General features: G+C 39.6%; 3 protein-coding genes across 5 annotated transcripts in view; 2 read left to right on the top strand and 1 right to left on the bottom strand.

Annotated features, from left to right (window-relative positions):
- LOC119253279 (butyrophilin-like protein 2) overlaps positions 1-11,783 on the top strand; it is a 15,706-nt gene extending 3,923 nt beyond the window's left edge. Inside the window, exons 3-6 of the mRNA XM_037520861.1 lie at positions 903-1,184; positions 3,801-3,821; positions 6,374-6,721; positions 11,494-11,783. Coding sequence (XP_037376758.1) covers positions 903-1,184; positions 3,801-3,821; positions 6,374-6,721; positions 11,494-11,783 — 941 coding nt within the window. The remainder of the gene's footprint in view (positions 1-902; positions 1,185-3,800; positions 3,822-6,373; positions 6,722-11,493) is intronic.
- A 19,871-nt stretch (positions 11,784-31,654) lies between these two features.
- On the bottom strand, positions 31,655-43,088 carry LOC119253277 (butyrophilin subfamily 1 member A1-like). Of its 2 annotated transcripts, none has more exons than XM_037520860.2 (10): positions 42,787-43,088; positions 42,207-42,313; positions 41,010-41,357; positions 36,873-37,154; positions 36,589-36,756; positions 36,204-36,224; positions 36,083-36,109; positions 35,256-35,282; positions 35,024-35,050; positions 31,655-32,923 (listed from the first exon to the last, which is right to left on the bottom strand). In XM_037520860.2, the coding sequence occupies exons 2-10, from the start codon at positions 42,268-42,270 to the stop codon at positions 32,277-32,279; spliced, it is 1,611 nt and encodes a 536-aa protein (XP_037376757.1). In that variant the 5' UTR covers positions 42,271-42,313; positions 42,787-43,088; the 3' UTR covers positions 31,655-32,276. The 2 variants fall into 2 exon arrangements, with proteins under 2 accessions (XP_037376757.1, XP_054554681.1); XM_054698706.1 differs by lacking the exon at positions 42,787-43,088 and adding an exon at positions 42,455-42,465.
- On the top strand, positions 43,031-70,290 carry LOC119252299 (butyrophilin-like protein 1). 2 transcript variants are annotated; one of them, XM_054698707.1, is made up of 12 exons: positions 43,031-43,373; positions 47,153-47,308; positions 47,876-48,014; positions 50,360-50,710; positions 51,285-51,566; positions 51,701-51,901; positions 52,486-52,506; positions 52,595-52,621; positions 52,811-52,837; positions 54,301-54,327; positions 55,474-55,905; positions 70,066-70,290. In XM_054698707.1, exons 3-12 carry the CDS (start codon positions 47,936-47,938, stop codon positions 70,068-70,070), a joined length of 1,452 nt encoding a protein of 483 aa, XP_054554682.1. In that variant the 5' UTR covers positions 43,031-43,373; positions 47,153-47,308; positions 47,876-47,935; the 3' UTR covers positions 70,071-70,290. The 2 variants fall into 2 exon arrangements, with proteins under 2 accessions (XP_054554682.1, XP_037375372.2); XM_037519475.2 differs by lacking the exon at positions 70,066-70,290 and having other exon boundaries at positions 43,032-43,373; positions 55,474-57,534.
- Positions 70,291-71,802: the final 1,512 nt, after the last annotated feature.

The following is a 71,802-nucleotide window of genomic DNA, read 5'->3' as shown; positions in this document are numbered from 1 at the left end:
GCCCCTTCCTAACATTTTTTTTTTTAAATACCTATTGACTATGCCATATACTGCTATTATGCTTAAGGTGGTTCAAAAATGGATGGAAGAATCCATGTAGTTTTGAGATTTGCAGGGAGGATAAAAGCATTTCACGATCAGGGACATTTGAAATGAGTCACACATTTTCTAAGACTCTAGGTGAAGGAAGTGGGTCTCTCTCCTGCAGTAAGCAGTAGAGACAGAAGTTCCATCTCTCGAAAATACAGACCAGTTCATTGGAATGTGAATGTTATGTTCCTAGAGAAAAAATTTCATGATTATATAAAACTAGGATTTCTCAAAAAAAAAAGTTTTCCATTGAACGGAATGCTTAGATTTGGTAACTCCTTGTGGAGCATCCCATATCACATGGTCCAGTTTATCTCTTTGCATCCCCATCACAGCCACCAACAAAAGAAATGGGAAGAACAGCCCCCATGAAGGTGATTTCTGACTTCATATTAAATGTTCTGTTTAAAGAAGACACACAGTATTATCCCAAATCCCAGACAAATGCCTGACATAGATAAAATTGATGAAAAAGCTGAATTCATAAGATGGGGGAGTTGAAGAATAAATCTTGACACATCTTGTTTGCAGTGCTAGAGGCATAAGCACAGTGTCATTAAGCCTCTTTCTTTTTATTATTCATCTGGATCTGAAGACAAGTACTGTTTTGATGTTAAATTTAAAGATCCAGATGGGGGACAAAAAAAGTGCATTTGAACCCCAATATAAAAGGGAATAACTCTTTGGGCCACCCTTTGCTCTCCAGACCCTTGATCGTCTCTCCCCTCCCTGTGAACAGGGTCATTGGGATCTCAGTATCTGTGATTTGTGCCTCTTTGGGTTATGGGTCTCAGGGCTGTGTTTTCCCACAGGTCTGGGTTCTGCCCCTGACATCCACATGGAGGGGCCTGCGGGAAGTACAGTCCAGCTTGTGTGCACTGCAAAGGGGTGGTTCCCAGAACCCCAGGTTTATTGGAAGGACATCCTGGGAGAGAAGCTGCCCACTCTCTCTGAGCATCAAATCCAAAATGCAGACGGATTGTTCTATGTGGAAGCCTCTCTTGTGGTCAAAGCTGATAATGCAGGGACAGTGTCGTGTTACATCCACAATGAAGTCCTCACTGAGGAGAAGGATTCTGACATCTCCATCCCAGGTCAGTGCTCTACCTCTCAGGCAAGACCCTCAGGTTTACCAGCACAGGTGCCAGGCACAGTTCCATAGCACCTAGTGTATTGTTATCAAGGAAAATAGCTAGCACTTAGTAATATGTATTAATGGCTATAAAACATTTATGACTGGATATATATACACATGCATATATACATACATATACACATCTATATACATACACATATACACACACACACACACATATATATATTTGGTTGAGTTGCTATTAATGGTGTTTCAATTATTTTCAAGTTCTGTCTTGTCTTCTGGCTTTTTTCTTTGCTGACAAGCATGCATCACAAGAAATATTAAAACTATATTCTTTCTAGTGAAATGTTTTCCTAGACTGAATTGTGCCAAGTATTCGTAAGAGCACATCATTTTAAGATAGTCAGAGCTGGAAATGACTGTTTACATAACAGTCTTATTGGTCTTATTGGTAAATACAACAAAGACAACAACCAAAGCAACCAATTCAGCAGTGTTGTGTAGTATCTTATGCTACTAGAGATTATAGCATTGATGAAAAATGATATTTTAGTGATAAAAAAATCTATGCTTATATTAGGCTAGCCTGTGATTAAGGTTATATCTTTCTCTCCGTCCACCCATACCTCTCTTTTTCTCATCTACATACCTATCAACCCATCATCTATTTTCATCATCATCATCTATTTACAGACATTTCTAATCATATAAAGATTATTGCCTTTAAATAACAATACTGCATTGAATTTTGAGACATCTCTATATTTAGATATAAAGATGTAAGTACATAATTTTTATTCATATAAATGGGTATAGGAACAAATTTATTTATTTATTTTTTTTACATTTTTTTAATATTAAATTTTATTTTTATATTCCCCCATACAATTGCAAACGCCCCATTCTGACCCCAATCCTTCCCCTCCCGCCCCCCACCCCCCAAAAAGTGTCTCTGGTTTATAGTTTTTGTTGATTTTGATTTTCACTTTCTTATATTCATTTTCCTGGTCCCTTATTTAAGTTTTCTAGATTCCTGCTATGAGTGAGTCCATCCGGTATTTTTCTTTTTCTTTTTGGCTTATTTCGCTGAGCATGATCCCTTCCAGCGCTATCCATGTTGCTGCAAATTGCATGTGTTTATCTTTTTTGAATGCTGAGTAATATTCCATGGTATATATGTACCACATCTTCTTAATCCAGTCATCTATTTTTGGGCATTTGGGCTGTTTCCAAAGCTTAGCTATTGTAAACAGTGCTGCTATAAACATAGGGGTGCAGGTGCTCTTTGGAATTGATGTTTCTGTGTCCTTTGGGTAAATTCCTAGGAGTGGAATTGCTGGATCATATGGAAGCTCTATGTTTAGTAGGTCCAGAAATCTCCACACAGCTCTCCATAGTGGTTGGACCAGTTTGCACTCCCACCAACAGTGCAGAAGAGTTCCTTTTTCTCCACATCCTCGCCAACATTTGTTGTTGCTAGTTTTTTTAATATGTGCCATTCTCACTGGTGTGAGATGGTATCTCATGGTAGTTTTGATTTGCATTTCCCTGATTACAAGTGATGTTGAACATTTTTTCATATGTCTGTTGGCCATTTGCATTTCCTCTTCAGAGAAGTTTCTTTTTAGCTCTTCTGCCCATTTTTTGACTGGATTATTTTCTTTGTTGTTGCTGAGTCTCATCAGCTCTTTGCAGATTTTTGTGATCAGTCCTTTATCATTAGTGTTGGGTGCAAAAATGTTCTCCCAGTTGGTGGGGTTTCTCTTTGTTTTTGTTATTGTCTCTTTTGCTGTGCAGAAGCTCTTTAATTTGATGTAGTCCCAGCTGTTTATCTTTCTCTTCACTATCACTGCTTTGGGTGATGTGTCTGTAAAGATGTCTTTGATGTGCAAATCCCGTAGTGTTTCGCCTATATTTCCTTCTATGTATTTTATGGTTTCAGGTCTTATGTCTAGTTCTTTAATCCATTTTGAGTTGATTTTTGTGTATGGTGTGAGGTAGTGGTCAAGCTTCATTCTTTTGCATGTAGCGACCCAGTTTTCCCAGCACCATTTATTGAACAAACTTTCTTTGCTCCAATGCATAGTCTTTGCTCCTTTGTCAAAGATTAGTTGACCATAAATCTGTGGGTTTATTTCTGGATTTTCTATTCGATTCCATTGGTCTGTATGTCTGTGGGTATAGGAACAAATTTAAAAGTAAATGTTATATGATAATATTAATGGGGTGAAATTTTATTTTTTGTGTATATATTTTACTTTCAATTTATAATTATAGGTAATAATTGTCTATGTCCATGTATTTTATACTTCCCATGCATTTATAAAAAGAATATGTATTATTTTTCTAAGATAGTTAAATATCAATATGTTAGATATAAGCAGAAACAGAATCATGGGGTGATAGAACTGGATTACTTTGCTGTTTAGAGAAATATTGATTCATTAGTTGATCCATGGGGAAAGAATCAGTATTTTCCTGCATTTAATTTCTTTTTGATGAATTGAACTTTCCAATAAAATGTAGAACTTGCTTTTATTTTTTTTTAAATGTTCTCTCCTTTCTCTTTTAACTAAATTCCTTAATAAGCTTTTCTCATTCTTTTTTTCAGAGAAACTCCAGAATGAGCTTGGTAAGTAGATGTGGGCACCCACCAGTGTGGACGAGCCTCAGTCCTCCCCAGAGGGGTGGTGCTCCAGGGACAGCGCAGCTGAGCTGCTGCGGCCCCTCATCGTGATGAGAAACTGAAGGGTGACTTCCCAAGTCTCAGGTTCTCTTAGTACCCAGGAGACCAACAAGCCCAGGCCTCCACAGCCTCCTTCAGCTCCTACACACAGAGTAACCTGCCACATTCAGGCGCTCCCATGAGGCTCAGCAGGTGCCTCTAAGGGGCACAGACATAATCTCTGCTTTTGTGGAGGGAGGGAAGGACCTGCCTTTGGGGGGTGTAGGATGGCACAGGACAGCTGCCCAGCTGTGGAGACCTCTTTGAAGTAGTTCCAGGGTGAGGGCAGTGTAACCATGACGATCGGAGGTCCCCACCCAGTACCCATGCGGGCTGTGATGTCCCACCTGCCCCTCACTCACCCAGCTCGGGAGGCAGCTGTTGCCTCTCCTGTGCCATTTGAAACCTGGCCTGGGCTGATATATATAATTTAACAGTTGGAGTGAAGGTATTACATTATTACAGTCAAGATAAGTGGCTTAAAAAATAACCAACTGATGTTTGAGTCTGCCAGGTTCTCTTTCACCTCTTTATCAGCTTCCTTCTTCCTGTGACCTCTTCTCCCAGTCCAAGACCATCTGCCTTTTCCCTCCCAGGTGCACATGAACTTGTATCACTTCTTCCATCCACACCCTGAACTCCCTCAGGTCACAGGATTGCCTGCGCATGTGCAGGCACCAGCATGGTGTGCACGTTGGTGAACTTCAGCACACTTTCAGCCTATGTAGGAGTTTTGGAGGAAAATCAATATGCAAACACACCCTAACCTGTGGCAGAGAGTAGTGTGTTACTTTTGACTCCACCAGGCCATAGAATAAAGGGAACGGCCTCAGAGAGGCCAAAGGTAGCTCCAGTCTGAAGAGGGCTGCACACCTGTATTTACATCCAGAGCATTAGGGTGGCATCTGTTCCTGATCAGAAGGAAACGCTAAGCAGAGACGGTCAGTTACAGATCAGAAAGTCAAGCCGGTATTTGGGGCCAGTTGAAACCTGTCTCCGTCCCTTAGGGAGATTTTAGGTTAAGAGTCACTTCTGAGTTTTTGACCCACATAGCAGGCCTTTGGAGACTCAACACAGAAAATACAATCCTCTGTCCTCTTTTCCTAAGTTTGCTGACCTCTAGGGGCCTCAATAAAATTGGAAGAAACAACAGAGTTTCCTTGGTAGCCTGTGAGGTGGGGAGGAGCATTGTGCCCTCAGAGCTTTGAGTGTATGCTGGTGATTGAGGAGATCAGGAGCATCTCAGCTGCCTCTGTAGTAATCTCACAAAACAGACATCAAGGGTGGGACCCGCTGCAAAGAGCAGCTGACAACAGCAGCAGAGGACACCCAGTTCCTACCCTGGCAAATGATGTTACTGGTTTATAAAGATAATGAATTTTTAAAAAATATATTAAATATACATATTAACTGCCTACTAGGAATTATTTTTTCTTACAATAATTATAATGGTTCATAGATTTATTCTAATTTTACAATTGGGAAACAAACTTAGAGACATGTAGTTTTCTGAAACCACTAGGGCATTGTGATGTTCGCCTTCTAAGTAGTGTCAGACTTAAGTCCAAGTTTATAAAAAATTATCTGTGAGTTTATAGGCTCATTGGTTGCTATTTTTCTCATCTTTGAAATGAACTTGTTGTGTTCTCTAATGTATTGTCAGACTGAGTCTCGATACGATAATATATGATGTGATGTAATAAAATGTAGTTAATATAATATAATATAATATAATATAATATAATAAATATAGTGTAGGGAGTGAGCGTACACTCAATTTAATATGCTGATTGAAGAGGATCATATGATATGATGGGAAGAGTATCAGGTTTCAAGAAATTAATGTAGAATTCAGTGTACATCATACTCAGAAAGGGTTTAATTTCTCAGTGAATATTCGGAAGGTATTTCAATAACACGCATCCAAAACTCAAAAATAAAACAAACCAGTAAGAACGAGCACCATCTGTGTCACAGGTGTGTTCCTGGCTTATTCACATCGCATGGTTGTTCAAGCTCCTTGTATAGAATTTGTGTAACTCCAGACAACCTTGTGATTTTGACAGTGATATATGTGTTTTGTACTTTGAGAGCAGGAGGCATGTACAGATTATGTAGTTTAAGGTCATGCAGATTTGCAATGATAAAGTGGTAAATTTATTCTGGGAATTGTAACAGCAAAATTATTTTCTTACTGGGCTGCAAACTGAATAAAATGAGGTAGGACCAGGTGTGGATTTTTTTTTTAAACCAACACACATCATGGGATCACAGGAATCAACATTTATTCTGATCCCACCAAAACCTCCCCTTCTACAAAGGGTGACAGTGAGCCTCACTGCTCCCCTGGGTGTCCCTCAGGTCTAAAAGTCCCTAAAGTCCACGCCAGGTGCTCTGCCTCATGGCACTGTTTGCTCCATTTTGACTCTTTCATTGGGTTTTGCCTGTGCATTTAACAGCTTCCTTAAAAGTGACTGGACCTTCAGAACCCATCCTTGTCAGAGTGGGAGAAGACATACAGCTAACCTGCAACCTGTCCCCCAGGGCTAATGCCCAGAGCATGGAGGTGAGGTGGGTCCGATCCCACCGTTATCCTGCTGTGCATGTGTACATGGATGGGGACCATGTGGCTGGAGAGCAGATGGCAGAATATAGAGGGAGGACCGCCCTCGTGAGTAAGGCCCTTGATGAGGGGAGTGTGACCCTGCAGATACACGATGCCAGAACTTCAGATGACGGGCAGTACCGGTGCCTCTTTGAAAAAGATGGTGTCTACCAGGAGGCCAATTTGGATGTGAAGATAGTAGGTAAAGTTTCTAGATAGATGTCTTTGATTCTATAGCATTTCCCTCTGTTTTATTTATTTATACCTTTTGTTCTATGACTACTTGCATTGTGATTATTATTTAAAAATTTTTTTCGTTAAGGTAATGCTGTTTCACATTGTTTATAGTTTGGCAGTGCAGGAGCCCACCTCCACTGATGTCATCGTGGCACTCCCACTACCAAAACACCTGTAGTTCACCACCACAGTCTGTCGTGCTTCCCCCTACTTTGTTCATCCCTCATCTTTCCCCTCCCCTCTGAATGCCTCAGTTCTACAGTCAACTTTCAAGAGTTAGTTTTTGGGTTTGAATTTATCTGGCCCTTTGTTTTTTTCTATAGTCCACATATAAGTGATATCATCTGTTTTTGTATTTATCCTTTTTTCCCCAAGTTCCACTTAGCACAATCCCTTCCAGCTCCTTCCAGGTTGCCACAAATGGCATCTGTATTCTGCCATCAAAAGTTTCATCTTTTTTTCTTTGATTGCTGAGTAGTATTCCATACATTCCATATATATATTTTTAAAGATTTATTTTTATTTATACAAAAACTGGGGTATAGGCCAGATGCGCAGGAGGGTGAGAGAATTCACTAGAGACAGAGGGGGTAGCAGAACAGGCAGATGACTGAAAACACTGCTGAGGAGAGCAGTGGGAGAGACAGGAGAGGTCTGCCGCACCGTGTAGGCATCTCTCTGGCCAGCCAGGAATTGAACCCATGCTGCAGAGGCTGCAGACAGCTTCACAGTGCTGCACTCAATCCACTGCACCACCGGGGAGGCCCTCCATAAATTTTTGGTCCACCCCTATGTTTTTGGGCACTTAGTTTGTTTCCATAATTTCGCTATGTAAATAGTGCTACAATGAAGATGAGAGTGCCAGTTTCCCTTCAAATTGTGTTCTTTGGGCAGTTATCTGGGAGTAGAAGTGCTAGGTCATATAGCAGATCTATTTTTTTAATCTTTTGAGAAAAGTCAATAGTGTTGTCCATAGGGACAGGACCAGTCTACATTTTCACCGGTAGTGTAATAGGGTTTCTTTTTCTCCACATCCTCACTAGCACTTGTTTCTGATGTATTTATTTATTTATTTGTACTAACTTATTTATTTTCTTGTATCTTTGTTAATTTTTGGATAGTATTTAATTTCCCCACTCCAGTGTAGTCCCTATAGTTCTTCCACCACCATAGCAACCATGATACATCACTAAAGTCTTTTGTGCTCTTCTCCCCCACCCCCTTTTTTTAGATTTAGTTATTTTTATATGAGAACTGAGGTACAGGCCAGAGGCCCAGAGACAGAGCAGAGAGCAGAACAGACAGATGGACCAAAATACACTGCTGAGGGGAGTAGCTGGCAAGACAGGAGAGGTCTGCTGCACCATGTGGGTATTTCCCTGGCCAGGCGGGAATCGAACCCATGCTGCAGAGGAAGTGGGCAGCTTCACAGTGCTGTGCTCAACCCGCTGCACCACTGGGGAGGCCCCCTCCCCTTTTTAAAGATTTATTTATGCATACAAGAATTGGGGTACAGGCCAGAGGTGTGGGGGGTGAGAGGGTTCACCAGAGACAGAGTAGGGAACAGAATAGGGTGACTGACTGAAATGCACTGCTGAGGGGAGCAGCGGGCTAGTCAGGAGAGGTCTGCTATGCCATGTGGGTCACCTCCCTAGCCAGGGATCGAACTCGTGCTACAACGGCTGCAGATTGCTTCATAGTGCTGTGTCTTAACCCCTTGCACCACTAGGGAGGCCCTCTCCTCCCTTTTTTTGACCCCTCTCCCTCACCTTCCCCTGCTCTATGTCTCAGATCTATGGTCAGCTTGCAAGTTTTGTCTTTTTCTTCTGACACTTTGTTGGTTTCTCTATATTCCACACATAAGTGAAACCATTCAATATTTATTGTTTTCCTTCTCACTTATTTTGGCTAGCATAATCCTTCCAGCTCCATCCATGCTGCCGCAAATGGCATGAATTTATCTTTTTTGATCACTGAGTTATATTCCATTGTGTACACATACCACATCTTCTTGATCCATTCATCTTTTGGGGGGCATTTAAGTTATTTCCATATCATGGCTACTGTGAATAGTCTGCTATAAACATAGGAGTGCAGGTTTCCTTTTGAATTAGTGTTTTTTGCCCTTTGGGTAGATTCCTAGGAATGAATTGCTGAATCACATGGTAGATCCATTTTCAGTTTTGTGAGGTGCCTCCACTCAGCTGACCAGCTTTCCATAGTGACTGGACCAGTGGGCATTCCTACCAGCAGTGTAAGAGGATTCCTTCTTCACCACATCCACATCCTTGCCAACATTTGTTGTTACTTGCTGGTTTTTTTTTTTTTTTCATATGGGCCATTCTCACAGGTGTGAGGTGGTATCTCATTGTGGTTTTGATTGTATGCCTGTTGGCCATTTACATTTCTTCTTTGGAGAAGTGTCTTTTTAGCTCTTCTGCCCATTTTTTTTTTTTTTTTGATTGGGTTGTTTGTTTTCTCTCTCTCTGTCTTTTTTTGTTGAATTGTGTAAGCTCTCTGTAGATCTTTGATATCAGTTCCTTATAAGATGCATGGTGTGCAAATTTTCTCCCAGTCTGTAGGGTGTCTATTTGTTTTGGTTGCTGTCTCTTTTGCTCTGCAGAAGGTTTTAAGTTTGATGTAGTCCCAGCTGTTTATCTTCTCTTTTGTTTTCCTCTCTTTGGGAGATGAATCCTTAAAGCCATTTCTGACATTTATGGCATGGAGTGTTTTACCTATGTTTTCTTCTATATAGTTAATAGTTTCAGGACTTAACATACAAATCTTTTATTCATTTTGAGTTGGTTTTTGTGTACGGTGATAGACAGTAATTTAGTTTCATTCTCTTGTATTTATTGAAGAGACTTTCCTTGTCCCAGTGCATATTCTTTGCTTTTTTATCATAGATTAATTTACCATATATATGTGGTTTTATTTCTGAATATTCAATTTAATTTCAGTGGTTTGTATGTCTGTTTTTGTTCAGTACTTACATCATAAATAGTTTTTGCCTATGGTTTATTCTATGTATATTATGATTTCAGATCTTACATCCTAGTCTTCCATCCATTTTGAATTGATTTTTGTGTGTGACGTGAGCTGGTTTCATTATTTTGCATATGATTGTCCAGTTTTCCCACAACCGTTTGCTGAAGATGATTTCCTTGCTCCAGTGTATGTTCTTGGCTCCTTTGCTATATATTAACTGTCCATATATTTGTGGGTTTTTCTGAGTTCCCACTGTTTAACTTGATAGTTCCTAGAGTATTTCCCTGGAATCTGAAATTTTCTTTTTTAAAAAAGATTTATTTATTTATTTTATACAAGACTGGGGTACAGGTCAGAAGCAGGGGAGGGTGAGAGAATTCAACAGAGACAGAGCAGGGATCAGAACAGGCAGATGGACCGAAGACACTGCTGAGGGGAGCAGCGGGTGAGGAAGGAGAGGTCTGCTGTGCCATGTGGGGTTCTCCCTGGCCGTCAGGGTATTGAACCGACATTGCAGAGGCTGCGGACAGCTTCGCAGTGCAACACTCAACTGCTGTGCCACTGGGAAGGCCCCTAAGAAAGATTTATTTTTATTTATTTATGCATATAAGAACTGGGGTGTAGGCCAGAGATGTGGGGGGTGAGAGGATTCACCAGAGACAGAGTGGGGTACAGAACACACTAATCTACTGAAATACACTGCTGAGGGGAGCAGTGGGTGAGACAGGAGAGGCCTGCTGTGCCATGCGGGCAGCTCCCTGGCCAGGGATTAAACTCATGTCACAATGGCTGGTGATAGCTTAATAGTGCTGACACTTTAACCCCAGTGCCACCAGGGAATCTGAAATTTTTTAATATTCATTTACTCATCAAATTTAAAATGAACCCTCCACTATGCTACAATTTTCATAGATACTTAGAGTCCATAAACTCAACTTGACCAGATTTAATTTTGGGAGTATAGCATTTATATCCTTCCCAGGATCTCCATAAAGTAACAAGATATTGAGTGAAATCTGAGAATTTGACTGCATAACTTTACATAGGACTCATTATTTCAGTGTTATTAAAAATTCTGGGAAATATGAAATTACTAGGAAGTATGATGATTTGAACTCAATCCACCATACAAACAAAAGTCTTAAATACAGGCATTATTCACAGGATGGAGGAGGGAAGTTGCTCCCTGCATGATCATTATTCACTGTCTATATTTGTGAGTTTCAGTTGATTTTCAAAGTTAGGAAATGCCATTGTGAAAAAGACCAAAATGTTAGATAATCTACTTTTTTCTTCAATGGATTGTCTATGTTAATAAACATATTTAACAAATATCTCCTGGAGCACATGTTGAGAAGTTAATGGACTTCATTTTTACCATTGGACAAACATATTTACAAGATTCTGATCTTCGAGACTATCTCATTCCCTTCATCCTGGCCATGAGATCCATTCCCTAGTCAAAGTCATTTTTCTTTCAGGTGTAGAAGAAAAACACTGGATTTGAAAGTTATTTTATATTCTTAATATGTCTCAGGATGATTTTTGGAATACAAAAAATAAAAATAATAGGCAAACAAAGGAGGAAAATCCTCCAACTAGTCTTATCCCTCAGTGGAATGTAATTCCTCCATTATCTTTGCTTTCGTCCCCAAGCCTCTGAATCCCCTTCTTCCTTCTCAATAAACTCACTGACCAAATAACCATTTGAACAGACTTTAGGTTTCATTCCTTGATCTTGTTCCCCAGCTGTGGGTTCGTCCCCACTGATCACCGTTGAGGCAATGAAGGACGGAGAATCACAGCTGGTGTGCACCTCAGAAGGGTGGTTCCCACAGCCCCACATGCAGTGGAGGGACATGGAAGGGAGGACTATGCTATCGTCTTCAGAGGCCCTGACTCAAAGCAGCCATGGGCTGTTCCAGGTGGAGACACGCCTGCTGCTCACAGACAGCTCTGTTGTCAATGTGACCTGCTCCATCAGCAACCCACTTCTTGGCGAGGAGAAAATGGCAGCTTTTTCTCCCTCAGGTTGGTAATTCCATGTGTCCCTCTCAACTTTGGGAAATAAATGTGAGGATCAACCCAGATCTATCTTTTTATTGCTCTTCTTTCTTTTTCATTTTCTTTCTTTCAGATGAGGTCTTCTATTTTTTCTTGCTAATCTTCAGGATACCTCCAGATCCTAGTTGTCTGAATTTCTCCCTGACATCTCCAACTAAAGTCCTAAGATTACATTTTTTTTTAACTAAATTCTAAGAATTGACACTATTATCATGATATCAGCACCTTTTTTTTTGTGATGTAAAAACTATGGTATTCCTTTTTCCCTAGTGGTAGAATTTTCTTCTGGGTTATAAATTAACTTTCCTTATGCCATTACAAGACTATGGACTGGGTAATTTTATCCTTTTGCCATTCTTGTTATTCCAGTGAGTGTAGTGATATAATTGGAGAAAGGAAGTGGGAAATGTGTGTGTGTGTGCCTGTATTTGAGTGTGCATGTCTCTGAGTGTATATATTTTTCATGTGCGCATATACATATGTGTGTGTATTCCTGAGAGAAGCAAGATATAAAGCTAGCATAAACTTTTAGTCGTTCCCCCATTTGTGCAGAGCAGGAAGGGGCCGACCAATTTCCTCCTCTTCAGACATGATCTTACTCTTTTCTCCAGGCAATGAGCTGCTGAGATGAAAAGGACAGCTCCGAATATTTCCCAGTTTCATGATTTAATGCTATTCTGGGGATTCTATTTTAGATACCATGTCATCAATCTTTGATTCAACACCATGGATGGTGAATATCTTGGTTTCATATCTTGGTGCATTTGTAGTCCTACTCATCCTGATCATCCTGTACTTCACAGGCCATCTTAAAAAGGTGCGTTATGTAAACTGAAGGAGTGTGGAACACACTTGGTGGTTGGAACTTTACTGTATACTTTTCCTCACTCTCCTTTCAACTGTCACATTTGGGGGGCATTCAGTGGCTATTCAATAATTAATGACATGTGAGAGTCCATGACTTATATTAATGTAATCCAGAGTCAGTGTTGAATGAGATCAGAATTTATAGTGATAATAGAACCAAAACTTCCCAAGTAATGTAGGTAGGAGAGAAAGGGGGAATGATCATGGCATAGCCTTGCATACTTAAGGATGAGTACTGAGACTTAACTGAAATTCTGTTGGCTTGACAGATCACTGATGCCTTTAAAATATGGTGACTTCGCAAAAAATGGGCAGAAGAGATAAAAGAAACTTCTCTAAAAAGGAAATGCAAATGGCCAACAGGCATATGAAAAAATGTTCAACATCACTTGTAATCATGGAAATGCAAATCAAAACTACAATGCGATACCATCTAACACCAGTGAGAATGGCACATATTAAAAAAACTAGCAACAACAAATGTTGGCGAGGCTGTGGAGAAAAAGGAACTTTCCTACACTGTTGGTGGGAGTGCAAACTGGTCCAACCACTATGGAGAGCTGTGTGGAGATATCTGGACCTACTAAACATAGAGCTTCCATATGATCCAGCAACTCCACTCCTAGGTATTTACCCAAAGGACACAGAAACATCAATTCCAAAGAACACCTGCACCCCTATGTTTATAGCAGCACTATTTACAATAGCTAAGCTTTGGAAACAGCCCAATGCCCAAAAATAGATGACTGGATCAAGAAGATGTGGTACATATACACCATGGAATATTACTCAGCATTCAAAAACGATAAACACGTGCAATTTGCAGCAACATGGATGGCGCTGGAAGGGATCATGCTCAGAGAAATAAGCCAGAAAGAAAAAGAAAAATACCGGATGGTCTCACTCATAGCAGGAATCTAGAAAACTTAAATAAGGGATCAGGAAAAAGAATAACTATAAGAAAGAAATATCAAAATCAACAAACAACTATGAACCAGAGACACTCTATGGGGGGTAGGGGGCAGGGAAAGGAGGGCTTGGAGTCAAAATAAGGGGGTTGTAAATGTACGGGGAATATAAAAATAAAATTTAAATAAAAAAAATAAAAGTATGGTGACTTCGGGCTCAAGCCCCACCCTCAGCAGTGCCCCCGAGGGTCCCTCAGGAGTACCTGGAAGCCCTGCATCTGGGTGGTGGCAGAATGAAGCCCCTGAGCAAGCTCAAGTCCAGCCATCAATTACAAACCCAAACCTCAACAGGAGAACCTGGGGGTCCCACCAGTTGCCACCAAGAATCCGGTAGCCATAGCTGCGCGCTCAGGTGGGAGTGGAACCAAACCCCGGTGCTTAAGCTCTACCCACAGAATCTCCCCCTAGCAGTCCCAAAGAGCACCTGGGAGTCCAATCAGTTGGCAGTAGCCATCCGGTAGCTATGCACCCAGGTGGGAGCAGCCGGAAACTCCTGTGCTCACACCCCATTCACAACAGCAACCCTGGAGCCCCTCAAGATCATTTGGGATCATTGACCATTGGAATCAGCCATCCAACAGACACATACCTAACTACAGTGGCCAAGGCAAAAGGCAGATAGATGCAAACCCCAGTAAGAGCACCCAGAAGTCACACCTGCCGACACAAGTGGCTTGGTGACACAATGCATAGAACAACCCTGAAAGCAAACAATGGGAAGAAAGAAATATGCAAATGGTCAAGCAAGTCTTCCTAGAAATAGTACATCACAGAAAATCAGCATCCAGAACCCAACCACGCCATCACAGAAGAATTTCTTTGCCTGTCAGATAAACAGCTCAGAATCACTATAATGGAAACACTCAAAGATTTAAAAGAAAAAGCAGAACAGGAAAATAATATGATAAATACAAACAATGAACAGTAGAATGAGATTGAATCTTTAAAAAAGGAAATGAAGGAAACACAGGATGTTAACAGGTCAGTGGAGGAACTAAAATTTTTGAGAAAAAGCAATGAAGATAGAATAGATGAAAGGGAAAAATGAATCAGCACTCTCAAAGATACAGATATAAAATGAACCAAAAAAGAAAAGTAATGAGAGATACAAAGGAAAAATAATGAAGAAAATCTTCAGGATTTATCTGACACCATGAAGAAAGGAAATATTCATAGGAATCCTATGGAGAAAAGCAAGACACAGAAACTGGAAATCTGCTCAAGAATATAATTGAAGAGAACTTCCCAAACCTGAAGAAGGAAATGAAAATAGGCATACAGGAAGCTAGAAGGAAAGACAACTACCATAATGAAAGGAAAATCACTGCAAGAAACATAATAGTAAAGCTACTGAGAGTTGAAGACAAAAAAAAAAAAAATTAAGCTGCTGTGGAAGAAACAGATAACCTATAAAGGAAAACCAATTAGGCTGACATAAGACTCTCTGAAGAAAAACTATGGGAAAAAAGAGAATGTAGTAATATAGTCAAAAACCTCATTTTTGTGGTTCCATATGAATTTCATCGGTATTTATTCTATTTCTTTGAAGAATGTCATTGGGATTTTTATTGGAATAGCATTGAATCTGTATATTGCTTTTGGGAGGATGGTCATTTTAATAATGTTGATTCTTCCAATCCATGAGCAGGGGATATCTTTCCATTTCTTTGTGTCTTCTTCAATTTCTTTTAACAGTGTTTTATAATTTTCTTTGTATAGGTCTTTCACCTCTTTTGTTAGGTTTATTTGGTGAAAGAGGAACTCTCCTACATTGCTGGTGGGAGTGCAGACTGGCCCAACCACTGTGGAAAGCTGTCTGGAGTTTCCTCAGTCTACTAAAAATGGAGCTACCATACGTTTCAGCAATTCCACTAGTAGGGATCTACCCAAAGGACACAAAACCATTGATTCAAAAGAGCACCCACACACCTATGTTTATTGCAGCACTATTTACAATTGGTAAAACCTGGAAACAACCTAAATGCTCAAAAATAGATGACTGGATCAAGAAGATATGTTATATATACACAATGGAATATTATTCAGCCATCAAAAAAGATAAATTCATGCCATTCACAACAACGTGGATGGAGCTAGAAGGTATTATGCTTAATGAAATAAGCCAGAAGGAAAAAGAAAAATATCGGATCATTTCACTTATACCAGGAATATAGGGGGACCAAATAAGACATCAGTATAAAAAAATAATAACGGTACAAACACAACAAAGCAAAAACAGACAATTATAAACAAGAGACATACTGCAGGGGGGGAGGTGGGAGAGGGATCACAGGGAGGGAGGGAAGAGCACAGGGGACTGTGGTGATGGTGCATGGGTGCCTTGGGGAAGGAAATTCTGTGGGGACTCAATCTGAGGGTTGGGGGGAAACAAATATTGTCTAAAAAATTTAGAAAAATGATAAATGTTAAAAAAAATAATAAAAAAAGCTCAAAGACAAAAAAATGCCATCCAAGAATACTTTATCCTGAAAAGCTCTCTTTCCTCTATCAGGGAAAAATGAGGACCAGTCTCCTTAATGAACACAGATGTAAAAATTCTCAATAAAATCCTTACAAACTGAATCCAACAATGCATCAAAACGATAATACACCATAACCAAGTGGGATTTATTCCAGGGACACAGGGTTGTTCAACATCTGAAAATCAGTTAACGTAATCTATTCCATCACCAAAAAGAAAAAGAAAAAAATCATATTATCATATAAATAAATACTGAGAAAACATTTGATAAAGTTAAACATCCATTTATGATGAAGGCCCTTGTAATTCATAGAAGGAACATACCTTAACATAAGGAACATACCATATAGACAAACCCATGGCTATTATCATTCCTAATGGTGAATGACTGAAAATCTTCCCCTTAAGGTCTAGAACAAGACAACAAGGATGCTACTCTCACTACAGTTTTTCAACATAGTACTGGAAGTCCTAGTTAGGGTAATTAGCAGAAGAAAGACATACAAGGAATCTAAATAGGGAAAAGAGAAGTAAAACTATCACTATTTGCAGATGATATGGTAATATATAGAAAGAGCCCTAAAATTTCCATAGAAAAAATAATTAAAACAATAAATCAGTTTAGTAAAGCAGCAGGTTACAAAATGAACACACAAAAATCAGTAGCCCTCTGATATGAAAACAATCAGTGTAAAGAAGAAGAAACCAAGAAAACCATTGCATTTACAATTGTGCCCCTCAAAAAACTAACCTGGTATTAAACTTTATAAAGGAGGTGAAAACCTATATAAAGAAAATTACAAAAAATCATTGAAAGAAATAGAAGAAGACAGAAAGAAATGGAAAGACATTCCCTGTTTATATTAAAGATGACCATCCTACTAAAAGCAATTTACAGATTCAATGCAATTTCAATAAAAATCTAAATGGAATTCTTCAAAGAAATGGAACAAATATTGCTGAATTTCATATGGAACCACAAAAACCAAATAGCCAAATCTCTCCTGACTAAAAAATGGAAGAATGGAGGATTAAATACCCAGCCTTCAAACTATACTACAAAGCATTAATTATTATTTTTTATTTTATTTTAAATAATAAATTTTATTTTTATATTCCCCATACAATTGCAACCCCCCATTCTGACCCCAATCCCTCCCCTCCCGCCCCCCACCCCCCAAAAAGTGTCTCTGGTTCATAGTTTTTTGTTGATTTTGATTTTCACTTTCTTATAGTTATTCATTTTCCTGGTCCCTTATTTAAGTTTTCTAGATTCCTGCTATGAGTGAGACCATCCGGTATTTTTCTTTTTCTTTCTGGAACAAAGCATTGATTTTTAAAACAACATGGTACTGGAGGGGCCTCCCCGGTGGCGCAGCGGTTGAGCGTTGGGTTGCGAAGCTGCCCGCGGCCTCTGCGGCGCCGGTTCAATCCCCGGCTGCTCCCGGCCACCGGAGGAGGGTCCCACATGGCGCGCAGACCTCTCCTGCCGCCCGCTGCTCCCCTCAGCAGTGTACTTCGGTCCTTCTGCCTGCTCTGCTCCCCGCTCTGGCTCTGGTGAATTCTCTCACCCTCCCGCGCTTCTGACTATACCCAGTGCATGTATAAACAAAGCAAACAAATAAAATAAATAAATAAAACATGCCTCTATTTAAAAAAAAAAAAAAAACAACATGGTACTGGAACAAAAACAGACACACAGACCAATAGAATACAATTGAAAACCCAGAAATAAAGCCACAGATATATGGTTAACTAATCTATGACGAAGGAGCAAAGAATATGCATTTTAATAACTGGTGCTGAGAAAACTGTACTGCCATATGCAAAAGAATGAAACCAGATTACTATCTCACATCATACACCAAAACCAACTCAAAATGGATAAAAAACTTTAATGTAAGACTTGAAACCATAAAATACATAGAAAAAGCATAGGCAAAACTCTCCATGACATACATTTCAGAAACATCTTTGAGTTCTCATCCATAAAAGCAAAGAAAATGAAAGAAAAGGTAAATAGCTAGGACTACATCAAACTTAAAATCTCTGTACAGCAAAAGAGATGGCAACCAAAACAAAGAGACATCCTACAGATTGGGAGAAAATATTTGTACTCCATACATCTTGTAAGAGACTAATAGCAAAGATCTACAAAGAACTTACCCAATTCAACAACAACAAGAAAACAAAGCAAACCATCCAATCAAAAAATGGGCAGAAGAGCTAAAAAGACACTTCTCCAAAGAAGAAATGTAAATGGCTAACAGATATATGAAAAAATTTTCAACATTATTTATAATCAGGGAAATGCAAATCAAAACCACAATGAGACACCACCTCACACCTGTGAGAATGGCCCATATATGTGTATATATATATATATAACACCAACAGCAAGTAACAACAAATGTTGGCAAGGATGTGGTGAAGAAGGAATCCTTTTACACTGCTGGTAGGAATGCCCACTGGTCCAGTCACTATGGAAAGCTGGAAAGCTGTGTGGAGGCTCCTCACAAAACAGAAAATGGATCTACCATGTGATCCAGCAATTCACTCCTAGGAATCTATCCAAAGGGTAAAAATCACTAATTCAAAAGGAAACCTGCACTCTTATGTTTATAGCAGACTATTTACAATAGCCATGATATGGAAATAACCTAAATGCCCCCCAAAAGATGAATGGATCAAAAATATATGATAGATGTGCACAATGAAATACAATTCAGTGATCAAAAAAGGTAAACTCATGACATTTGTGGCAATATGGGTGGAGCTGGAAAGAATTATGCTAACCAAAATAAGTGAAAGGAAAACAATAAATATCAAATGGTTTCACTTACATGTGGAATATGGAAAAAAACAACAAAATGTCAGAAGGAAAAAGACAAAACCTGCAAGCTGGCCTTAGATCTGAAGCATACAGCAGGTGAGGGTGAGGGAGAGGGGCCAATAAAGGGGGGAGAAGAGAAGAGGAAACTGTGGTGATGTATCATGGTTGCTGTGGTGGTGGGAAAACTATGGAGACTACACTGGAAATAAAATATTGGATGAAAATGAACAACAATGTAAAAAAATATAAATGTTTAATCAATAAAATCAAACAGACAAAATATGGTGACTTGCTTTTTGGTGGTTCCTGCTACGCTGATGAAGGACTTCACATGGTTTGAGAGTGACTGTCTTGTGTGCCCTAGAAAGTTCTTCCATTTTAATTTTTTATGTCATTTTAATCTTTGTTTTCCTGTTTGGATATTAATATCATGAAATTAATACTGTTAATAGTTTTATTAATAACATAACAAACACCACACATGTTGATCATTATCAGAATGAATTTTCTTTCTTTTTAACAAATGTAATACTGGATTCGAAAACAGCTCACTCAGAACTGGTCTTTTCTGAGGGAAACAATTTTGTGACCCATGAATATTCATGCAACCAATAGTTCGGCAGATTGCTCCAAATGTCAGACTAAGAAGGACTCATGTCTGGGAGGTGGTACTGAGAGGTGGAGGTTGGGGCCAGAGAGTGTGGGGCCTGGGTGTTGCTAAGGACAGTGTGGTGAGGGAGTCATCTATTTGTCACTGAGAGTAAATTCAGTCAGTGGTTTGCTATGGAAACAAGTAGTACACCAAAATATCTTCAAACCTCCTCTTCCTGAAGACATCTCCAGGCCCAGTCAAAATCTTCCGACTATACCTCTCCTTTTATAACATGATCAGTTAGTGCCTAGGAATCATCTTCCCCTGAATTTTCTACTCTGAAACTGCACACTTTTTTCATTCTTTGGTTTCCTAGTGTAGATTCTCCTGACAGCTTTCTTGTACCCAGGAGAGCCTCTGCTACATCTCCAAGGAAAACAAGCTTGGATTCATTTTTATATTACAAATCCCACTATTTTATCCTTTACCAAATAGTTGGAGGGGACTCCTGAGATTATCCAGATACCAAATCAAGAGTGTTTAAGCCTCGTGCTGACTTCACATCTGATCTGCACTCTGATCCCTTCAGAAGCCTATCTTACCCCAGGCTTTAGGTATCCTACCTACTGATCAGTCTTACATCTGATGCCAAAGATCCTTAGAAAATCCAGTGAAGAATACAATTTGCCTTGAGGAGCAAAAGCAAAGAATGATTAAGTGTTTGACAAGTTTATCTTTTGAAAGGTGGCTGTTATCCAAGTGGGGATGAGGAAATAAATAATATACTTAAAAAAGAGTAAGCAAACATATGACTAAATGGAAGGAGAATAGTCTGGTCATTAGAGATATAACTTGAAAATCACATGAAATATGGAATCCCTGCATTTTCAGAAAGTTAATAGAGCACATGGAATTGGGAAAAAATTTAGAAATTCTAGTATAAGAAAAAAATTAGTTATATATAATGTATATGAAAATGTCAATATTTTTAGAGCAAAATAAAGCAAATTAAATAAACAGAGACTGAAGGTAACACATAATGCAAGTATTTCAAAGGTATATGCATGAATTAAAGAAGAGAACCTACATGTGGAAGAAGAAAGAATGTAAAAAATGAAAGATTTGGGAAAAGAGTAGACTTTCCCTAAGAGATAATGGAGATTACTGGCAAACTGCCCTGTGCTGCTCTGTAGGTGGCAGGTGTCAGTCACCTCTTCCTTGAAAATCACTAACCTCCAGCATCCTGGAGTTGATCTCCAGTCATAATATTTGTTCTCTATTTTTTAAATTATTTTTTAAAAGATTTATTTATTTATTTATACAAGAACTGGGGTACAGACCAGATGCACGGGAGGGTGAGAGGATTCACCAGAGACAGAGTGGGGAACAGAACAGGCAGACTGACGAAATACACTGCTGAGGGGAGCAGTGGGCGAGACAGGAGAGGTCTGCTATGCCATGTGGGATTCTCGCTGGCAGGCTGGGATCGAACTGGCACTGCAGAGGCTGCAGACAGCTTCACAGCGTGGGACTCAACCACCTGCACCACCAGGGGAGGCCCTGTTCTCTATTTTTAAACTTATAAATTTACATTTGAAACTATATTATTCTCCTACAATTATTCACATTTATTTTATTTACTTTTGATTTCTTTTTCCATTGTGGTAAAATACACAATATATAAAATTCATCATCCAGACATATTAAAATGTACAATTCAGTGGTATTTCTATCTTCATATTATTGGGAAACCATCATCATTGTCCATTCCAGAATATTTTTACTATTCCAGACGAAATTCCATAACGATTAAGTAGTCACCATTTTTTCCCCTCTCTCCAGTAATGATTTTGCCTGTCCATAAATTTGCTTATTTTGGCATTTCACTATAATAAAATAAGAATTGATTTAGGTTTACAGCAAAATTGAGTGAAAAATCCAGAGCATTCCCATATTGATCCTGTCTGTGTCCATGATTTTCTCTAAATTAACATCTTGTATTGGTGTGGTGCATTTGTTACAACTGATGAATCACTACTCACATGTTATTTAACTAAAGTCCATAGTTTACAATAGGCTTTCACTATTGTGTTATACACTCTGTGGGAATTGACAAATGATATATATGTTTTTGCTACATTGCTATAATCTTACAAACCCTTTATATTTTGTAGTCAAGTTAATTAGTGAATAATAAATATTCTAGTTTGTTTAAAATATTTTGATGTCACCATCTTGATTTAATGTAATTAGAATGTTTTGTTAAATAATGTCTGAAGACTGTCTTTTTTTTTTTAATACCTTCTTTTATTTATTTTTTTTTTGTAATTGAACTATTCTATTTTTTAATAATAAATTTTATTTTTATATTCCCCATACAATTTCAACCCCCCATTCTGACCCCAATCCCTCCCCTCCCACCCCACACCCCCAACAAAGTGTCTCTGGTTCATAGTTTTTTGTTGATTTTGATTTTCACTTTCTTATAGTTATTCATTTTCCTGGTCCCTTATTTAAGTTTTCTAGATTCCTGCTATGAGTGAGACCATCCGGTATTTTTCTTTTTCTTCCTGGCTTATTTCGCTGAGCATGATCCCTTCCAGCGCCATCCATGTTGCGCAAATTGCATATGTTTATCTTTTTGAATGCTGAGTAATATTCCATGGTATATATGTACCACATCTTCTTGATCCAGTCATCTATTTTTGGGCATTTGGGCTGTTTCCAAAGCTTAGCTATTGTAAATAGTGCTGCTATAAGCATAGGGGTGCAGGTGCTCTTTGGAATTGATGTTTCTGTGTCCTTTGGGTAAATACCTAGGAGTGGAGTTGCTGGATCATATGGAAGCTCTATGTTTAGTAGGTCCAGAAATCTCCACACAGCTCTCCATAGTGGTTGAACCAGTTTGCACTCCCACCAACAGTGTAGGAGAGTTCCTTTTTCTCCACAGCCTCGCCAACATTTGTTGTTGCTAGTTTTTTTAATATGTGCCATTCTCACTGGTGTAAGATGGTATCTCATGGTAGTTTTGATTTGCATTACCCTGATTACAAGTGATGTTGAACATTTTTTCATATGCCTGTTGGCCATTTGCATTTCCTCTTCTGAGAAGTTTCTTTTTAGCTCTTCTGCCCATTTTTTGACTGGATTATTTTCTTTGTTGTTGTTGAGTCTCATCAGCTCTTTGCAGATTTTTGTGATCAGTCCTTTATCACTAGTGTTGTGTGCAAAAATGTTCTCCCAGTTGGTGGGGTTTCTCTTTGTTTTTGTTATTGTCTCTTTTGCTGTGCAGAAGCTCTTTAATTTGATGTAGTCCCAGCTGTTTATCTTTGCCTTCACTATCACTGCTTTGGGTGATGTGTCTGTAAAGATGTCTTTGATGTGAATGTCACGTAGTGTTTTGCCTATATTTCCTTCTATGTATTTTATGGTTTCGGTCTTATGTCTAGTTCTTTAAACCATTTTGAGTTGGTTTTTGTGTATGGTGTGAGGTAGTAGTCAAGCTTCATTCTTTTGCATGTAGCAACCCAGTTTTCCCAGCACCATTTATTGAACAAACTTTCTTTGCTCCAATGCATAGTCTTTGCTCCTTTGTCAAAGATTAGTTGATCATAAATCTGTGGGTTTATTTCTGGATTTTCTATTAGATTCCATTGGTCTGTATGTCTGTTCTTGTTCCAATACCATGCAGTTTTGATGATTATGGCTTTGTAGTAGAGTTTGAAGTCTGGGAGTGTGATGCCTCCATTCCCTTCTTTTTTTTTTCAGGAGAGCTTTGGCTATTCAGGGTTTTTTGTGATTCCATATGAATTTCATCAATAATTGTTCTATTTCTTTGAAGAATGTCATTGAAATTTTGATTGGAATAGCATTGAATCTATATATTGCTTTTGATAGGATGGCCATTTTAATAATGTTTATTCTTCGAATCCACAAGCAGGGGATGTCTTTCCATTTCTTTGTGTCTTCTTCTATTTCTTTTAACAGTGTTTTATAGTTTTCTTTGTATAGGTCCTTTACCTCTTTTGTTAGATTTATTCCCAAATATTTGATTTTTTTTTGTTTTGATAATAAAAGGGATGGTTTTTTTAATTTCTTCTTCTTCAGATTTATTGTTTGTGTATAGGAAGGCTACCAACTTTTGCGTGTTAATTTTGTATCCTGCCACTTTACTGAACTGATTGATGAGTTGAATTAGTTTTTATATGGTGTTTTTGGGGTTCTCTATGTATATTATCATATCATCTGCAAATAGTGATAGTTTGACTTCTTCTTTTCCTATTTGGATTCCTTGGATGTCTTTCTCTTGTCTTATTGCTCTGGCTAGGACTTCCAGTATTATATTGAAAAGCAGTGGTGAGAGTGGACATCCTTGTCTTGTTCCCCATCTTAATGGAATTGCTTTCAGCTTTTCACCATTGAGAATGATACTGGCTGTTGGTTGTCATAGATGGCCTTTATGATGTTGAGGTATGTTCCTTGTATCCCAAGAAGTTCAAGGGTTTTATCATGAATGGGTGTTGCACTTTGTCGAAAGCTTTCTCAGCATCTATGATATTATCATATGGTTTTTATATTTCTTTTTGTTGATGTGTTGGATAACGTTGATTGATTTTCGGATGTTGAACCATCCTTGTTTCCCTGGCATGAATCCTACTTGGTTGTGGTGAATTATCTTATGGTTAGATTGTTGGATTCTAATAGCTAAAATTTTATTGAGGATTTTTGCATCAGTGTTCATTAGGGAGATTGGCCTGCAGTTTTCCTTTTTTTGTGTTGTCCTTGTTCGGTTTTGGTATTAGTGTAATGTTGGCTTCATAGAATGTGTTTGGTATTGTCCCTTCCTTCTCAATTTTTGGAAGAGTTTGTGAAGGATAGGCAGTAATTCGTCTCTCAATGTTTGGTAGAATTCATTTGTAAATCCATCGGGTCCTGGGCTTTTGTTTTGGGAAGGTTTTTGATTACCATTTCAATTTTGCTGCTTGTAATTGGTCTGTTTAGGTGTTCTATTTCTTCTTTATCTAACTTTGGGTGATTGTAGAGTTGTAGGAATTTGTCCATCTCCTCTAGATTGTTGAACTTGTTTCCATATAACTGTTCATAGTAGTTACTGATTATTCTTTTGATTTCTGCTGTGTCCGTTGTGATTTCTCCTCTTTCATTTATGATCCTGTTTATTTGTGCTTTATCCCTTTTTTCCTTTGTGAGCCTGGCTAGGGGTTTGTCTATTTTATTGATTTTTTCAAAGAACCAGCTCTTGGTTTCATTGATCTTTTGGATTGTTTTTTTAATTTCAAATTCATTTATTTCTGCTTTGGTTTTTATTATTTCTTTTCTTTTACTGGTTTTGGGGTTTTTTGTTGTTCTTTTTCTAGATATTTGAGCTTTGAGATTAGGTTGTTTCTTTGAGTTCTTTCTTGTTTCTTGATGTGAGCTTCTATTGCTATATATTTTCCTCTTATTACTGCTTTTGCTGCATCCCACACATTTAGGATATTGGTGTCCTCCTTGTCATTCAATTCAAAGAATTTTTTAATTTTTCTTTGATCTCCTCATTAGTCCAGTGGTCTTCCAGTAGTGTGGTTTTTAATCTCCATGAGGTAGGAAAGTTCCTTGCCTTCTTTTATGGTTTATTTCTAGTTTGATGCCTTCATGGTCAAAAAAGATGGTTGGTATGATTTCAATCTTGGTGTATCTGTTGATGTTTGTCTTGGGTCCCAGTATGTGATCAATCCTGGAGAATGATCCATGTGTGCTTGAGAAAAATGTGTACTCCGTCTTTTTGGGGTTTAGTGTTCTATAGATGTCTGTTAAGCCCAAATGCTCTAGAGCTTTAGTTTTTTTACTTATTTTTTGTCTTGTTGATCTATCCATTGTTGATAGTGGTGTGTTGAAGTCTCCCACTATGTATGTGTTTTCTCGATGTCTGTTTTCAGAGATGACAACAGTTGTCTGATGTATTTTGGTGCTCCTTCATTTGGTCAGTACATGTTAATGAGTGTTATTTCTTCTTGAGGTATTGTCCCCTTGATCATAATGTAGTGACCATTGGGGTCTCTTTCTATTTTTTTGAGTTTGAAATCTGTTTTATCTGATATAAGTATAGCTGTTCCTGCTTTCTTTTTGGTCCATTTGCTTGTAGGATTGTTTTCCATCCTTTATCTTTGAGTCTATATTTTTCTTTTGTAGCTAAATATGTTTCCTGGAGACAACAAAAGGTTGGGTTTTGTTTCTTTTTTTTTTTTAAGATTTATTTATTTATTTATTTATTTATACAAGCACTGGGTACAGTCAGAAGCGCGGGAGGGTGAGAGAATTCACCAGAGCCAGAGCAGGTAGCAGAGTAGGAAGAAGGACCGAAGTACACTGCTGAGGGGAGCAGCGGGTGGCAGGAGAGGTCTGCGCGCCATGTGGGACCCTCCTCTGGTGGCAGGGGAGCAGCCGGGGATCGAACCGGCGCCGCAGAGACCGCGGGCAGCTTCGCAATCCAGCGCTCAACCACTGCGCCACCTGGGAGTCCCTGGGTTTTGTTTCTTAATCCAGGCTGCAACTCTGTGTCTTTTTGTTGAAGAGTTTAGTCCATTTATATTTAGAATTAATATTGATATGTTAGCATCTGTATTTGCCATTGTGTTTGTCTTTCCTTTGATTTTAATTATTTATTCTTTTAATAACTTTTTTTTTTTTTTGGCCTTCTTTCGTGGTTATTCGTCCCTCTGAGGTTCTGGCTTTAGGATTCCTTGTATTATTTTTTGGAGCGGGGGTTTAGTCGTAATGAAATTCCAGAGTTTCTGTTTGTCTGGGAAGGTCCTTATTCTTTCTTCATAGAGGAAGGAGAGCTTTGCGGGATAGAGTATTCTTGGTTGGCATCTGTTTTCTTGGAGTCTGTTGACTATGTCCCTCCACTCTCTCCTTGCCCGTAGTGTTTCTTCAGAGAAGTCTGATGTCAGCCTGATTGGTTTTCCTTTGAATTTTATCTGTTTCTTTCTTCTTGTCAGCTTTATTATTTTTTCTTTGTCCTGGATTCTTGGGAGCTTTACTATTATGTGTCTTGCTGTATTTTTCCTTTCATCGTGGAAGTTTGGTGTTCTTCTTGCTTCTTGAATATAAATTTTCAGCTCCTTCTTCATATTTGGGAAGTTCTCTTCAATTATCTCTTTGAATATTTTCTCTGTTCCTACATCTCTCTCCTCTCCTTCTGGTATTCCTATAACTCTTATATTTCCTTTCCTCATGGAGTCAGATAGTTCCCGAAGTCTTTCTTAGTTCTTTTTCCTTCATACTTCTCTTTCCTTTTCTGTTTTGGTTCTTTTTATTTCTGCATCTTCAAGAGTACTTATTCGTTCTTCCATTTCATCTATTCTGCTTTCATTGCTTTCCCCAGAGTTCTTTAGTGTCTCCACTAAATCTTTGATCTCCTGCATTTCTTTTACTTCCTTCTTTAGGGACTCAATTTCATTCTTCTGACTATTGTTTTCCCTCTTTAGGGACTCAATTTCCTTCTTCTGATCATGTTTTCCTTTATGAGTTCTGTCATTTTTTTAATCATGGCAATTTTAAATTCTCTTTCTGGAAGGCTCAGAAGTTCTTCCAAGTTACTGTCGTTGCAATCTGGAGGGTGGTTTTCTTTTTGTGGTGTGCTTTTTTCCTGAGGATTTGTTAGGTTGCGTGTGGTTCTTCTACTCCCTACTGTCTGTTTTCTAATTTGTCGTATGCATTGGGACACTGTGTTGCTGGGACTGGCCAGCATCTTGGGTGAACTTCTCCGCTCCCCTCTGGCTGCTCCAGGAGCCATCCGTCGTTTTCAAGCAGTCTTTACTGAAGAAAGGTCCCTTTTCTAAAATGCCGATGTGGGGACACACTCCCCTGTGCGCTTGGTCTGCTCTGGCGGTGGGTTCCTGCTCCCCCTCTGGGTTTGGACTGCAGGCCAGAAGGGGCCTGGCATGGGCGAGCTTCCCCGCTCACCTCTGGCTCCTAAGGGAGCCTTCTGCAGGCAGTCTTTACTGAAGAAATGTCCCTGTTCTAAAATGGTGATGCGGGACGCATTCCTTGCGCATCCGGTCTCAGGCACACTCTTCTGCACGCCCGGTCTGCCCGGCCGTGGGTGCCCGCTCCCCTGTGGGCTCAGACTGCTGGTCTGAAGGGGCCTGGGGTGGGCTAACTTCCAGCTGGCCACGGGCTCCTCCAGGAGCCTTCTGCCTGTTTCAAGCTAGGTGGCGCCAGAGATCTCTCCTATTGTTCTTGGGGAGCTGTTTTTTCACCCCGTGGGACAGGGAACATAGTGGGAGTGGTAGGGAAAACCTCAATGGCTTTGGGGTGCTGTGTCTGCCTTGTGCCCCACTGACGTGGAGGACCCACACCCCGGATTTCATGCCCCGAGTCTCAGTTCCAAAGCCCTCAAGTCCAGGACATGGGCTGTAGACCAGTTCAGTGGCCGCAATAATGGCGTCTTTTGCACCCTGCTCCCGTGCCCGGGCGCCTGGTTCCTGATTACTCAGTGAAGGACTTTCACCTCAGTGAGGGCCCCCGTGCACCTCCCCGCAATCCTAGGTCGCAGGCGTGGGGACTTGGGCAGCCGCGATCCGCCTTTGCTTTCCCAGTGCGCAACTTTTCCGCGCAAGCTTACCGGCCGGCCCAGGGCTGTGTGCAGATCTCCAGGGGTCTCTGTTGTTCTCCAATGGCGCCCAGAGCCATTAGCTCCCCTCTGCGGCGAATCCTGCAGGCTCTCCACAGCTCCCGTTCACGGGGTGTGGTGGCTGAAATAGTTCCTTTCCACTCACAGTCCCGCTTGATGCGTAGTTTGTTCTTGTTGGTCGTTTTGGTTTATTTTTTTTCCTCCTTTCTGTTGGTCGGAGAGTGCCGACTCTGTGGGTGGGGGAGGGTGGCAGGGTTCTGCGCTTTCCTCCCTTCTAGTCCTCTTTTATGGCAACTTTCTTCTTCGGGTAGTTTGCTGGAGTCGTCCGTTTATCTTCCGTGTCCCAGTTCTCACTGGGACCTGCCATTTTTCCTCCCTATTAACTTTTTTTTAATGGAAGATCTTACTCGCAGCGTCTCCTCGCAGCCATGTTGCTCTGCCTAACCGAAGACTTTTTTTTTTTTTTTTTTGAGTCTGTCTTCCTAATCATCTCTTTGCTTGTTAATCTTTTGTGCTTGTACAGGTCCTGTATATAAATCTATGTGTATTTTTGTTAGTGAATTCCTTTCACTCTCAAGGAACATATCTTGATTAGGTTCCCCAAAGAGGGATTAATTTACTTTCCTAGTTCCAATTCCGCTGAGAAAAACCACAGAGAAGGAGAATGAATCATGACTTGAGTAAATGCCCCACTTAGTGAAACTGTGGCTAATGAATGAACAATTGGATTGGCCCTCCAGTGTCCAGTGTCCTCGCTCTTGAAGTTCAGAGAGCTGACTGTGGCAGGTAAAGTCAAAGTCAAAGTAAGGATTGGATGGACCTCAATTTCAAGGCGAGGACTGGGGGAAACCAGAGAGATTAATTTCTTTTTTTTTTAAGATTTATTTATTTATTAATACAAGCACTGGGCACAGTCAGAAGCATGGGAGGGCCACAGAATTTACCAGAGCCAGAGCAGAACAGGCAGACGGATGAAGCACATTGTTGAGGGGAGCAGCGGGCGGCAGGAGAGGTCTGCGCACCATGTGGGACCCTCGCCTGGCAGCCGGGGATTGAACTGGTGCCATAGAGGCTGCGCAACCCAGCGCTCAACCGCTGCACCACTGGGGAGGCCCAGAGACTAAATTTCTTATCTCTCCCCCAGGACATTTTTCCTCATTTGACAGTAGGTTCTAAGTTTGAGTAGGGTGATGATATTTTACCTTTTTGTGTATCTTCACAATCTATAAGGTGACATACATTAGTTGATGAATAAACATTTGCGGAATGCATGAGTAGATTCATAAATAGGGTATTTATTAAGTACCTCTTTGTAGAATGCACTATGCCAAAACACTAGAGTTAAAATGTGGAAAAAGACATAATTCCTGGCCTGAAATATTTCTTCATTCTAGTGAAGTCTCTGTATTTTAAATGTCTTATCATAACTTCATAAACACTACTTGAAATGGTAGTCCAGTAATAAAGAATTAATTGATGAAGTCAGGTGGTGAATTTAATGTCACTCTTTTGCCAAAACCATGGCTTACTTGGAGACTCTTCACTGCTTGTTGATTTACCCGCAGCTAGATGTGTGGATATGATGGGCATTATTTCTGACATTTCCACAACTCTGATTCTGGATGAATTCTAGTCATCACATTTTCTTTCACTGTCTTCCTACATGCTCCCCAACCAGCCTATGCTCTCTAAGCTAAGAAGAACAATAAACGAACAACAACAACAACAAAAACACACAAAAAATTAAAATGAGTAGAAAGGTGATAGGTAGAATAAATCTTATAGTAGAACATTATATGAATTTAGTGTCTGTAAGAAGCATAAACTCTCATTTGGAAACCTCACACTGAATATCCTGAGTATATAACAAAAGTAACATATTAATTGTGATCTCATTATTCTTGTAATTATCTCTCCTAGTTCTAATCTCCCTTGTTTAAGTTTTGTTGTTAGCTCCATGTATAGTTTCTCATGTCCAAAAATCTCTCCTCACATCTATTTTATGATAGTTAATCCTATTTTCCCATCATTCATTTACCTCTCTTGTCTTTATTATTTCTTGCTTACTGTAGAAACCCTCCTTTTACTGTCAATTAATATTCTGGACTTTGTATTTATTCTTTGTGGATTAAAATACTGACTGCATTTACCAGAGAAATTTCTTTTTTTTTCTTTTTTTTAATAAGATTTATTTATTTATTTATTTTATACAAGAACTGGGGTACGGGTCAGAAGCACGGGAGTGTGAGAGAATTCACCAGAGACAGAGTGGGGAGCAGAACAGGCAAACGGGCCAGAGACAGCGTGGGGAGCAGAACAGGCAGACAGACTGAAGACACTGCAGAGGGGAGCAGTGGGTGAGGCAGGAGAGGTCTGGTGCGCCAATGTGGGGTTCTCCCTGACCAGCAGGGAATCGAATCGGTGTTGCAGAGGCTGCGGAGAGCTTCGCAGTGTGGCGCTCAACCGTTGAGCCACTGGCGAAGCCTCCAGCCAGAAAAATTTCACTAAGGAGATACCTCTTGCAACAGAGGTTGATAACAAGGCTTGTGGTTTAAAGATCTGTCAATAATGTATAAATACCTAAATGGATCTATTTTATAATCAGTAAGAGCAGACTTAGTAGAATAAGTTCATTTTATATTCTGATAACATAAACTTGGTAGAGTCGGAGAAGCTTAGTCATATCAAAGGCAAAGAAAACCCTCAACAGTGGGAAGAATATGTTCAGAAAGGAAAAAAAATGCCAGTGTTAACTGTGACATGTTCTCTTATGCATTTGACTTTTTTTTTCCCTCTGAATTATAAATCACAACAGCAATTCCTTTTTTATTCACATACTCACACAGGACACAAGTCTGAACTTGCTCACCAGGGAGAATTATTTAACAAAAGGGCTCTTCCTTCCCAGAAGATGTGGTCTCCTGTTTATAGTTATTTATCAGTGGTTTATAGTTACCCAGCGGCAAAGTACAAATTTAGAAATTTGTGGGCACTAGAGCTTAAAGAATTGACAAGCTGAGGGGCCTCCCCTGGTGGTGAAGGCAGTTGAGTGCTGTGCTGTGAGGCTGTCTGGCCAGTTTGATCCTTGCCAGCAGCGAGGGTCCACATGGTGAAGCAGACCTCACCTGTCTCGCCCGCTGCTCCTCTCAGCAGTGTATTTTGTCAGTCTGCCTGTTCTGTTTCCCACTCTGTCTCTGGTGAATGCTCTTACCCTCCCACGCATCTGGCCTGTACCCCGGTTCTTGTATAAATAAATAAACAAACAAACAAACAAACAAACAAATAAATAAATAAAAATCTTAAAAAAATAATTGACAAGCTGAGTTATTAACTCTCAAAATACTGGAACAGATTCTGTGTCTAGTTAACAATTGTAATGTGTTAAGAATTCACACAACTGTGACCCTCCCCTTCAAACACCACACCTCTTTCATATTTGATTAAAAAAAAAAGAAGAGATTTTTTTCCCTTTTATTATAGCTTAAAAATATTTATTTCAGTGGGAGGGGGTAAGGAATAGGACAAAGAGGAAGGAAACAGGGTGGATGATGGGATGATGGTGGTGGAATAGGGATGATCTGGTGGTGGGTGCACTATTGTGGCGATACTTCAAGGGAGAAATCCTAATGTTACCACAGTTAAAAGAATACTTCGGCACATACAATTAAAAGAATACTTCAGCACACACATATTTACTTCAACACATACTGAACACCAGAATGGAAAAGGTGCCATGCATCTGTTTGCAGTTTTCCTTTTTAAAATTGAGCTAGTGTTGATTTAATTGTTCCTATTTTGAAAGTATAGGTCTCCCTTCATTACCATGACACTCACACCACCCAAGCACCCAACCTCCACCACATAGCCCTTCATATTCTTGTGACAAATTGTTGCTGCTCAAAAAGATACTGTTTCTCCCCAAAAGTAACACTAAAGGAAATTCCCCAGATGTTTTCCAGTTGTCCCTTCCTCTCTCTGCCTCTCCTTTGAAAGGGTCTGAAATCTTAACTAGTAAACTTGACCCGTTCTCCACCAGGTCAGCTTTCTTAGAGAATATTCCTATAATCAACACAAGCAGAGGAGCAGAGATGTTAACACTTCACTTCCTGAGAAGGTAATAAAGAATTAGCTTCTTGCAGGACATCCGTATCACAGTTTGTCAAGTGAGTTTCAGGGGTCTTTGGAGAAGAATCAGGATGCTTTTCTGAGCAGATGGTCACAGACGTGCCAGAACCCTGAAGGCTAAAATAAGGACAGAGGGTCCCACAAAATTTTATTCTACTAAAAGAATAGATGTGGGACCCATCAACCATGTTATAAAAAGACACATCCCCTTCCTCCCAGTCTAAGAAAACTCCTATCTTCTTGGGGAGACACCTCGGTGACAGACAATGAGAATCCTGACTTTTCCCTCCTTGTTGTTCCTTTAAGATGGGAATCCTGAATTCTCCGTCCTTGTAGCTCACCACCCAGAAATTCTTCTCTGGACTTTCTACAAACCACCCTTCTCTCTTCACTGTATCGGAGCAAACCCCCAGAGCCCATCTAGCTCCAGGTCCAACTTCATCCTCCAAATTTACTTCTACTTCCCAGTAATGTCTTCCTTGGCTAAAACAATTCTGGCCCAGAACACTGAAGATATCTTCAGATTCATCTTGACTCTGTATTGAGACTTGTTTTCTATCCTCAGATACATGGAGGTTGTGATGAGCTGTTTTTTGATCCAGAGTAACATCCACTGCAGGTGAAGAAAAAGAAATTAAGGTCATTCCACAAGGGGACTGGTTGGCCTTAAGAAAGATGAAAATACTGGTAAAGCAGAATGGAGGTAGCCAATGGGAGACTTGGTAAAACAATTTACATTCCTTCCCACATCAATTAAGGGTTGGTCAGGTCCTTATGGGCTGAGACCATCTAACAAAGAGGCCAGTCTCATCTGAATGTACTCAGGGTCAGGCTTTTCAGGATGGGGTCCTGCCATCCTCCTTCAAATGTCTGTTATTTAATGCTTGTCCTTAATAATTCAGCTTTGTCATATTCCCAATAATGGTGTATGAACTTTCATATACACATTTTTGTCATCATTTTTTATGTGGGATTATGTAATAACTAATAATCCACTTCTCACACACTCATATTTCTAATGTTTGAAATTCTAAGGCCTTTAGTCATAAAGATCTAATTTTGATAATAATTACTATGCCCTTACTAGCTGTGATCTTAGTGAAATTACTTAGCTTCTAAAGTGACATTTCACTTTTCTTCATCATGATGTGCATAAATGTGATAATTCAACATAGGACTACTGGGGGAAATAAATGAGATAACTTGTACAGGATTTAGTACTATGTCTTGTTCATGATGAACACTTGGTAAATTTTATCTACCAATATTTATTTTTTTAAAAGATTTATTTATTTATATAAGAACCGGGGTACAGGTCAGATGCACAGGAGGGTGAGAGGATTCACTAGAAACAGAGTGGGGAACAGAATAGGCAGATTGATGAAATACACTGCTGAGGGGAGCAGCAGGCGAGACAGGAGAGGTCTGCTTCGCCATGCAGGACCCTCGCCGGCTAGCCAGGATCAAACTGGAGCTGCAGAGGCTGCGGACAGCTTCACAGAGAGGTGCTCAACCACTTGCGCCACCAGGGGAGGCCCTCTTCCAATATTTACAGTAACATCAATACTAGTAGTAATACAGCAATAATACTAGTACTAGTAGCGATTATTTGCTTGTGAAACTAAACATCTTCGGTAATTAATGTTTTTCTCATAAGAATTAGTATGTGGAGAACTGTAGGCACAGTGATGGGAAAACAGTGGTTACTGCACATGAGGGGAGAAATGCTATATTGTGAAAAAATAAACAAGGATTTTTAAAAGAAATAAATTAATTTAAAAATTCAAAAAGAATTTCTATTTAAGATATAAGGATATGTTTTAAATTTGAGAGGAGTAAATTAAGTAAAAATGTTTATGGAGACAGGGATAGTTCAGAGTAAAGTATCATAGAAATTGATAATCAACTCATGATTCTAGAAAGACTCTAAGATGGCCAGGGGCCATTTTCCTCCCACACTGAGATACAACAAACTCTTCTCTATTTCAGGCTGGTTACACAACAGACTTCCTTCTGATTGAACTATTCTTTCAATGTTATTTACATGAATACATCTACTGTATCATTTAAGTCTCAGATTAAATATCAATTTTTGGTGGGACTATTTTTTTTTTTAAAGATCTATCCATTCATGATTACAAGAAGTGGGGTACAGGCCACAGGTATGAGAGGTAAGAGGATCCACCAGAGACAGAGCAGAGAACAGAACAGGCAGATAGACCAAAGTACAATGTCTAGGGGAGCAGCAGTCAACTCAGGAAAGGTCTGCTGTGCCATGTGGGTAGCTCCCCACTGGGGATCAAAGTCATGCTGCAGAGGCTGCAACAGCTTCACAGTGCAGGTTCAACCCCTTGCACCACCAGGGAGGCCCTGGGACTATTTTTTTTTTAATCCACCATTTTTTCTAATGAAATATCTTATTCCATCATAACATCAGTTACAACTTATATATGTGTTTCTGTGAGGTCAGAGATCATATCTGCTTAATTTATTTGACACCAAATAAGTAGTAGTATAATCTTATGTTTAATGAATGAACACATGATATTCACAACTGTAACAAATTTGTTAACATTTCAGGATAAGATTAAGACAGAAGTGGAAGCAAGCTTGAAATGAATAACCAATAGTATTATTGGGAATTTATACAAATGCAAAGGTTTCTCATTTGTGTAGAAGAGATTATGTGGGACAAAATAATAAGGCCACTCACCTGGTATGAACTGCTCCTTTCTCCAGTCTAAAAAGAAAAAAAAAAAATCCAGATGGGGAAATATGCCAAGAATGTGTTCCCTGACCTAGAGGGATGCTTGTCCCCTGTATATTTTTGGACTCCCAACTTCAAATTTAATCTCTAGAAGATGACACATCTCTGAAAAAATTCCCCAGAAATTATTCATGAGGTCCTGGAGTACCTGAAGTCCCAAGACCATGTCGTTACTCACCAGCATATAACTTTGATTTTTTCCAGTCTGAAATAAAACAAAGGAATTAGATTTTCCCATCATAGGACCTTCACTTCAGAGTATGAATATGCTACAACAATAAGGAATCTGATGGTTTATGATAATGTTGTAAGTTCTGGATTTATCACCTCAATGTTAGTTATAGGATAATTGCTTTCTTTTACAACTCTTCTATTTCTCATATTTTCCTCATTCTACTAACATATCTGTGATAATGTGTGATGATACAGTTATTTTGAGAGAAAGAAGCTAAGCTTCAGTTGTGAGTGTTAATCCTAAAATTTGATGTGTTGCTTTGACATCTTTTAGCCTCACAAGGAGCCAAACACATAAATGTGTGTTCTCTATCCTTACAAATATACCCCCCACCCAGCAGAAAAAGTTCCCTAATAAGCTTATCCCCTATTGGCCAAGCCAACTGAACCTTCCCCCAGCCTGATCTTTGACCTAATGGCTTTCAACTCCTTATCAGCTTGCAAATTATTTAAACAAGCAACCACTTATTTCCACAGAAAATGGAGGTACCTTATTTTTTGTTACTACTAAGTCTGCCTCCTGCAGCCCTGACTGGTTCATTGTGTGACCCCATGTGTCTTTATGGCATGTGCATCCTCCTACTATAGGATGTGAATATATGTGATAATTAAAATGCTGTCAATCTCATTTGTCCAGTGTTCAGATCATGCATCTGACCATCTTATTGCATTCAGGGTGGGGGATCCCCTTTCACCAGCAAGGTAAATTAGAGGTGACCAGCGAGAAGACAGATGAGATGCTAACTCAGTCATAACATCAATTTAACTCACCATGTTTATATAATTCTTTCCTTCTCTCTGAAAAGTAATAACATCCAGTGAGATGTGAAGAACACAGCAGGGAATAAGGATTCTATTTCCCTTTTTGGGATAAAGAAAATGTAAAACTTACCAAGCTCCTTCTGGAAATTCTCTAAAAGGAAAGCAAATAGAAAAACAGATTTCACAAAGTCCAAGGCTTGCTTTCTAGTTGATGTTACTAAGTACAGAACCCGAATGCTACTTGCATACAATATGATCAAGAAATCTACCTTAGTTGAAAATTACTATGAACATTTTTTTCCTAACTCCAAATTTAAATCAATGAGTTTTCTCTCTCTAGTGAACTCCATTGTGATTTTTCTCAAAGAGTTCCTGGGTTCCATGTCTTGCTGGAAATCTCAGAGTTGTAACTTAGCACTACACATACCTTGTTCTAACAGAGCCATCTGTTTGCACAGTCATGTTAAGAATCCCAGAAACTCATAGATCCCACCAAGTGTTAATTGCAATTTTACCTTTATCTTTACATTCTTTCTCTTTTTCCTCCTTGACTTCCTGTAATTTCTTGTTTTTCTGTTGTCCTTTCCAAGCCAAGAACACAGCAGTGCCCACGAAAATCCCAAGTATGATAAAAGTCAACACAAATGCTATCTTCCAAGGGGAGGTCCTAGGGAAGAAGGGCTCTGACACAGAACCCCCAAAACCCAATCAAAAACATATACAAAGCAAGCCTACTCCATCCCAGATTTCAATTTTCCCTTCTCACTCCTGTCCTGTCCTCCAAATGAGGAACACTGACCTGGGATGGAAATGGTTTCCTCCTGCTCTTGTCCAAAGAAGGGGTTCTTCATGGAACAGGACACGTCTCTGTTTGAGCTGTCTCTGACAATAAGGGATACTTCCATCTGATACAATCCGTCATCGTCCTGGGTCTCGACCTCAGATAGAGGTGATATCTTCACTCCCTTTGCATCTTTGCATAGTATGTCAGGCTGGGGAAACCATCCCTTGCCTGTGCACTTCAGTCTTATTCCTGTGTCTTCTGGACCCACCATGGAAATAAAAGGACCAGAACCCAGACCTGGAGAGGAAAATCATTCATCTGAGTGAGACTTGGAGAGTTTTTCTCCACAAGTTCCTAATGTTACAAAAAACACCAGTGTGGGGAGATGGATGAAGCACCATATTTCTGGGTGGGAAGGCAAAGGTTTATTTTTTACTTTTATAAGGTAAATGGATATCTGTGGTTCAAAATCACATGAGACTTGATATTGATACTAGGACTGAAACAGATGCCTGTTATATCTCCTCTACCCAGGCATATCTGCAGTTGGTCATAGATATTAGGAAAGGAGAAGAATAAAATTTGCCAATTGTTGATTTTTTTTCCAGAAGGAAATCAGTATATTTATTTCAATTCTATATTTATATGTATTTATCTGTCTATCCTATTTTATTGGAGTCTCCAGAAAGAGTGTATTTCTATGCTTAAGTTGTCCTTAAACAAGCGCTGTTTTTTTTTTTTTTTTCAAATTTTCTCTTTCTCTGAGTAGAGAAATATCTGAAAGATAAAGGTAGCAAGATGAAGTGAGTCTGTGAGGGAATAAAATTGCTTTTTACTGTTCTTGTCTCATCCCATACTATCCCCTCCACATCTCTTCTTTTCTTCAACTCTTTGCAGACTGGGGCTACCTGTGGACTCATATCACCAGCACCCATAACACCACACGACTAGGTTGCAGGAGGACTCCATTGTCCTTTCAAAGATAATGGCTCTCCCGACTTTTAAGATTATATATTGTCTTTTTACAGCATCATATCCCAAAGTATGGATTCTCTTATGTATGTCTCTGTCTTACTCCAATTCCTCAGATGTCTGTAATATATAGGAATCTCATGCATATTACCCTTTTTTTTTGGCTAAAAATTGTAAAACAATAATTTTTACAACCAAGCCCTGGGGGCAAACACTTCTGGAAAACAGAAAACAGTCTGTAAGATAATACATCTTCTCAGAATTGCCAGAGGGAGCTGCTGACTCTTTTCATGGAAAGGAATGAATAGAAGTGAGTGAAACTCATTCTGAGCAAAATGGAGCAGATTAAAGCCTAGAAAACAAGAACTAATAGACCAGTTAGACCTTGCACCTCCTGGATTTACATAAAAAGTAAGTTCCAAGTTCAAATGAGTAGATAAGACTATACTCATGTTGAGGGAGAGAAGAAAGAAGGGATTGCTTTCATGAGCACAGGAGTGGCTGCACAAGGCAAAGGTTAACTGAATGGAAGATAAGTGTGGATATAAAATTAACTGACTGCTTATCTTTATACATATAAGTTAATGAAAAGGCATGAGGTTATTTCTGGCACTGTGAAAATCTGAACACTTTTCAGGAAAATACTAATATGGTATCAAAGCAACATGGTATAAGAGTTTGTCATCTTTCCTAATGGAAAGAGCTAATGGATTTGGATTCTTTGTATTAAAGTTACAAAATATGCATTAAGTGAGTCTTTAGGTACCTTCTCAGATAGAGTCAAATTAGACATATTAATTTAAGGTAGGCCTAAAATATATAAAGAAGAAAAGCACTGCAGTAAAAACCAAACCAAACAAACAAAAAGCGCCAGCTTGTTTGCCTTGGCAGATACTACAAAGCCTTATAAAAGTAAAAGGTATTATATTATCAAAGAAATGGAAGATAAATTGCTATAACCACAAAGAGAATTTAGAATTTTCCCTGGCAACTCTGAGAAGTTTATGGGAAGCAATACACCTGTAAGTTTGTGCAGATTATCTATGTTATTTTCTAATAGTATAGAAATAAATGAATACACATTAAAGAAAAATATTTTGAACAGTTAATGAAACTTTGTAACGAAACCCCACATTTCTATAAAGATCTAACTGCAAAAAGCAAAACATAAAAAGACACAGAAATGAATTACAGCTATGTACAATTAACGAGATAGAATGATCTCACAAACATAATGGTGAACAAAAAAGGCCAGACATAAAAGTCTGTATATGTGAAATTTAAAGACAGGCAAAACTAATCTATGAGCTTAGAAATCAAAACAGTGAATTTCTTTGATGACATTATTTCTGGAAGGGGAAAAAGTAATTCCTGGGTTCTAATTAGGCTCTTTTTCCTGGTTTGGGTACTGGTTTCTCAGGGGTATTCACTATATGAAAATTTACTAAACAGCACATTTAAAGTCTGTCTGATTGGTACATTAAATATATTTTACAGATGAGGTATTACAAAAAAAGGGCAGGTGAAATATTGTTGGTATAGAAGGATACATTTACAAGCCCTGTAAAACTATAAAGGCATAAAACATGTTTCCCTAAAACTTCTCAGGAATATCAGGGAAAATGTTGACTACATACTACTTTGACACTTCTATAAATGAAAGATACACAGAATTATGTGAGAAATACACACTAGTAAAAATGTTTTCAGCATTTATGCATAAAAGAGCAACTAACTATAAATCAATAAAATATTAACAAATATCTCTCCCAGAAAAACCCAATTCAGTAATGGACGTAAGCAGGAAATTAAAAGAAAAAAAGCATGCAAATAGGTAAGAAGCACATGAAAAAATATCCAATCTATATATATTTGGTTTAAGGATAATACAAATTTGTGATGAGATTTTTCTAGCTGATAAAATGTCAACAAATTAAAAAAAATATATTCAAAGTCATGAAAAGTGTAAAGAAATATTTATTTTCCTTGAAATCATGACTGGAAGGGGGAAAACTGATTTCTTAGATTCTAGTTAAGATTTTGGATGGCAAATGTCTTTATCTAATTAGTAAAGGTTTACATCTGGATGAGATTTTTGCTGAATCCTGATGCCACAGGCTTTACCAGACTACAAGGCCCCTTGCACAGCTGTTGCACAAGGGAAAGATGGGCACAGGAAGACCAGTAAGAACACCCTCTGATTGTCTGAGGGTTCAAAGACATATTTAATTTTGTTTTTAAATAAGTAAACATAAACTTTTTTGAAGATTACTTTATCAATAGAGATTAAGAGGTTCTATAGAGCTAATATTTGTTATATAACATTAACGTTCTATAATATGTATTTTATTATATTTTATAGTTTCTGTATTTTTATATATAATATATGAAAAAAGGGTGATAATTAAAAACACATAGAACAATCTGATATTAGTAGTTACTTCAGCAGAGAACAAGAAATATTGGAGGGGTACCAATCTATATTTCATACTTTTCAGAATTGTTCAGGTTTGACGTAAGAAGTTATAATTTACTGTGATCAAACATGCAGCAGACCCAGTGATGATAAAACTCACAGAGGTCAATTCTGTGGATCAATCCTCACTCCATTCCAGCCTCTCACAGCAGCCCCTGCCTTTAGGGCCTTTTTATTCCGACCTCAAAAACACCACAGCGTGAACGGTTTTTCTCTATTTCTGCTTCACTTCTTCACTGAATATTGATTATTTTATGACCTTATCCTCGAAAGAAAACTTCCTCCCTCCCCTCTCCATAATACCAGTCCACCCTGTCACAACCCTCCCCGTCACTCCCTGCACCCCTGCACTCGGCCTCCGTCACTCACATCGCAGGGAGCTGGAAGCCATCACAGCAGCCAACATGGCTTCTGTTCTCTGAGGGAAGGGGCCATGTTGAAGGCAGATGTGAGGACAGACATGAGGAAAACAAGTGTCTACTTTTATGATAGCTATTTATGGAAGTAGTTTAATTTTAAATGAGTGCAGGTCAGAAAAGAGCAAGTAGATGGAGGATTTGGGGTCAAATCCAGTGCCCAGGATGTTGTCCAGCTCCAAGCTACCTACCCGTTTGTTTCTCTCCTAATCCCTCTCCTCCCTCCGCATTAAATGCAGGAGACTGACATTTCCCCTAGACGGATCTGCATTCTCATATTTTACTCACCTATCACCCTCAGCTCCAGAATGGCTTCTTCAAAATCGGTGTCTTTTTTGAAAAAACACTTGTATATGCCGTTATCAGAGACTCGCAGGCTGTGGATTCTCACAGCTACCCTTCCCTCAGTGATGTAGTCTTTCACCATCTCTGTCCTGCCTTTATAATCGACCAGCTGTTCTCCCAGTTGCTCCGCTCTATTCCGGTACACCAACACGGCATCCGAGAACTGCGCGCGGAACCACCGCAGCTCCATGTTCTCCAAGCTCATGGGCGGGTTCACGCGACAGGGCAGCACCGTGTCACTGCCCAGCATGGCCACGATGGGCTCCGTGGGGCCGATCACTGAGAATGAATCTGTTTAAGATGGCAGAAGTGGAATGAGTATGAGGAAGACTTGCCTGAGTCCTTTAGAACAAGGCATTTCTGGCCCAGTGGAGCCCCAGGACACTCCCTCATGCACACAGCAATTGCTGGTAGCCCTCCTCCAAGCTGAAGATGGTAGTGAGCAAGACAGAGGATTTCTATCCAACCCCCAAGACAATCTCATATTAAACAAATGATTTTTTAATTGTAATGGTGGTGCGTTCTATGAAGGAGCAGGGAAGAGTGCTGGGAAATCATGAAATTAGAGTTTTCAAGTTCTTGACTATCGGAAAATGCATTCCACATGAAGCAGAGAACTGAGTGAATTAGAAAACATGAGTGAAGTAATCTGTCCTGGTCCTTTTCTTTAAAAATCATCACAGGGCCTCCCCTGGTGGCACAGCGGTTGAGCACTGGGCTGCGAAGCTGCCCGCAGCCTCTGCAGCGCCGGTTGGATCCCCGGCCGCTGGCAAGGGTCCCACATGGCATGCAGACCTCTCCTGCTGCCCGCTGCTCCCCTCAGCAATGTATTTCATCAGTCTGCCTGTTCTGTTTCTCGCTCTGTCTCTGGTGAATTCTCTCACCCTCCCGCGCTTCTGACGTTACCACCCAGTGCTTTTGTAAATAAATAAATAAATTTTAAAAAAGACCTCATTTAAAAAAATAAAAATCATCACATAATACTTACTTGCTTTCATATGTGGACAAATAAATCATTATATCAAAATAAAGGATTTAGAATTAAGCCAGGCATGTATGAGAAGCAACAGTGGGACTTGATCCTTCTGATCAGAGAGAATAAGGAGAATGCAGGTATAGACCACATAAAAATATTCTCACCTGAACTCCACATGGACACCTGGAGAAGCAGGAGTGAGAAGAGCTCTCTCAGCAGAGAACCCATTATCTTCCTCAGGGTTAAGAACAGAGGGACGTCCTGAAAATAGCTGGAGTAAAGGCAAAAGGAGAGCAAAAGGGTAAAGCTCAAATTAGGTTGGCTTACAGTTCTTCTAAGAAATGGCCTCTCGAAGCTTTCGAACAACAGTGGGGTCATTCTCAGAGGACTCAGGGAAGCCTTTAACACTCACAGAAAAGACCTTTAGTTTCACTTTTCCAAGAAAACAGTCCTCAATTCATCTCAGCAGCCATGTTCTGTGGTGATGAAGCCAGCTACAATCTCTTTAAACTCTTATTCATGATCATTTTGTCCAATGGACAGAGACAGAGAGGGGACAACAGCAATCACTGAGAGAGATGGCCACACACGTTACTTCTGGGCTCAACAGATTTTCTCTCTACACATTCTTTCATGATAAAGGTGCAGTTATAACGTGACTTGTCCTTTCTCAGCCCTGAGGATCTCCGCCCAGATCTCCCCACTCCTCTCCCTCTTGCCCATCACCCAAAATGCAACACTCACATATTTTAAGCTCTTCTTACAGAGATGACAGCATCCTCGAATTTTTCACCACTGCTGCGGGCACCGGGAACAAATCCTCTCTGCCATTCCTTCTGGTTACCAGCTCTGGGCTCTCCCACAGGTCTCCCTGGGAGAGCTGCTCTAACAGGCCAAGGGAATTTGAGGAGTCAGAAAAGTTGGGGCCTTGGAGAAAACCTTGAGTGGTCTTTCAAAGGGTTTCAAACAACTGGAAGAAATACCAGGCCTGCACAGGGTGTTCTCAGCAGTGTATTTCTCCTTGGCCACCCTGACATACTGAAAACTGAAAGTGAAGTAAGGAGAGTGTAGTGGTGTTAAGGGGAAAGGATGTCCTGAGCAAAGTCCATACAGGACTTGTGGACTCCACCCGCACTCCATGAAGACACTGGGAACTACAAATCCCATCATCACCAGAGAGAAGATTGCGAGGACCTGAGGGCGGAGTTAAGCAACTATACTCTCTGAGTATTTAACCAGCCTTACGGCCAGGGGTCGCTCTTCTTGGCCACACGCATGCTCGGTTTTTCACCAGCTTGGCGGGTCATTGGGATTCCAGGTCAGCGAAACAGGTAAGACACATTTACAAACTTATCTCCCTCTTTTTTCCCCTGAGCTATTCATTTCCCCATTCCCCTTCCCTTGTAAAATAAGCCTTCTATCAACATTTTGTGTGTGTGTGCAGTTTAGCTTTAATAAGTCCCCTTTAAGCTTGCGGGTGAGGGCCCACAGTCAGGAAACCCATTTCATTTCGGGGTTGTTCTGTAACAGCTGCAGAATGGCCACAGAGCAGGATATGGATGATTCAAGCAGATTAGGGTAAAGGAGAATCCTGGAGCCCTTGGTGGCTTTCTCAGGCTTTTATTGAACTTTCACATGTAGTGCAGCAACCAGGTACATGGCAAGCAGGGTTGCTGTGGGGCCAGGAGGCCAGTAGGCCTCCAAGCCCTGGGCATGTCTTCACTCTGGCTTTCTTTTTCCCCTTCTCTCCTGTTCTCTCTGCCTCTGCTTCTCTCCTCAATATCTCAATATCTGCAGCCATGGCCCACAGAAGTAGACAATACACTTATAACAATGTAACAAACACAGGTGCCTCTTAAAGTGGGGTAATCCTACTGGCTGCTGGCGGAAAGCCTGAATATCATTTACCCTACAGACAGAAAACCTTGACCTGGCCTGGAAAATAATACTAAGTAATACAAACATACAAGGTATAGAGAGGATCAAAAAGGAATGAGTTCACTATTTCTGAGAGGTACAGTACCAGGTTAATGAGTCAAAATTCTGATGAGCCTGTTTTTTGAGAGTATGATTTCATACCCCACCTCTTTGTGCCTCAGTTTCCTCATCAGGCAATGACTTTGATAAAGTACCTAATGTAAGGTCGGTGCAGGGACATGCTGGGCCCCCAGGCTGCAGTCACAAGAGGGGCCTTGAAACTGCACAGAGAAATTCTACCCTTGCTTCAGTTTCTGGAACCACAGACCTCCACCCCCTCAAACAGGACCTGATAGCAATCAACAAAAACCGCCAAAAAAAGAGCTTTCAGAAAAACAACTGTGGTTCCCATACCCGACTTCCTGCCTATAAAAGGACATCCCTCCCTCACCGCAGGCGCAACTTTGCTGACCTTGGTGAGGGTCGTGACCTGGCCTAGGGGCTCAGTAAAGTTCCTGGCTGTCAGAAACTTGGCCTGGTTCTCCTTCTCTTTGCTGCATCAATCCTTTCACCTACCCTAAGTTTTCCATCAGGACTGCATAGATAAAGTGCTTAGAAGAGTGTTAGTAATATATAACTTTTTTGTGTGTTAATAAATCTTATTTTAACATCTTGCTCAATTCACTTCAATATAGCTACCTTTTTGTTGATAAATTTCTATCTGCCAGTTAGTCCCTCATTTCTTGGGTCATTCATACTATCTGACTCTCCTTCCAGATATAGAAATTTAGTACACTGCCATGATATCCATCTTGACCAGGATGAAAGTAAAACTGTATAAAATTTCCAGGATGATTCCCTGAAACCTCTCATTTTCTTTCTGTGCTGTAAACAATAAAAAGAAATGAGAATGAGATTGTTGTCCTCTGTCTATATAATTCATTTTTGTTTTGAGAATCCTTCAAGTCCTGTAAATTCTGTAATAATTATTTTTCCTATTTAGAATTATAGGTAGGCATTCTGAATTAAAGTCTGAAAGAATAAAAAAAGCTCTGATTTACATTTTTGAAGTTCTGGATCTAAGATGGAACATCACTATATGGTTTATAAGAGAGGTAACAAAATAACAAAACAAGAAACAGACAAATACAAACCAGACACAGTCTAACAAAATGATAGCTATTTTAATATCAATTATAATTTTCAGGGAGAATCATTTAAAACAACAAGTTCTACTTTTCAAATGGAGACATTCATTAAAATTATGTAACTTTCATGAATTGCATGTTGCTAATAAAAATACAGCAGAATTAAAAATGTAAAATCAGTTGGGAACTCAAAAATCAATTTATACTCACAATCACAAATTAACAAAACCATTACAGAACATATAAGTGAAGTTAGGGGGATTTTTAATATACATAACAGCTATGCTAGTTCAAATATTTTAAGTTATGACTGGTGAGATTCAACACTTTCTCTAATTTTTTTAAGATTTATTTTTATTTATTTAAGCATACAAGAAGTGGGGTGCAGTCCCGGGGAGGGGGAGATGTAAGATGATACACCAGAGACAGAGTGGGGAGCAGAACAGGTGGTTTGACTGAAACACATTGCTGAGGGAAGTAGCAGGCCAGACAGGAGAGGTCTGCTGTACCATGTGGGTCAGCTCTCTGGCTGGGGATCGAACTCATGTCATGGTGGCTGGTGATGTTAGATAATGCTGAGACTTTAACCCCTGCTCCTTCAGGGAGGCCCTTTTTCTCTACATTTTGGAAAATATAAATCCACTTCAGTTAATTAAGATGGATTCTCAGCGTAAGCCAATGTGATACGTACTGAATGCCTTCTCCATTATGTTGAAGTGTTAAAACTTTTCTAAGTCTGTCTAAATAAATAACCCCCAAATATCTGTCACCACCCCAGGAAACTCAGTTTCTCTAGAGACAACTGTTCTATTGGAAGAGGCTACCAGAAAAAGAGAATAGATCAAGTCAGGAGGTGACTCCTCTGTTCCCAGGTGGTTGATTTCAATAGACAACATCTGCTAAATCTACCATCTTAACTCAAACAACAGTGACCATGTGGGCAGGAGTGCACAGAACATGAGATGTCTCCCAGAAGTATCTTCACCTTTTCCCTTCTCCAAGCTCCTCATTCAAAACCTGTAACCTTCACTGTTCATTTAAGAGATGCATGATAAAACTTCCAGAACTTTTATTTGCCCTTACACTTAAATGTTAGTTTTGTTGCTGAAATAGTTCTAATTTTCAGGCCTCCCTGGTGGTGCAGGCAGTTGAGTGCAGTGCTGTGAAGCTGTCTGCAGCCTCTGCAGTGCTGGTTGGATCCCCGCCCACAAGGGTCCCACCTGGTGCAGCAGACCTCTCCTGCCGCACCCGCTGCTCCCCTCAGCAGTGTATTTCATCAACTGGCTATTCTGTTCCCTGCTCTGTCTCTGGTGAATCCTCTCACCCTCCCATGTATCTGGCCTGTACCCCAGTTCTTGTATAAATAAAATAAATCTTAAAAAAAATAATCCTAATTTTCATTCAGGAATGTAAAGATCACATTCAATTGTTTTCTAGCAATGAATGTTGAATGAAAAGATGTATGATGGAATCTGATTCCTTTTGTAAAAAACACATTTTCTGGACTCTGGAAACTGAGATTTTTGTTTGTTTCACCTTGTGTGGCATGAAGAAATATAAATGGGAATAATTTGAAATGGAAAGAAAATGTCTTTTGAGCACACTTTGTGTCTGTCACTGTGTAGTTGTGTTATTATATCCCTCCTACTTTTGTGAGCCCTAAGTGCTGTGGTAGGAGGAAGAATTTTCTTGGTTTTATTTCTAAATCAGTTAACTTTGTGAGTTGAACATTAAGATGACCATCAGATATAATATTATATGGAAAGATGATTCCCTTTCTGAATAATGTGATTTCAGCCTTTGGTAGGTGGCAGGAGAGAGCTACTCTAAGCATTTTATGTAAAGACAATTTGGGCGTTTCTATCACTCTGTAGCTCAGCCCAGTTCAAAGTTCTTTGATTGGTCTTCATTAATTTCACTTTCAAAATAACTAGAAGAGCTGGAGGCTGGCTTCCTAGTTAGACCTGTTCTTGGGGGCTCATTCAGTGCCAGTGCCTCTCGGCAGCCCTGTTTGCCCCCCTTCTTATGAACATTTTGCCATCCAGGGATGGATAAACCTGCTGCTCCCAGACCCTGAGCCAAGCACCTCTTGGATGCTGACCACAAGATCAACTGGAGGTTGATCTCCAGCAGGAACTTATACGTGTACCAAAGAGACCAGGAGTTTCCAGAAAATCCCCTCTCCTGGCTCAGACTGGGTGGTAAGAGAATGAAATGTGTGCTCATCTGCATGTGTCTGTGGGACAAGTGGGTTCTGAACAAAAGAAGGATGTGAGCTCTGGGTCTCCTGGTGGGCAAACTACCTTCCCTTTTGGTCGTTAAGCCACAAGAGTTGTGGTCTAACAAGATAACTTGATAAATAACTGCATAAATGAATAAATGAATGAATTAATGCAAGAAAGGGGAAAATAGACTGAGGAGTGGACTAATTTTGTATGTGTGTTCATTTCTCAGCATTGAACTCAGTGCTTTCAGTTTCATGAGAGCCCCAATGAGAAGGCAAATATTTAGATAATATAGAGCCCATGGACACAGGAGAATGGTTTGCAGTTTTCTACACTTGCTGAGGTCTAGTAGTTGGTTTTCAGAAAGAAGAGGGAAGGAAAACCCACGGGGAGTGAGTGGGAATTGGTGATGTTCGTTTGTCTTAAAGGCTGTGAGAGAAAATGTTCAAAAAACTGTGTATGAAAGTAAGTCTTTGAACAGGGGATTTTTTTTCTGAGCCTCTTCACTTTGCTGGCTTTCTTTCTCACTGCCTTCTCCTACAGAGTAGCTCCTTGTCAGAGTGAACATTTTCTGCGTTCGGAGTTTCACTTTCTGCTTTGAAGATGGCGGCTTTTCCTGGTATCTCTCCAGCTGGTTTTCTCGTCCTCCTTCTTTTCCAGGTGTGTACCTGGAGCTCAGCAGGTGAGTGTTCTCCCTCATGTTATTATTTTTTATTATTAATTTTGCCCTGTTTTCAATAGATCTTCTCATATAAAAAACACAGTTGAGGGCCTCCCCTGGTGGCGCAGGCGATTGAGCACAGAGCTGTGAAGCTATCTCAGCCTCTGCAGCATCAGTTAGATTCCTGATGGTGGGCCTCCCTGGTGGCACTGTGGGTTGAGCGCAGTGCTGTGAAGCTCTCCATAGCCTCTGCAGCACTGGTTCGATACCCAGCCAGCCAGGGAGATTCCCATATGGCATGGCAGACCTCTGCTGCCTGACCCGTGGCTCCCCTCAGCAGTGTATTTCAGTCCTTCTGCCTGTTCTGCTCCCCACTCTGTCTTTGGTGAATTCTCTCACCCTGCTGTGGCTCTGGCCTATACCCCAGTGCTTGTATAAATAAAAAAAAAAAAATCTAAAAAAAAAAAAAAAGATTCCGGCTGGCCAGGGAGATACCCACATGGCGCAGCAGACCGCTCCTGTCTCGCCCACTGCTCCTCTCAGCAGTGTATTTCTGTCAATCTTCCTGTTCTGTTACCTGCTCTGTCTCTGGTGAATCCTCTCACCCTCCCGCACATCTGACCTGTACTCCAGTTCTTGTACGCATGAATAAATAAATCTTTAAAAAATACAGTTGATCAGCCATCAAGCAACTCTACCACATCCCAAAAAGGTTTCATATTCTGGAGAAACTGATTGTTGAGGGCAAGAAGTTTGAGGTGTCAGACCCCCTTCTTATCAATATCCCTTTCTCCTTTGAGAAGACAATATAAAAGTCATTGCTGCAGTATTTCTTTGAATTTATTGAGTATGGGTGGTTTAAACTGTTAAAATATTATTTGTGGTGTTCACAATGCCGAGAAAACTTAATTCAGTAAAAAGAATGTAGACATATATCCCTGAACTATCTCTGGTGATGATGTTGGGCAAATAACATATTCTTTCTGGGACATGAGTCCTTCCTTCATGAAAAAGAGGACCTTTCAGGATGAAGTTTTCAGACTTTGGTTTATAGAGAAACTCTATGAGCTCACAACAGTGACATGTTTTGTTACCATGTCTTTAATTTGAAGCCAGTTACACAATTTTAATATCGAAACATTTAATTTCCATACATGTTGACTCAGCAAGTCTACAAAAATTTGTCGTCAAGAGAAGCTCTCTCCTATATGTATCCATACATATATATATGTGGATATACGTGTGTGTATATATATGTGTATATATATATAATATATGTGTGTGTCATATATAATGTTCATTGCAAGACTATTTATAGTAGCAATAAATTTTAATCAATATAAATATTCACTGATATAGGATAAGTTTAAACATGATGGTATAGTCAGTCAAGCAGAGCTGATTATATGACTGTATGATATTCTTTATTGTATATTTAATTAAAAAACTTACAAATTCTACTTTTCACTTTGGGATAAAATGCATTTAATCCTCCCCTTGCCCCAGCCACACCAAACACACAGTTATTTAAAATCCAGGTTAGAAATGTCTACTTACAGTCTTCGGAGAAGAGAACTGGGCACAAAGGGATAATTGAGGAGAAAAACACCTTCCATTCCCCTCCAACCCTCAAAAGAATAACTGCTTACTAAATTACTTCTCCATATAATTCTCAGTAAATCTCTTTTACATAGGTTTTATGTAACATATCTACAAATAGTATTTGTAAATGCATAGCTTGAAGGCATAATGCTCAGTGAAATAAGTTGGAAGGAGAAAAATAAGAACCACATGGTGTCACTAATATGTGGAATTCACTAAAAAACCAGGAGTCAGATACAGACAAACTTAGAAACTAACCTTTGACAGCTGACTACAGAACTGAAGTGCCAGAGGGGTGGGCAGGGGTAAGAGCAAAGAGGGAAGGAAGCCCTATGAACTATTGTGGTGGATTATGGGTGAGTTGGTGGTTGAGGCACTATGGTGATACTACCTGATGAAAGTATCCAGATATTTACTCAATTAAAAATAAAAAAGAAAGGAAGAAAATAAAAACCCAAAAATAAAGGTCTTTTGAAAAATGCAAAACCATTTATAGGTGTTGCTTCTGGGAAATACAGCTGAAGAAGTTATATATATATATATATATATATATATATATATATACACACATACATATTATATATAAAAATAAAATAATGATTACATATTATTTTAAAAGTAATATATTGTAACTTTTTTGGGAAATAATACAAATAAGGAAGAAATATGAGAAATATGTTTGGGTCCTTAAATAAAAATGATACATGTGTCTTCCATTTCACCACCCCTCGCTGATTCCCGTAATCTGTCTGACTTTCTTGCAGTGTCACAGTTTTCTGTGAAGGGACCATCCCAGCCTGTCAGAGCCCTGCTGGGGGCAGACGCCACTCTGCCCTGTAGTCTGGTCCCTGAGCAGAGCGCAGTCAACATGCATATCCGGTGGTACCGAACCCAGCTCTCCCCCGCTGTGCTCGTATACAAGGACAGGCAGGAGCAAGACGGGGAGCAAATGCTGGAGTACCGCGACAGGACCAAGCTGTTGGGGACCTCTATCGACAAAGGGGATGCGTCCCTACTGATCCAGCAGGTCCGGGCCTCTGATGATGGCCAGTACCGGTGTCAATTTAAGGATGGTTCCATGTCCGAAGAGACGACCGTGCAGCTGCAAGTTATAGGTATGTCAGTTTGGCACAATCTGTCATGATGTCAAGTGAGGAGAAAGGTCAGTGCATCTGCATTTTATTCTGACATTTCTTGTGATCCTCTATGGATACACTGCTGCTTTACTTTGTGGAGTGTAAATTTCCTACATGTAAGGAAAAGGCTACATATTCTATTTGTTTTTAAACACCAACAGGGCAATGTCCTTGAATATATTTTGATTTCCTTAAAGACCTTGTAGCTTATTGATTAATGTTAATTCAGATAGGTATCAGCACATTAAATAATAACTTTCACCCAATCAGGAGAGAAAAAAAAAACTAATAGAATTAAATTCCTTTTTATAAGTTTAGTTTTCTCTCTTCTCTCAGATTGACATAAAAGTTCTCTTAGTCCAAGTGTAGGGAAAAGATATTAAGGTGATTTCAAAATGGAATCACTGTTTAACTAATGTTGATTAAGAGCAGTTTACTGACTTCTGAGCTTTAGTTCATCCACCAATCTTGTGAAGGGGAGTACAAACTCCAGTTTCAGGGACTCCCGAGCCCTGGGGACCAAAGGTCTAAGGCACATGCTTTCTCTTCTCAGGTTTGGGATCTACCCCTCAAGTTTACATGACGGGGCCTGAGGAAAATGGGATTCGAGTCCTATGTTCCTCAAGTGGCTGGTTCCCAAAACCCAGTGTGCGTTGGATTAACAAGGCTGGAGGGGAGCTGAAGTCTCTTCCTGAGTCTTTCACTGAAGATGACAAAGGGCTTTTCCACGTGGAGTCATCTGTCATTGTCACAGACAGCTCAATGAACAATGTGACCTGCTCCATCCAGAATCCCCTCTCTGGCCAGCAGATAGCATCAGCCATCATCCTCCCAGGTCAGTAAGGCCCAGACCTCAAGGCAGAGTTGGAGGTGTAGTAAGGGCAGGGGTGTGGGGAGAAGAAGGGAGCCTTGGAAAGAGCAGGGCTTCTTTCAGGCCAGTCCTCACCATGTCTCCACGTCCCCTGTCAGAACCCTTCTTCCCCAGGATGTGTCCATGGAAGGCAGCCACGCTTGGGACAGTCCCTGTGCTGCTGCTTCTCCTCGCGGGGGTCAGCTACACTGGCTGGAGAAAACATCAAGCCAAAGAGAGAGCAATAATTAGAAAGAAGAAGGAATTGGAAGAGAGAGATCAGATGAAGATTGAAAAGGAAGCGGCCCTTCAAACCAGAGGTAAATTGGGACAACGGGGCAAAACAGAGGTTCATGGAAAAGTTGGGGATACAGGTTGTATAGTGTAGATGCTGAAATTGAAAGTTGCCAAAGGACTCCTAGGAAAACATGGGGTCAAGAATTCCACAGAACTGGGAGTCTTGTGGAAGGAGAACCAAGTGTCTGTGTGCGCATGCATGGGGGTAGGTGAGGGAGGGAAAGTGATTTGTGGACAGTGGTCATGATTTCTCAAAGTGGGGACCCTAAGACCACACTATGCTCTTCCAGACCTCTGTACCCCAACCTGTGCTGCTGTTTCTCTGTGTGGAAATGTCTTTTCATGTCTTCTATGTGCTCATCAAGAATAGGCTGCAAAACACCTAAGAAATCATATACTCCCATGACACTTGGGCACTCCTTTCTCTGTGGCCCCGCAGCACCCCTATGTAACTCTCAGCACTCAACATTTTAGATTTGACACACACGTGTGCTGGACTTTCTCATCTACTTCACTGTGGGACACAGAAGTTCTCACTGAATTTAACTACTGAAAACTCAGGGGAAGTGTAATCCCAGTTTGATGATTTTATGTCTCCTTTTTACAGGGAAACTCAAGGAAGAGCTTGGTAAGTCTTACTCCTCTCATTCTTTGTGTAGAATATGTTCCCTTTCCTCATCTGTCCTAAATCCCTCACTGCATGTTGTTTCTTTCAGCTCGGCGAAAGAGATTATATGATTTAGGTAAGAGGCTCTTCTGCATTTCCCATACCACTTGATGGCCTGACACCCAACGCTTTCTTGGTTCCTTTATTTAGAGGAAAAATCAGAAAAATTTAATGGTGATCGGTGGAAGAAAGATAAGTGGGAGGGGAGGAATGTGGGCCCCAGATTAATGTCTTACTTATCTTACCTGGATTTGTTATGTTTCAGATTGGAAGAAGGCACTGATATACCCTGGTAAGAAACTCTTTTCTCTGGCCTGGATATTGCCATGTACCCCTGGTATTCTGAGCATAGTTGGTGTGCGCGCACACACGTTCTCTTGCAAATTGCGAAGATTTAGTTAGTACTAATCTCTAGTCTGTTCTATATGTACTTAGAGGCTCAAAAAATCAAAGATTTTTCAGGTCTCAGGATAAAGAAAAAATAAGTTGCTAACTGGTAAATTCTACAACATGGCCAAGATAAGGCTCAACACAAGTTGTTATTCCATCCACTGTGAAGAAGGAAGGGAAAGAACTCAGAGTGATTTTGAATTTGAGAAGAATAAAAAATATCCTTTTATAGCAATATTTCTATATTGCAAATAAGTTCTAAGAAATATATATTGTGTTATATTTTATATTTAAAAATGTATGAACTATGATTTTACTTGTATTCAAGATAAAGTAAGTGAAGTTCAATATTCAGGGATATAAATTTGTTTGAAAAACTTTGAAAAATAATTTTTCAAAATATTTTAATATCATTTGTAAAAATAAATATAACTTGGTAGAGGGAGAAATTACTATCTTTGTACCTTCTAATATTTGTGTTTATATATTGTGTGGGTTTATAAGTGTGTGTTTGTATGTGTGTAATATAGTGTGGACCTCAAAAACATACTAGGTCATTCCTTGAACATAAACTTGTGCAATTTCTATATGTCAGCCATTGTGCAGGAAGTTAGTGGCATAAACTCTTACATCTGCCCTATGGCAATTAAAGTCCAGTGGCAATTGCACACAACTTGATAAGTGCTTTGATAAGAGGAGGACAGAGGAGCCCTTCCCTAGGGTCAAAGTTTTTGCATAAGCAGTTTCCCCTGTTCTATTTAAGAATTATGGCTATCCTTATCTTCCTATTGTCAAAGTGAATTCAGTGAGATTCACTGAGAATATTCATCTTGAAATAAAATCACAAGTCCTATCATAAGATAAGTGGCCCCAGGCAGAAACAGTGGAGATGAGGAACAGAGATTCCATGAGGAATCTATCTGTAGGGAAAAATATTTTAAAAATCTGATTATAAAGGTCAAAATGATAGGGTCAGTTTAAAAGCCTTACTCATAAGCTTAAATCTACTCTAAGAAGGTTATTGACTGGAAAACCCAAAGTAAAACAAAATGAAAGGCCATTCTGTCGCTGCCATCCTCATTCAGGAAGCCCATAAAGGTCTTAAGGGTAGATCCAGGTGTCGTCCGAACCCAGCTCAGGCTGGACAACCTTGTTCGCCCAGAACTGGGTTGAACTAGGGATAATTCATAATCTGAGACAGAGCCCAGGAAGCACACCAGGTGTCCTGTAGTTTTTAGAATTTAAGGGCCTAAGACGAGGGAGTGAGGGTAGCTGGACCAAGCTATGAGCCAGGGAAGCGGACATTTTGCCTCCTTTTCACTCCCTGCTTCTATCTCAGACTCACTTTATGTCATTCTCTTTCAGACTGGAGAAAGGAGCATTTCAAGTCCGGTGAGTTGTGCTTCATCTTTTTGGCTCCATTTGAAACTGACCTCTGACATCCTGTTTTGTCCTTCCTGACATCAATGAAAAGACAGGCACCATTATTTTGATAAAGAAAGGGAGGAACATGGAGATCATGAAATAGTAGCTGGAATTGGAAACTGCTTTAAGATTAGCTATTTTGCTTGTGTTTCCACATCCATATATTGTTTATATATTGGTCCACATTTCTTGTCTGTGGGATTAATTTGCTTCTGAAGCAAAAATTAACATAGTCCCTTAGGTGAGGAGAACCCCCCAAATAAGTTAAAAGCAGCTCAGCTGTTCCTTTTAAATGGTTGAGCTCACACGGAGCCTGCTACTAAATGTAGATACATCTAATTTGTAGAGAATTGGGGAAAAAATACTAGTCTAAAATAAAAAATACTAGTCTCAAGCTTGGGGCTTCCTCAGGCATTCTGTGAAAGACTGATGGATAAGATAATTTGAGATACCTGGCATAGAACCCAGGTAAGAACACAACCTTTTCCATCCCTGACTCCTAGCTCCACCTCAGCCAACACATTTGTCAGAAGGGGGCTTTTTTTATTTTTACTACTCCAATCACATTTGCCCATTTCTTTAAGATGTCACCTGTACAACAGTGTAGGGGGCAGAGGCAGGACATGGAGCAGGTTTTCTATGATTCTATGCAGACGGGGTAAAGGGGGAGAGAGTACTGGAGCCCTCAGTGGCTTTTGAAGGCTTTTATTGGGATTTACCAGGTACATGGCAGATAGGGGTGCTGGGGGGCCGGGAGGCTGGCAGGCTTCCCAGCCCCTGGCAATTCTTTATTCTGTCTGGGCTCTCCGGCGTTCTCTGGTGGTCTCTGCTTCTCTGTTCTTTCTCTCTCGGCTTCTTTGTTCTGCTTCTTCTGTTCATGCTGCTTCTGCTGGCGTCCCCATGACTCCACCTTTAAAGGCTCAGTCTTAGTCCAGGTGAATCCCATCTCCATATGCCCACACCCTACTCCAGGTGCCCGCCATCAGGCATGCATTCAGGACCGCAGGGATCCGTCATCTGTCCTAATGGCAGGAGGGCCTGATACTTTTACCTTAACCTACAAACAGGTTTCAGAAATGTACAAAGTTGGCTCTTTCCTTTTTTCTCTTCCAGTCAAATTGACTGTAAAAAACGACAAAGAGGAAACAACTCCCAGTAATCAAGGAGACAGCAACCTGATCACACTTAACCAGGAAGACATCACTTCAGGGAGATTTTATTGGGAGGTGGATGTTGAGGACACAGAGGAGTGGACTGTAGGCGTTTATGAGGATTCCACAAAGAGGAGTGGAGCATCTGAAGATTCACAAAGGAAGAAATTTAGAATCTTAGAGAAAAAGGGGAATAATTATAGGATTCTCTCCTATTGTCTCCAAGAGATTTCCCGCGAAGAACCTGCTGAGGTAGAAAAGATTCCAAATAAGATTATGGTTTTCTTGGATTATGAGGATAGTGACATTTCCTTCTACAACATGGCTGATGGTAACCATATCTTCTCTTTCACCGAGGATACCTTCTCTGGGTCACTCTATCCTTACTTCAAACGTAAGTCCACGGAGCTTTCCCGAAATGCATAATAGTGAATTAGCAGGAGAGCCTATATAATGAAGAGAGTAGCCCTTCTCTGTAAACCCCAGGACTCCAGTCCTGACAGGTCCACTGATCATGAAACCACTTGACCCTGAGACTCCTTGAAGAGTATCCATGACCAGAGATGCTGATCATTAAGCAATATATCTTAAACAGTCTGCAAAGATGAGTCATTTTTACTTTTTGTATATGTAAATATGTCTTGCTTTATACTAGTATATATCACAAAATGATACTTTTTGTACATGTATATATGTCTTGCTTTATACTAGTATAAATCAAAGACTTGAGTGATACTTTAAAAAATAAACTGGGAAAATGAAGTGAAAAAAGGAAGGCATAAAATTGAAGTTGGTAATTATTTTATTATTAAATTCAATAAACCTGAAATATTCTGTCCATTTACTCTAAAAGTTTTATAATACTTTTTCTAGATTTATCTCATAAAGAACTGGTAAGATTATTTGTATCAGGCATTGGTCTTAGGGCCCTATTTTAAGTATCATTACTAAGAAAACATTCAAAGGAATAAAAATTACATTAACTTCACATTTCTCAATAGCAACATTGAATAAAAGTGACAAGAATGCTATTTTCAAATGTTGAAGGAGAATAGTTAAACTGAAATTGAGAGTAAGCTAAGCAATATTTTAAGTTCAAGGGTAATTTGAGAAAAGAATAAATAAATATATATATAAATCATAATACAATTCTAAAAAATGTGAAGTGAACATGATGGAAATCTGGGGAAACCAGAATAAGGTGAGAATATATTGAGGTATTTATCTTATTGAAGGTAAAGAAAAATCTTATTGCTTTGCCTAAGATATTAATAAGGAAAATTAATATTCTGTATTCTTGGGAATTCTAAGTATATTTACCAATGGATGTGAAAATTTTCCTTCTCCCTGTAATCAAAACTTATATTAAAAATGAAATGATTAGAGGGAGTTAATAGTACTCATGGCTTAAACAAGGATGAGGAGAGAGTTTCTACCAGTGTTAGAAAACCTGCACAGAGTGAAGAAGAGTCTTGTCTCAGTGCAGGGAATAGTTAGAACTAGACTAAAAATCCATTCAATACTGATGGGCAACTCCCAAAAGAGTCACATTATTTATAAGTATCTTAACTTCATTCCAGAGCAAATTCAACAAAGCAAAAGTCACAATTCTTTCAAAAAAAAAAAATATCGAGCATGAAAAGAAGCAGGAAAATACAATGTATACTAGAAAATCAGTAAATTAACATTATACGGAAACTATACAGGTGTTAGAATTAACATATAAGGGACATTAAAACAGTCATAACTGTATTCCAGATACTCAGAAAGTTCACTAGAGATATTAATTAAAAAGAAAGTCCTAAATTGAACTTCAAGAGATGGAAAAAATAATGTATTAGATGAAAATTATATTATATTGAATTATCTTATCTGTTGATTCACTATTTGTTTAAATTTATTTTTATTTTCTTATGTCACTGTTTTTGTAGAGTATTTGATATGATGGTGGGAGTGTGGGGACCGCACCTGTGGGGAGAAAACAGATTAGCTATTGCAGAAATAAATTGTTACTGAACTTGAAGACAGAAATGTTTCATTCAATTTGATTAATTACTATTGAAAAGGAAATACTTAAAACAATTTTTTAGTGAAGAGATCAGTGAGTTGTGGAAAACTTGAAAAGGCCTAATACAAAGGTAATTTGTGTCCTTCCTTGAAGAGAGAAGAAAATTGGACAGAAAAAGACTTGAGGAAATAAAAGCCAAAAATATGTTCTAAATTCGATCATTATTAACTTCTTATGCAATTAACTTTCTGAGTCTGATTTGGCTGCTGAAACAAAAATACCATAAACTAGAAACATAAATAATTTGTTAGAAACATAAACAATTTGCTTAGAAACATAAATAATTTGCTTAGAAACATAAATAATTTGCTTAGAAACATAAATAATTTGATTAGAAGCATAAATAATTTGCTACAGTTCTGGAAGCTGAGATCAAATAGCTTTCATTTTTGGTGTCTGGTAAGAGTCAGGTCCCTGGCTCACTGAAAACTGTCATCTCCTTGGATCCTCAAATGTGCTCACATGCAGCGCTCTGGTGTCTCTCAGAGCATGAAATATGGAGGTGCACAAACCTTCAGTCTATAGTAAATTTTACTGAACCCAAAGCATAAAAATGAAGAAAATACCATGGCACATAAAAATCTCATTTCTCAAAACGAGAGATGTAAAGAAGTCAGAGTTTAAAATAGCATTCTAGGCAGAAAACAAAGATGAGGCTGGCAGAAGAGTTATTGTAAACAAAAAAAAAAAATGAGAAAACACTGGGGGAACATCATAAAATACTGGAAAATATGGTGTTAAAATAGAATTTAATGCCCAGGGAAATATTTTTCAGAAACAAAGGTGAAGTAGACATTTTCCTTTATAAACAAGCAGGAAAAAAGTCATCATTAATAGACCCTTACTACAAGAATGCTAAAAGCAGTAACTATAGGCAGAAGGAAAATGGCAATCAATGGAAATTTGGATCTATACAAAAAAACTGAAGGACACTGGAAATGGTATCTGCATGGATAATTATAGAGTGATTTCTTCTTATTGCTTAAAAAAAGACTCTTTTACCAAAAAATTGTATCATGTAAGGGAATTATAACAGAGGCCAAAAATTAAATATATTGTTGTAGAAATAAATTCTAGCCTTTTACCCAGGCAGAGGAACAAGCGGTACTTCAGGAATGGTGAGGTCAGGAGAAGCTTTATGACTCATGCGTGAGGTCCCAGACCTGGGCAGCCCTGTAAAGTCTGAGCACCGGTTTAAAGACCAAGGGTTCCTTTTATACACAACGGTCTCCATTTCTGTTACATTGATAGCATCGTTTTTCAGCAGGCACAACCATTTGCGGCAAAGTCCCTAGACAAGGGGGCCAAGGTTAGGGGGGGAAATGCAGGCATTTGGGGATGGCCTTGGAGAGGGAGACCAGCTGGTTGGCTGGTGGACCTTGTAGATAAGAGTGCTGAGGCCCTGGCCATGAATCTTGAAAGGGAAAGAGCTGTAAGTAAGCAAACTTGTTGATTACGCCTGCATGGGCGTGTTCATTGCACATGGGCTGTAAGTTCTCCTGGAATCTTTATTATATTCATTTGCTCAAAAATATATTTTCTCATCATTCCCCCCTTGATGCCTTTGTGAGTTATTTTTCTCATAGGGCATCACCTATAGAGCTTTTTTCAAGGGAACCCTGATCATTACCCAGTGGCCATTATGAGGTGAGAGTCACCAGAACCCTGTGGAGGATGAATCTTATTTGGTTGGCTGCTGCAGGGCCTCTTCTCTGCCATACAGATACCTCCTTGGGCAGCAGTGAACAGGTCTAGTCTTTGCTGGTCCTGGAGCATTACAGCTGCCAAGGAGTCACCTTGGCGTTGGAGGGCTAGGACTGATCTAATGAGAGCATTCAAATTTGACTTGAGTCAGGCACCGGCCCTTTATGATGGATTTGAGGTTCTCACCTCAGCAGCTCTGGATGCAGTCAGCAGGCCCCTATGAGTGGGATGGTCAGGGGGACTCTCTTAACCTGGTGAGGGGATTTTAGCATTGAAAGTGTATCTCTTTTAGTTAAAACATACAACAGACAAGTTAGGCAACAAATTTAGAACAAAGCACAATTGTTTGTGTGGAGTAACACACTGATACACTCCCTCAGCACAGGCCAGGTAAGGGTCGTCTGCGGCACAGATCTTAGAAGCGTGAGTCAAAGGGTTTGTAGCATTTCCCACAGAGACACAGGACCTAGGATGAGATTTGAGGAGGAGTTAGGTGATACCTTTGGAGGGAACAAACCTGGGTTGAGTATGACTCCCTCATACTGGACAGGACCTGGCCCTAAGCAAATCCCTCAATCTAAAGCAAGAGCCACATTTGAGAGGTTGAAAGCCATGTGTGCAGCACTGATTAGCTGGGACACAGGCGTTTGTTGGGATGGACCAGAAGAAGCCCAGGGAGGAGGGAGACCAGAGAGCTCCCTTGTTCTTTGTGGCCCTTCTGTCAGGCTGGGTACAAACCCTGGCTTCATTGCACTTACTCAGGGTTTGGGAGACAAGTCCTCACATACAGAAGAGGGGTGAGGTGCAGGCGTAGGAGGACACTGGCAAGCAGGCTCATTTTAGCAAACATTTGAAAACAATTATGTCCACACACAGTGTCAAACCGGAGGCAAGAAGGCCTCCCAATCCTAGTGGTCAGGAACCACAGTGGCTAGGCCGACTGCAAAGACGGTAACTACAGGAACAGTAAAAATAACAAGAGGTCACACATGTAGAATGTCCTCAAGCTTCTGCTGTGTGTAGACCGACCAGCTTCCCGAGTGTGGCCAGAGCAGGGCTTGATGTCTCAGGCCACCTTGATGGGTTGATTCATTTGTAGCCTCAAGTGAAGGCTACAAATCCTCTGGATCAGGGGCTGCTGTCCATCTGCTGGCTGAAGTGTCCTTTTTCTGGTTTGTAGGCACATTTCACTTCGGAGTGATGTACCCAAGGGGGTGTAACCTGAGACTTTTACAAAGGAAAAAATAAAGGAGAGATGGGCAAGAGTATGCAAAGGGGAGGGGGGTGGGCTTGGCATGGAGATGGGCGGGCACCAGCTGGCTCTGCTGTTTAACTCCCTTTTCCTTGGACATCATTCCTCACTTCGATGCCCTTGTGGGTTTCTCACAGGGCATCACATATATCAAACAAGGTGGGAATTGCAAGATACAGGAAAGACAAACTTGTTAACTGCGTCATAATCCCCACTCTCTGTTATGACCTTCCATTTCTATGGGAGAAAGGGGTGTCGCACCTTCTGGCTGCTTCCTGCTGAATATGGGGTTGTGGTGGTGGTGGGTTTACTATGGAAGGCCTGCGCTTGCTGGTGCCACAGTTCCCGACATGATGTTAAGGCTTTGGTGGCGGGGTGGCAATAATAAAGTACACAACGTATCATAGTCGTAAATGTTATAGGGATGGGTTTTTCCCTTCTTCAAGATGATGACATTTAGGATACAGCCCTAACTGAAGAGGACTACTCACTAATATAGTTACTGAGACACAATTTTTATCTACCCTCATCCCAATTCTGTAAAATAGTAAACCAAACATAATTTTAAATAATTTTACCTATATTTGCATAAACTCACAGGGCAGAATAACCAAGCAGAATGTTGTTGGCTTTGTTGAAAACTCCACAGCCTGGAGTGAGCTTTCTAATACCCAGTCCATGCAGGCTTCATCAAAGTCACAGTCTCACCAGACTTCACCTGAGATTTCCTCTCCTCAAGGTTCCCAGGGCTTTTCCAGGGTTTTCCAGTCCTGCCAATGGGGCAGTTTCCTCACCTTTCATTGAGGTCTGTGGAACCCGGTAAGCAAGGTGACAGGCTCTTCTTGGCTCACTCTTCTCAGCTCTGCTCAAATTTTACTCCCAGAAGAATTTCAATCAAAACCTTGTAACAAAAAATGTTTAATTTTCTACTTTAAGGAGAAATAAAATTCCCTATTGAGATTTTGCAAAGATAGGCATTGTCCTGAGAAGTGCAAATATTGCCTACACATTTTGGGGATGAGAAAAGAGAAAAGCAAATGTTCCAGTTTTCTCATAAAAAAGATGCAAATTGCCACATTAAGATGATAGCCCAGTTTAAAGACAAGTTTTCTAGAGATAACAAAACAAAACAAAATATTAAAGACCAATATTTTTTTAAAAAGTCATTAAATATTATACAAATCCTCCTCAGTGTAGTTCTCCTGTGTATTGTCTTGATCTTCTATCGGTAATTTTTATAAATCCAATTTTTTTAAGGTTGGTGGGTGTCCTCAGTTCCAAAACATATCTATATTGTCAGATTCTTTTTGTGAGTTTTCTCAAGACAAAGCTCAGCAAGTAACCTTTAGAAATAACAAAAACTTGAAAATGGTTTAAAGCAAAAGACAAGAATGTTTGCTCAATTTTGTGACATGCACACACATATATTTCAGAATAACCAGAATCATCCAATAATATTATACTGGAACATACTAGGTTTTAAAAGTCTCATATATAGAACACTTTAATCAATTTTTATATATGCTGAAAAGGTGTAATCTTTCCTTTTCTCAATGACAATTTTTTTCTATGAAATTTTAACATCTCTCTATTGGTCTAATGCATTTTAGCATTTTCCTACAGGGAAAAATAATTTATTAAGATTCCTAAGAAATATTAAATCATTTTACTGATCAAAACCTTTACTATTTTTGAAACGACTTCAAGAAAAATTTTGTCACAGGCTTAATAAATATATACAGATTTTTATTAAGCAACACTAAATGACCCAGAGTGATAACTAGAGGTTTATTTATTTTTTTTTTGAAAAAGTAGCTATAATTTCACAGTGCTCAACAATACTGACAGGACTATGTTTTTCAGTTAATCAGGTCTGAGAGTAAAAGAGAACCAAAATTTTAGATAACCTAGACAGTTTTTTTTTTTTTAATTTGTCATTAAAAAACAGTAAAAGCAGTTTAAGAACACTTGAGTCTTCACTGCAAATGAAAAAGAAATTAAAGTTTGGTTTTTCATAAGTACACTACTGATAATAAATATTTTTAAAGCAAGTCATTCTAGCACATAGCATTTTTTAAGATACTTCTCTGAGACCTTCAGACTTTCAACATTTTTTTCCTTCCTATTTTGCACCATTTTTTTCAAAGATAGCCATTTTGTTTTGACACTAAATTTTTCAAGACCTTTAACATATCTGTCTTAAATACATTTCTTAACACACCTAACTTTATTTGCATTTAGAGTTACAACATTCTAGTTTTTAATTATTAGATTGTAAGACTGTAATGGCAGAATTTCATCTTTATTTATCCCTGCAGGCCCAGAGGAGACCTTTTCCCAAAGTCTGAGACCCATGCCCCCAGCCACTCCCCGCAGTAAATTATGCAACAGAGCATCCATTGCCCCAGTGGGGGCACATTCACACTGTAAAGCAAGCAGGGAGCATAGAAGCATAAGACTCCCAAGATGTCATCTGGTCACCTGGGGCACACAAGTCAGGTGCCTGGCCAGAGAAAGTCCATCAGTCACTTCCTGAAACTTTTAGTCCATACCGAGGCCTTGTCCCAACATAACTTCAGCTAATTAACAGGTCAGCCTCACATTTTTCACTTCAAGACATTGTAAGAGCTGTTATGCAATTATTCCTTTGTACTGGAAAACTCATACATAAACACGTTTTATTTCTATTTTTTTAGGTGAGATGACAACAAAGTGGTTTTCTTAAAATAAGAAGCAAAAGTACACCAAAACCTCATTAAGTCAACAAATTTTTATTATTAAACTTAGTAGATCTTTAGTTTTCTAGGAGAACTATACCACCACTTAAACAATGATAAAAGAACAGATTTAAGATAGAGATACCAACTGTAGCTTTAGTTTTTCTTAGACTAGCACGTTCAGAATTGCGAATGAAAGTTTCGTATACTAGAGGTTTTTTGGCTGGGACAAGGGAAGAAAAAAATCAATGAAGGTGCTTACCTGGGGAACAAAACTACTTTTATTAAGGGAAGAAATAGTGGGTTAGTCTTTTTAGAAAAGAATTTTATCAAAAGAAGTCCAGGTATAAATAAAACCGCATTTATCCACATTTATCTCTGTTAACATAGGCCAGGTCCATAACTCTTTTTGACTACTTCAAGGTGGTTTTTTTTTCCTTCAAATAACACATTTAAACATACAATAGAACTATTAGCTCAAAACATTATAAATTTAAGATGTGCATGCTTCAATTAAACCATTACATTTTTTTTTTTTTTTTTTTAATAGAGGCATGTTATTTATTTATTTATTTGTTTTTTTTGTTTATACATGCACTGGGTACAGTCAGAAGCACGGGAGGGTGAGAGAATTCACCAGAGCCAGAGCGGGGAGCAGAGCAGGCAGAAGGACCGAAGTACACTGCTGAGGGGAGCAGCGGGCGGCAGGAGGCAGGAGAGGTCTGCGCGCCATGTGGGACCCTCCTCTGGTGGCCAGGGAGCAGCCGGGGATCGAACCGGCGCCGCAGAGGTCGCCGGCAGCTTCGCAACCCAGCGCTCAACCACTGCGCCACCGGGAGGCCCTAAACCATTACATTTTGAACTAATTTATGTTTACCAATAATTTTAGATCGTGATCTCAAAATTTGGGTTCTTTTCTATTAGAATTTATATAGGTGCCATTTATCATATTTTGACACAGCAACCATCCAGAGACAAAAGATACAATGGCAAAAACACAGATATAGCGATCTCTTCCATTTAGAATTTTGGCCATTTGCACTGATTTTTAGAGATAGTTATTTTACCAATATTTCTGACAACACTGACAACAATTATTAATTTGCTCTTAAATATTTATTTTTAACTACCTCCTTCGGGTAAGAAAATGTTTCTCAAGTTATATTTGTAAAAATACCTGTAGGTTGTAAAGAAAGTAGGGCAGTAAATTCCCTATCAGTTTCCTTTTTTTTTTTTTTTAAAGCATGGTCTTGAGGACCCTCTGTTTGCTCCAATTCCCTCCCATTGTATTCGATGCTGCAGCCAGGGAAGGGGGAGCACACAGATGCTTTCTTGGCCATCCCCCTCTCAGAGATTTTGACACGTCCAGTCAGTGTTCAGCCACATGACTTGTTGACAGAACCACAGGTAAAAACCCAGTCTATCTCTGCAGCTGCAGCTGTGGACATTTCACAAACACACCACTCTCTCTCTCTGACACACACACACACACACACACACACACAACCATCCCTCCCTTTCTGGGAACTCCAAGGTTCCTGACCAAAACCAAGTGAGACCCTCTAGGTCTACCTAAGAGGTGATCAGCCTCTTCTTCTACCACTCTGGGCAGGCCACATGGGAACCAGGATCCTGGGACCTACCTGATCCGAAGTCGGCACCAAGTCCCGGCCTCGCTCAGCCCTTTGGAAGGCTGGCTGGGAAGGTGCCGTGGGGGCTGGGCAGGAGCAACCAAGTCAGAGACCACTGAAAGTCCTCAGTGGAGCAAGCTTCCCCTTTGTTGGTTCTCCTTCCCCTCCCCCACTCCGCATCCCCCTAAGCCAATGGCTCAAAGGGACAACGCACTTGTTGTTCCTGGTCAACACACCAAAATGTTGTAGAAATAAATTCTAGCCTGTTAGCCAGGCAGAAGAAGAACAAGCGGTACTTCAGAAATGGTAAGGTCAGGAGAAGATTTATTACTCATGCATGAGGTCCCAGACCTGGGTAACCCCATAAGGTCTGAGCACTGGTTTAAAGACCAAGGGTTCCTTTTATACACAACTGTGTCCATATCTGTTACATGAATAACATCGTTTTTCAGCAGGCACAACCATTGCTGCAAAGTCTCCAGACAAGGGGGGCAATGCAAGGGGGGAAAGATGTAGGCATTTGGGTATGGTCTTGGAGAGAGAGACCAGCTGGTTGGCTGCCCGACCTTGTAGATAAGAGTGCTGAGGGCCTGGCCATAAATCTTGAAAAGGAAGGAGCAGTAAGTAAGCAAACTTGTTGATTATGCCTGCATTGGTGTGTTCATTGCACCTAGGCTGTAAGTTCTGCTGGGATCTTTATTATATCCATTTGCTCAGTAATACATTTTCTCATTAATATGACCTCCACAGCACAGAGACCAGGGAGGAAGACATGAAAGTATTATTGCTGTAAATATCATATTAGACATATGATATCATTTGATATATCAAATATCATTGGAATTTAGAATGTTATAAGTCAATATGAATGCTTATAAGCCACAAACAACAAAGCACAATATGAGATACAAAAGAATAAAATATTTTTTTATTTAATTTTTAAGAATTACTTATGCATACAAGAGCTGGGGTGTAGAGCAGAGGTGTGGGGGCTAAGAGGATTCACCAGAGACAGAGTAGGGAGAAGAACAGGCTGATCTACCTAAATAACATTGCTGAGGGGAGCAGTGGGCAAGAAAGGAGAGGTCTGCTGCACCATGTGGGTCACCTCACTGACTGGGGATGGAACTCATGCTGCAGTGGCTGCGGATAGCTTCAGAGTGCTGAGATTTAACCCCTTGCACCACCAGGGAGAGCTGAATAAAATATTTTATAAATCAAAACACAAACAGGAAAAATGTAACAAAGTACATGCAGAACAAGTAGGAAAAAAAATGACAATTTTGAATCATATAAATAAATCTTTGGCTTCTTTGATCACAACTTCTGCTTCATTTCCCAGATTGAGATGGCATTCAGCGATTATTTCTTTTTATATGTGTTCTATGCCATTCGCCTTTTTTCTTCTCCTAATGGGATCCCCATGATATGGCTAGTATTTCTTTTCAAGTTGTCAAGTTGTCCCAAAGAATTCTTACAGTTTTCTTTTTTTTTTTAATGAAGTTTTGAAAATTCTTTGCCCTCTTTCTTGTTCTATTCTTATGTTCTCCAACATTATTTTATTGAGCTCATTAATTTCTTTTTTGTCTCTTTTTGCTACTGTTGAGGCCTTCACTTGTATTTTTTAAAGATCTATTTATTTATGCATACATGAACTCGGGTGTAAGCTAGAATTTTGGGGGTGGGTGAGAGGATTCATCAGAGACAGAGTGGGGAGCAGAACAGGCAGATTAACTGAAACACACTGCTGAAGGGAGCAGTGGGCAAGTCAGAGAGGTCTACTGCGCCATGTGGGTAGCTCCCTGGCTGGCCAGGGATAGAACTCATGCTGCAGTAGCTGGTGATAATGAGATAGTGCTGTCTTTAACCTCTGTGCCACCAGGAAGGCTCCTCATTTGTATTTTTAAATCAACATCAGTGTTTCTATCTTTATTTTGTTTTATGTGTGTGTGTATGTTTGTGTGTGTATTTTACATTCCATCAGTGTCGATAGGATTGTAACCCTGAATTTCCTTCTGTCATGCTCTGCAACTCAACTAATTCAGGGCTCCTTAAATGGTGTAGGGGTAACCATTCCAGCCTGGTCATGTTCACAATTGATTTGGGCAAATGGAAAAGAATCTTGGGACCCTTGGTAGATTTGACATGCCTTTAATGCTGAAGCAGAGAACTGGGCACACAGGTACAGCAGTGGGAAAGGAGGCAGGGAGGCTGGAAGGCAGGAGTGCTAGGAGGCTGGCAACAACTGAGCCCCTCTGCCCCCAGTCCCCATGCTCCCTTCATGTGCTCTCTTTCTCACTTCTCTCTGTCTTCTCTCCTTTGTTTCTCCTATCTTAGGCCCAGATGTCTGCATTTATATATGTGCACACTGCATTCTAGTTGGGCCCTTAGCCCAGTGGTCCACAATCATAGGCTCTCCCAAGTGACATGAAAAGCCCCATATTGGGCACCATATGATGTGAAAAGCCCCATGTTGGGCACCATATTGGAATACCCTACTACAGAAATTAGGCCAGAGAAAGGAGTAGAAAGAATCCAAATTGAAAAAGAAATAAAACAATCACTATTTTTCTTTATTTCAAAATTTTTTTTCCTTTTTAAAATTTATTTATATATATATATATTACATCATTGTTCATTTTTGTGTAGTGTATGCTTGTATGCTCCACAACCAATTCACCCATGAACCATCACCACAGTCCCTTGTGTTCACTTGTTTTGATCCCTCTTCTTCCCCCTCCCTTGCAGAAAATCTCTGATTTATGGTTGCCTGTTAATTTCATTTATGTATGTATGTATGTATGCATTATTGTTATTTTTTTCCTGATCCTTTATTTGGTTCCACCATATTCCTCCTATAAGTGAAACCACCTGATACTTTTCTTTTTCCTTCTGGCTTCTTTCACTGAGCACAATCCCTTTTAGCTCCCTCCATGTTGCTGCAAATGGCATGTGTTTATATTTTTTGATTGCTGAATAGTATTCCATTGTGTATATATACCAAATCTTCTTGTACCAGTCATTTATTGTTGGGCATTGGGTTGTTTCCATATCTTACCTATTGTAAATAGTGCTGCTTTATTGGGGTGCAGGTATCTTTTTGAATTAATGTTTTTGTGCTCTTTGGGTAGATTCCTAGCAGTGGAATTGCTGGGTCATACAGTAGCTCCATTTTTAGTAGTAAAACAATCACTATTTTAGATGACTGGATAAAATACATAGAAAAACCTATAGACTCCACAAAATCTATTAGAAAAAAAATAAATCAATACAGTAATATAACAGGCTACAAAATCAATATACAAAAGCCTGTTATATTTTAATATGCAAATAAAAGTAGAATAGAAAGAAGACAAGAAAACAATCCCATTTACAATTATATCAAAAAGCATTAAATATCGGGCATCCCCAATGGCGCAGTAGTTGAGCACTGGGCTGTGAAGCTGCCAGCAGACTCTGCAGCGCCGGTTCAATCCCCGGCTGCCGGCGAGGGTCCCACATGGTGTGCAGACCTCTCCTGCCGCACCCGCTGCTCCCCTCAGCAGTGTGCTTCATCAGTATGCCTGTTATGTTCCTGGCTCTGGCTCTGGTGGATTCTCTCACCCTCCCGCCCTTCTGACTGTACCCAGTGCTTGTATAAATAAATAAATCTTTTTTAAAAAAAGCATTAACTATCAAGCCATAAAATTGACAAAGGAGGTGAAGACCTGTGCAATGAAAGTTATAAGACATTTAAAAAGAAACAGAAGCTACATGGAAATGGAGAGATATTACCTGTTCATGGATTGGAAAAATTAACAGTTTAGATCGCCATCTTACCCAAAACAATGTGTAAGTTCAATGCAATGCCTATTAAGTTTTGAACCAAATTCTTCAAGAGGAGGAAACATTTTTGAAATTTATATGGGCCCACAAAAGACCCTGAATGACCAGAGTAATTCTGACAAAAGTGAAGAATGGAGATATCACTCTTCTGTACTTCAAATTACGCAATTATAAAACTACAGTAACCCAAACTATAAGGTATTAGAATAAAAATAGACACATAGGCCAATGGAACAGAATTGAAAGCCCAGAAATAAACCCTGTATAAACAGTTTATTTACAACAAAGGAGCCAAGAGTATAAAATGAAAAAGGAAAATCTCTTCAAGTAATGGTGGTGGGAAAACTGGACAATCACACACAAAAGAATGAAACTAGACTACTATCTCCCACTACACACAAAAATTAACTTGTAATGCATTAATTACTTGGATGTCAGACCTGAAATCATAGAATAAATAGAAGAAATGGGCAAAACTGTGACATTTGCTTCAAGAATGTCTTTGGGGACTCAACAATACCAACAAGGGAATCAAAAGCAAGAATATGCAAATGGAACCACATTATACTAAAAAGCTGCAAAGCAAAGGTAGCTATCGTTAAAATAAAAAGACACGGGCCTCCCTTATGGCACAGGGGTTAAAGTCTCAGTGCTATGAAGCAACTGAAGCATGACTTAGATCCCTGGCCAGGGAGCTGACCCACATGGCACAGCAGACCTCTCCTGTCTTGCCTCCCTCAGCAGTGTGTTTCAGTGGGTCTACCTGTTCTGCTCCCTGCTCTGTCTCTGGTGAATCCTCTTACCCACCCCCTGGCCCACACTTCTGGCCTACACCCCAGTTTTTGTATGCATAAATAAATAAATCTTTAAAAAATTAAAAGAAAAAGACACATACCGAAAGGGAGAAAATATTTGCCCATCATACAACTGATAAGGGGTTAATATCCATAATTTATCAAAAATTCATTCAACTCAACAAAAGGAAAACAAATAACCCAATCAAAAATGGGCAGGCAAATTAAATAAGCATTTCTTCAAAGAAGTCATACAAATAGCCAACAGGCTCATGAAAAAATGCTCATCATCACTTACCATCAAAGAAAAAGGAGAGTGTTCTTTTATGAACTAGTATATGACCTAAGTTTTCTACTTTTAAGTATTAGATATTTGTGATATTTAAAAATTTTAAGTGGTTTCTTTTGGCATTTGTATTCCACTCATGTTCTCTTAATGTTTTTATTCTTAAATGCTTATATTAAATAAATTTCTAATCGATTATTTTACAATATATTGTTATAATGCATTGTTTTGTAACAATGAACTATGAACTTATTTTTATACATTTTTCTTTCTACAGAATAACCTCTGGAACATTAGAATAACCCTGTCACAGAAAAAAAATAATTCACTGCTTTTTATTATTATTATGGCCAAACAATTATTTTAAAATGCTTAATGAAATAGGACAAAGATACAGAAAACATGATTTCAGTAATTCCTGACAAATCCCAGGAATTCTAATTTCTTGATCTCAAAATTTGAAGATCATTGTATGTCAGAAACTAGAAACACCAGTTCCATGTTAGAGAAGACAGAAGTGGCACGGCAACTAAATGTAGCTGATGATTTAGAACTTGATAGTTTGCTAAAAAGGCTATAAATTATTGGAATAATTTATGGAACTTGAATGGGATCTGAAAATTTGATCATAGTGACGTATCTTTTCTTGATTTTGATTATGTATGTATTTTCATTATGTAGAAAATATACTTGTTTGTAGGAAATACACACTAAAGTATTCAAGAGTAGTGGTCAACAATGACTCCCAAATGAGTTCAGGAAAAAAGATTATTTGTACTTGCAAATGTTTCTATCTATCTATCTATCTATCTATCTATCTATCTATCTATCTATCTATCTGTCATCTATAAGAGAGTGCTTGCTTGTGTGTGTGTGTGTGTGTGTGTGTGTGTGTGTGTGTGAGAGAGAGAGAGAGAGAGAGAGAGAGAGAGAGAGAGAGAGAGAGAGAATCTCCAATTATTTATTTGTTCTTGACTGTGAAGGGTAATTTAGAGTGCACACACACACACACAATGTTTTCTCATATACAGCCATTTAATTGCTCTGAATTTATGGAAGAGACAAATTAGGGAGGATATTGTTGAGGTGTTATTCTTAGCTTCTGGAGGGGGATCTTGTGATTAGACTGTCTGTGACAGCTCCCTTAGCCTGAGGTCAGGGTCCTGCTTCCTTTCCTTCCCTGCAGTTCTGCCTGTGACTCTAAATCTGCAATAGCATTGGAAACTGCCTTGTTTCCTGAGTGTCCAATCAGATCCCAAAGCCTGCAGGTCAGGGCTCTTTCCTCTCTACTGTGACTGATTGGAGCGATACACCATGTCCATTTTTATGTCTTGAGAGTAGTGGTTCTCAGCCCTGGCTGGGCAGAATGCTCATTGCTGAGATTTTAAAATATGTTTGAGCTCTACTCTCAGATATTCTTTTACATATATATATATTATATAATATAATATTATATATTATATTGCCAGAAGCCAGCTCCAGCAAACTGGTTGTCAGGGGTTCCTGAAGGATGGGACAGCGTTGGCGAAATTGAGAAATGAGGAGAAAGGAAATGAGAAGACACAGACACCAGACACTTTGTCCGGTGCAAGTATCTTCTGCTGAGGGCTTCAGCAGTTCTTTCTTTGCAGATTACAAGTAAACGGGGAGAATACATAAGCATATATATTAAAGCAGGAAGATAACAATCATCACATCTTTACCCAAGAACAGCCAGGGGTCTATTTGCTCTCCAGCAAAGGTTGTAACATTTTTTATTCTTTATTTTAAAGAAGGCACAGTTGCTAAACAAAAGTGTTCTTAGAATAGTTATCTAGGGCCTCCCCGGTGGCGCAGCGATTGAGCGCTGGGTTGCGAAGCTGCCTGCAGCCTCTGCGGTGCTGGTTCGATCCCCGGCTGCTCCCAGGACACCAGAGGAGGGTCCCACATGGCGCGCAGACCTCTCCTGCCGCCCGCTGCATCCCTTAGCAGTGTACTTTGGTCCTTCTGCCTGTTCTGCTCCCGCTCTGGCTCT

This window comes from Talpa occidentalis, unplaced genomic scaffold (assembly GCF_014898055.3).
Source record: "Talpa occidentalis isolate TD23 unplaced genomic scaffold, MPIMG_talOcc4v2.1 talOcc4.2, whole genome shotgun sequence".
NCBI lineage: Eukaryota > Metazoa > Chordata > Mammalia > Eulipotyphla > Talpidae > Talpa > Talpa occidentalis.
The sequence above is the reverse complement of the archived record's forward strand: the minus strand, read 5'-3'. Positions and strand labels throughout refer to the sequence as shown.

Bases quoted from the DNA above. Each gene is read 5' to 3' on its own strand.
- LOC119252299 (XM_037519475.2), top strand. From the start codon at position 47,936: ATGGCGGCTTTTCCTGGTATCTCTCCAGCTGGTTTTCTCGTCCTCCTT. The intron at 50,711-51,284 runs GTATGTCAGTTT...TTCTCTTCTCAG, and splicing joins CGTGCAGCTGCAAGTTATAG to GTTTGGGATCTACCCCTCAA. The intron at 54,328-55,473 runs GTGAGTTGTGCT...TTTCTCTTCCAG, and splicing joins AAAGGAGCATTTCAAGTCCG to TCAAATTGACTGTAAAAAAC.
- LOC119253277 (XM_037520860.2), bottom strand. From the start codon at position 42,270: ATGGGTTCTCTGCTGAGAGAGCTCTTCTCACTCCTGCTTCTCCAGGTG. The intron at 36,110-36,203 runs GTAAGTTTTACA...ATTACTTTTCAG, and splicing joins GAATTTCCAGAAGGAGCTTG to AGAGAAGGAAAGAATTATAT. The intron at 35,283-36,082 runs GTGAGTTAAATT...GTTTTATTTCAG, and splicing joins GAAAGAATTATATAAACATG to ACTGGAAAAAATCAAAGTTA.